The 72,089-nt window shown below is 40.4% G+C and overlaps 1 protein-coding gene across 4 annotated transcripts; it reads left to right on the top strand.

Annotated features, from left to right (window-relative positions):
• Nucleotides 1-13,721: 13,721 nt before the first annotated feature.
• LOC118112186 (storkhead-box protein 2) lies at nt 13,722-69,835 on the top strand. 4 transcript variants are annotated; one of them, XM_035161297.1, is made up of 4 exons: nt 13,723-14,704; nt 55,785-55,937; nt 65,899-68,284; nt 69,425-69,835. In XM_035161297.1, the coding sequence occupies exons 1-4, from the start codon at nt 14,365-14,367 to the stop codon at nt 69,627-69,629; spliced, it is 3,084 nt and encodes a 1,027-aa protein (XP_035017188.1). In that variant the 5' UTR covers nt 13,723-14,364; the 3' UTR covers nt 69,630-69,835. The 4 variants fall into 4 exon arrangements, with proteins under 4 accessions (XP_035017189.1, XP_035017188.1, XP_035017190.1 ...); XM_035161299.2 differs by lacking the exon at nt 13,723-14,704 and adding an exon at nt 50,552-50,683; XM_035161298.2 differs by lacking the exon at nt 55,785-55,937 and having other exon boundaries at nt 13,722-14,704.
• Nucleotides 69,836-72,089: the final 2,254 nt, after the last annotated feature.

Genomic DNA, 72,089 nt, shown 5'->3' with positions numbered 1-72,089 from the left:
TGTGTGGAATAAAGCTGCTCTTCTTCATTTCTGTTAGTCTTGGCAGTGTCAAGTCCGTCTCTAGTCTTTTTGTCTCCCACTACTCAGCTCCCCACCCTCAAGTCCACCAGCACACACATATGCCCTATCACTTTGGCTATGCGAGAAGGGCATGACAGAGTACAAACTTATGCAAGATCTCTGATGCTTTAGCCAACTCAAGTTGAAGGCCATCTGGAACAGGTCCAACATAATGTTGCTTTCTTAAACCCTTACATTCAACTCAATGCTGCAAATATTTTGAACCTCTGATAACCTTCTTATCATCTGAGCAAGTGGAAATTCTGTCTTTCTCACAAACCTCTTAATTTTATGGAAGTAATTTTCATATGCAAAAACCGAGATCGAGTCCAAACATTTGCAGATAGGTGGACCAAACCATGCACATTATACACTTAAGCCAAACTGCCGTACAGATCCCCAAAATGACTTACAAACGTGGTGAGCAAAGTGTTTGCATAATTAATACACACAGAGCAAAGCTGTGGACTGACAAGGATGCAAATACCTGTAGATAACAATTCATTGTTGCCATAAGGGTCACCGGTGGTGTGACAGTCATTGTTGCTATCGCTGTCATTGGTGTTGTCACAGGGGTCTGCCCTATTAGTTGCTGTTTGTTCTGATGACTGACAGTCTTCAGCAATTTCATGGAGTGATTTTTCAAGTGAAAAGCAGGCCCTCCACCTGACTCCAGAGCTTGTTAATGGAGGTTGCTTCCTTTTAATCAAAACTCTAAAAAAAGACTCTTTGTGACAAAAAAATGTTTGTTGACATTCACCAGTTATTGCCTCCAATTGCAATAGCCACAACTCAAATGCAAAATCCACAACACAAATGCAAAAGCCACAGCACAAATGCAAAAGGCACAACATCTTTGTATTCTCACATCCAAATCCAATCATGTTTCTTCCTGTAAAATAAAATATGACGTGTGCTTACGTAGGCTTGAAACAACCAATTTCAACTAATAATGACAATAAAGTTGAATCTAATAGTCTAAATGGCAACAGGACATGCACAAAAAATGATTATACTGTAAGGCCCCCTATAACAAGTTTTTGAAAATTAACTTGCATTCAAATAACTGACTAGAAAAATAGAGAAAAAGCAGAAAAGCCCTGAAATATACAACCAATATGTACCTTATAGACCTCTAGATTCACATTGGTGTCATACAGTGATATGTGTGGCAGAAAGACCAGGGGTCAGTTTACCAAAGATATTTTAGATTGGTCTAAAGACCAGTCTTAATTTTGCTCTTAGATTACTCTAAAGCAAGTAAGATAGTTTCTAAAAAATAAAGAGCTTTAAGCCCCCCTACCACAAGGCTAATAGCCATGTTTGCTCACTACTGCACACTGAAACACTCTGCTTAAGCTCATTATGATGACATGTATAGTTTATGAATTATAAACTATAATGCATTATTGTATAAGGCTATACTATAATTCCTTAATGTCTATGGAGGTCCATTCAGTCCCATTGTATACAGTATTTTCTCAAATAATAGTCGGGGGTAAAAACAATGGTGGCTTAACTCCAGTGCGCCTGTCATGTAATCGGCACAACACGACTAAGCACAATGTACATTTCCATCTCTTTAATTTACTAAATTCAACAATATAATCATGCTATTGTCAACACTTTGTTGCTCTTTATTACTTATAAAAACTGTTATTGTCAATTTCAATTAATGTAAACTGTAGTAACGTTTAAACGTACTTGTCACAAGATGGCAGCTACATTTGAAGTACCTATATGGAAACTGGTATGAATTTTTCACAACACAGTTCTGCGAATGCTTCACAATAAAAGCCTTATTAGGAATTTAAGTGATTCTGTCTACTGAAATGCTAGAGGGCTTTTAATTTTAAATGGATAAAGGAAGTGTAGAGTTTGTATTAACTGCATAATGCAGTAAAAAGGGCAAACGGCAGTAGATTAAAAAACAAAGAGGCTTCAGTAATTACAATAGTAATATGACCAAATATACTCATCGAACAGAGGGATAAGACTGCTTCAAATATAGACCTGGTACCCTCTGCAGTTCAGGTAAATAAAGACCTTGTTCACAATTTGAGAATTTACAGTAACTCAGCCCCTGTATACAGTACAAACTTCATTCAAATTTCAAATATTCAAAGCTCAGTATTGCACACTGATCAACTGTACTTAGACTTATTATGATGACATGTACAGTTTATAATGCATTACTGTCTATAGAGGCCTATTCAGTGTATTTCTAACACAGCCCCTTTATACAACAGAAACACCAATGACAGTTCAAAATGCTCACTATTACACACTTCTCAACTTACGCTTCGCCACACTGCCTGCGTGTGTGTTGCTTGATGGCTACCTTGCTGACTGCTGCGCACCTCGCACACTTTTGGTGTTAACACAGTGTCTCTGCTGCATCGCTGCTCCTGCCAGTCTTTCTACATTGAGTTTCCCTTTGATAATGGCCATCAGTAGAAAAAAGTTTAATTTCATTTAATTATAAATTCATTCTACTGTTCAATGTTAATCAAGTAGTCAACACAGTGTTCATTATGGGTCTTTTTCTACATCGTAACAAATGTAAAAAAAAAAAACCTGACCTAGCTGATGCAAAATTAACTAACGCTACAACAACATTAACGTTACACATAGAGTTGTTTATTGGTGCTATAGCTAACTTAAGGCTAACTTATGGGCTATACAAATAAAATTTGATTGATTGATTGATTGATTCTGTCTTCACATTATAAAAGTACATATAAAATGAACATACTTAATAACATTTTGTTCTACATGTTAGGTGAACAGATTCTCAAGGAAAGCTGCCTTGAAAGGTACAAACCTTAATGTCTAAAAAGGTAGGTGGTTGAATTATCTAAACTCAAGTTAGCATAAAATTAGCCTGTCTGATTGACATCTCTCATTGGATGTCCGAACGCCACCTGAAAATTATCCTTGACAAGACAGAACTACCTCCATTGGACTTCAATGGGAAAGGCTCTCCCACCCATGACCTTACTTCAATCAGGAGAGACTTGATTCACAAGTTAACAATGTTTATTTGACAAATGCACAGAAGCAAAGTGAATGTTTACAGTCTTTGGCATTTTAGACCCCTGTGAGATGTCATCAGGATTAGAAGGGGGTGGAGCAGAGCATCGAACAGGAATACCCCCCGGGGTCTAGACACTGGTGGTGGTTCATCAGTCAATCGATTGTTTTGGATGGCCCATATTCGTGAGAATTGTCCTATTGGACTTCGCCAATTGTGACATCCTCTGCCCTTAACCCTCAACAAGAGTAAGGAAAAACTACAAAAACCTTTTGACAGGAAAAACGTAGAAACCTCAGGAAGAGCCGCATGCGAGGGATCCCTCTTCCAGGACGGACAGAAGTGCAATGGATGCCACGAGTAATAGGTATATTGTCAGGCAGTCTTGTTGATTTTTTTAGTCTGCGATCAGCTGCCACCATGATCGGGTGCCGCCGTAATCCATGATCCCTTGTCATGATCCACTGATACTATTGGGATCCATCATCAAGGTCCATGATCGCCCAATGTGGGATTATGCATACGATCAATTGAGGTCGGGATCCGGAAGAGGTGATGATATTCTGCTGGAGACTGGAGGAGATTGGGGTGGAGGAGGGGTTATGCACGTCACTGAAAGACGGCTGACTGCGAAAGAGAGGAGAAGGGATTTTTAAAGTTTTAAAGACTTAACCTGCATACAATCAGCTGATCAGTATGCAGGTTAAGTCTTCCTGACTGAACTTACGCTTAAGCTTCATTATTACCATTGACAACTCCGTGGTAGCCCCATCCAGACTGCTAGGAACCTGGGTGTGACACTGGACAGTCAACTCTCCCTTACTGCTAACATTACTGCAACAACCCGTTCCTGTAGCTCCATGCTGCACAACATCAGGAGAATACGTCCCCTTCTCACTCAGAAGGCGGCACAGGTTCTGGTTCAGGCTCTGGTCATCTAACGCCCAGACTACTTAAACTCCCTCCTGGCTAGTCTACCTGCTAGGGCTATCCGACCTCTGTAGCCCATCCAGAATGCAGCAGCTCGACTGGTATTTAATCTACCTAAGTTCACTCATACTACTCTGCTCCTCCGCTCCCTTCCCTGGTTAACAGTTGCTGCCCGCATCCGTTTCAAGACGCTAGTACTTGCGTACCGTGCTGTGAACGGATCGGGTCCAGTCTACATCCAGGACATTGTCAGACCTTACACCCCAGCCCGTCCAAAAAGCTCTGCATATGCCAATCGGCTTGCTGCTCCCTCAGTGCGAGCTAGCCACTCAACAATATACCGACGCCAACAGAGTAACATGAGCAATTGTCACCCCAAAGTCTGAAGATGTCTCACAAAGCATCTGCATATATCTCCCTCTACTTGCATCACCCATTCCAACAGCACATCCATGAAAGGCTAGAATTTTTGTCACTTTCTATGTTCTATGGAGGTGTTCACATCCTACTGTGTTGTTGATCGGACCCCTGACTTTTGTCACTCACCACCTACTACCTATTTTGTAGCTCTGAAAATCATCTCCATCTCCATGGTGAACGCTCATGGGGAGATAGTGCATCCAGCCATGATGCCTACTTTGAGACGCTTCCATATGGTGGTAAAATCTGGTGTCGTGAAGAAGATCATTGAAGTAGGCTTTAATCAAATTTATAATGGGCTCTGGTACTTTGAAAAAGTCAAAAGCAACCCAGAGGACACTATGTGGTACTGACCCAAATGCATCATTGAGATCAAGGAAAATGACATGTAGATCTCTCTTCTCAGTAATGGCTGATTGGATTTGGTGCCATATCCTGCTAGTGTGTTTTAAACATCCAGAGAACCCTGGAATTCCACCAGCTTGTTTTTCACCAGATAGCTTGTCAGCCTTTGGGCTATGACGCGAAAGAAGATCTTGCCTTCTACACTGAGGAGAATGATGGGCCGAAATTGGCTTGTGTTTGAGGATTCCTCCTCTTTTGGTATCAGTACTCCTCTGGCTCTGCGCCAAGCTTCGGGTAGTGTTTGTTTTACCCATGCCACTCATTAATTTCCACAGAAGCATAGAACATCAGTAGCATTCTCACAGTGTCCCTGTTCGGGACACTGTTCGGGCCTGGTGCTGATGACGCTCTTGCCCACCTCACCGTGTTCTCAACTGCTCGACAAATAGAGGCTTCTGAAGAGGTCATAGATAGCCAATGAAAAAGCACAACATCACAAGGACCCCTCTAAGGGTGTCCTTCTGCCGAAATTAATACAATTTCTGAGTCGCCGTTCTGTTTCGTGGAGAAATTGGACAGAAAATGGAAAACTGATTTTTAAACTTGGAGAATATCTAGGCTCTTGCTGCTTCTGTGGGCTTCACAGAGAAGGTGGACGAACTGTCAATATGAATGGACTTCCTGGTGCTTCAGGTGAATACCTTGTCTGCTGAAAATGATAAGAGAGGATGGACGACATGGGTGCATATTGCAGGCGCTGAAACTTTAAGATCTACGGAGTTCCCAAGAGTGACGGGGAAAATGTTAAAATGACATTGCACATATTGTCCCACATCATCGTTTGGTTTTCTTTCCGACCTCAAAGAGATTAAGTCTAGCCAGATGCTAAAAACATTTAGGTACTCAGGCAACAACTGATGTCTTATGTAAAAGATTTTAATGTAGACTTGATGCATCAAGGAGACCAGAAGATGAAACAATATACAAACGTCAACAGAGTAACATAAGCAATTGTCACCCACAAGTCTGAAGATGTCTCCCACAGCATCTCCATATATCTTCCTCTACTTGCGTCACCCATTCCAACAGCAATCCATGAATGGCTAGAGTTGCTGTCACTCTCTATGTTACATGTAGGCAGGCACGTGCACAGATAGACCCCTAGTGGTGCTCAAGCACCTGCCCTTTTGCCCTGGATGAGAAAAGTGCCCCTTCTGCTGGAGCACAATTTTTTCTTCATTCATCAATATTTAAGAATAAAAATTACTCTCTCTGTCATCAATTCCCCCCAAATGTGTTTTGATATCTGACGGGGCATTTATTTGAGTTCTTGTGAGAATTTCGCCGCGACATGCTCCGCGGCGCTCACAAGCCCCCGCCGCGCCCCTCCCTCCTCCTCCTCCACTTAGTGCTCATGCAGTGCTGAGCGCCAGGCCAAACGACTGCAGCCTATGTCTTCTCTGACCCGCAGCATCAGACAAACAGGTAATGACGGTGTTTGTGCAATCCCCCGACGTTGTTTGGTGATAAATTAACCACAACATTAGCGCTGCTGAAAACATTACCTCGCAACTGGTCCGACGTTTCCTAAAAAATAAACAAACAAAAAACTCACGAAATCCGTGATTTCAAAGCCTTGTCCAGCTGTTTACTGACGTTTGTCATGTTTAATGACGAGAGAGAGGGAGAGAGATACAGGCAGGCAGACAGGCAGGCAGGCAGGCAGGCAGGCAGAGAATTTAAAGGCAGTTTTACTGTTCTACAAATTAGACAAGTTCACTAGTTTTGTTTCATTTAAAATCGTAATTATTGAAATGAAAGGTAGGTCTTAAGTTGAGCTACATGACTGGTGTCTGGTGAGGTATATTGTGGTATATTATTAGTGTAATGCTGCTTATGCTTCAACTCTGTCAGAAAACAGTAAAAATGTGTGTGTACTGTGTTGTCAGCTTTATAGAGATTATGTAAATCACTCTTGATTATTATGCACAACATTGATTTATCTCATTTACAAAATTTGCAGCATAATGCCAAGAAAAGAGAGACTCCAAAAGCAGAAGGACAGGGAACTGCAGCAAGCAGCTCAGGGTAGCAGCTCTCTTTTATCTTGGATCAGGCCATCAACTAGTAAAACAAATGAGGGAGAATCAGTAACCCTACCTGGTCCAGAGGAGCCCATCACAGATGAGGAAGGACAGACAGAGTGTAGGACTGAGTTATGTTCAGGGGCAGCAACAGAAACAGTGTTGCCTGAGGAGATGAGTCAAGAAGAGGGTGAAGTGACAGCAGCTCCCTTTACATCGCAGCAAGGGCATGTGGAGGAAAGAGCTGTTGATGAAAGTGAGGATGCAATTTCAAAAATAGCCACCATGCCATATCCTACAGATCCATCCCATGTTGAAGCATTTCACATCAGGTGCAATGAGAGCTACATTGCTATGTGCTGCAGTGTAGGGCCCTGTCAACCAGAAATGTTTTTTCCCAAAAATGCTGAAGGGCGGTCATTCCAAAAGCATTGGTTTTCTGGAAATGTGTGGCTGGAGTATTCCCCAAGTTCTGATTCAATGCATTGTTTCAGTTGTCGGCTTTTTCTACCTGAAGATAGATATAAAAGCAGAAAGGAGTGGAGAAATGGGATCAGAAAGTGGAATACTGCTCTTGAAAAAATCAAGCAGCACTCTGTCACAGAGGTCCACATGACAAGCATGGTGAGGTGGACCAATTACAAAAAAAAGGCACTCCAGACTTCATTTGATGTATCAGATGTAAAGGGAGTGGAAGCCAGAGAGCGAGAGAGGCAGACAAACAGAGAGATACTGACCAGGTTAATAGATCTCACAGTGTATCTCGCAAGGCAGGGACTAGCATTCCGAGGTGATAATGAGAGTAACTCAAGTAACAACCGTGGTAACTTTCTGGAACTCGTGAATCTATTTTCCCGCTATGACAGTGTGCTGAAGATGCATACAGAAAATATTGGAAGAGTGAAAGTCACCAAGAAAAGGCCCCAGGTGTCACTGCTGTCAAACAGAAGCCAAAATGACCTGATCACAGCACTGGGTACTTACATCAGGAGGGAGATCCAAAGAGAAATCCAAGAAGCTGAAATGTACTCTATTCTCTTGGATGAGACCACCGATGTTTCCCACAAAGAACAGGTGTCATTTGTAGTGCGATATCTACATCAAAAGCAAATAAAGGAGAGATTTATCGAAGTTTGCAACATTGATACAACAACAGGCCAGGAGCTGGAGAATACTGTAGTCTCCCTTCTACAGAAGAATGGTCTGGAGCTGAAAAACATGTATGGCCAGGGCTACGATGGAGCAGCCAACATGAGTGGCATGTACAAAGGTCTTCAAGCCAGAATACGCACACTCAATGAGAAGGCCCTCTATGTGCACTGCAAAGCACACTGCCTGAACTTGGTCCTGGTGGAAGCCTCAAAGTCAAATAAGCACTTTGTGACCTTCTTCAACCTCGTGGAGAAGCTGTATGCCTTTTGCAGTGGCTCCTCAAAGCGCCATGCTGCTTTAGTTAGATTGCAGCAGTCACTGCATCCAGAGGGACATATTGTGGAGCTCAAGAGGCTGTCAGATACCCGTTGGGCTTGCAGGGAACAAGCACTGAAGGCCCTTCAGAGAAATCTGGAAGCTATAATGATGCTCCTCAATGAGATCTGTGAAAGAAATCCACCTGACCTGGCCCTAGGGGATGCAAAAATGTACAAAAATGCGATTAACTTCGCATTCATCCTCTGCATGGAAATCACCACCCCAGCATTTGAAGTCACTGCTCTTGCATCAAACGCTCTGCAAGAAGAAAGCCTGGATCACTCCACAGCCTACAAGCTAATTGATGGTGTAATTCACACAATACAAGCATTGAGGTCTGAGGAGAAGTTTGCCGAGATATTTCAAGGTGCGTCAGAGAAGGCAGAGGCTCTCAACATTCCTTTACCTACTGTTGTGCCTGGTCAGGAGAGGAAACGGAAAGTGCCAGTGCGTTTCCAACACAGCACAACTGCATCGCAAGTGAGTGATGAGATTGACTCTGTGGAGTCATACTACAGGTCGAATGTGTACTACACATTTATTGATACCTTGACTGCGGAGCTCAACAGGAGATTCCAGGGGAGCATCACTGGAAGTCCAACTGGCACAATCATACGGTCCTTCCACTCTCTAACAGTGTGTGCCAACTGGACAAGCACCCCAAACCCAGAGGCAGAGGAAGCTGTCCATGTTCTTTGCGACTTCTATGAGGAAAATGAGGACCAGCTGACGAGAGAGCTAAAGGTGTTCCACTCCAGCTTTCCCTCGAAGAACCTGCAAGAAATCCTTGCCATTGTGGAGGAGAACACTGGCCAGCTCATCTTTCCAACATTTGTGAAGATGGTAAGGATCTATGCAACACTGCCAGTGACAACAGCTTCAGTGGAAAGATCCTTTTCAAAACTGAAGATAATAAAGAACAGGCTCAGGAGTCTCTGTGGGGAAGAAAGACTCTCCGACCTTCTCCTTCTTGCCATTGAGCAAGACATTGAAATAAATCACAGTGAAGTAATACAAATCTTCCAAGAGATCGCACCAAGGAGGATGCTCCTGTGAAGATCCTTTAATTTATTCAGAGCAGAGTTTTGATAAGTTTTAAGTTAGAATATTTTTTGATTATTTAACATATTATTTGGTAATACAATATGGCCTTGTTTTGTCTGTTTTTGCCTGTTATTCATTTATTTATTCAATTTGATAATTTGAGTTAGTTTGTTAACAAAAATAAATATATAAGTTGAAAATATCCTACTGTGTTTTTTATTTATTTATTTATTTATTATTATTATTTTTAATTTCATAAATAATTTTGGCAATGGGTGCCGGTTTTTTTTGGTTTGAGCACCTGCCCCCCAAAATGTCTGTGCACGTGCCTGCATGTAGGTGTTCGCATCCTATTGGATAGTTAGCCTAAAGTATGCATTCCTAAATCCCATTGCGTCCTTATGTCTTGCCACTGGTGAAATATGCAAAAGAGTTCAAATTGGTGAGAGTTGAAGTTGGTGCCTCTCTGTCTGGCGCATCTGAGTTAGATATGAAAGTCCCTCAACGTAGACACTGTGTGTTGGCCCTTTTACCTGACCTTGGGTACTGCTTAGAGAGAGAAGGGAGTATCTGTGGAACTAAATAGGCACTATTCTCCTGTACAGATATAATATACAGTATACGTAATATAAGAGGCATATACAGTTATGTGTGAGGATGGTAAAAAATTCCTCAACAAAAGGAAAGTGGGAGAAATGAGATGGGCAGGAAGAAACAGGAGAGAAAAAACGCTAATATCAAGACTCAGATTTGGACACAAGACTAAACAGTACATTGCTTAAACAGCAAAGCATGATACAGGAAAATGTGATAATTGTGGGCAAGAGGAAACAGTTCATCATGTCATAGTACACAAATATGAGCAAGAAAGATCGCAGCTAATTGTAAACCTTGGCAAGATTAAAGGGCCCATATTTTACACCTTTCTGGGATTTAATTTGAGGTATTGTTACTCCTAAAATTATATATCAGTGGTTTAACGTAGAAAAAAATGCTGCAATGTATATTTCCATGTCCTCTCTTCTGCCTCTCTCTGGAGCTGCAGACAGAACAGGCTGTTTTCGCCTGCCTCTTGAGCCCCTCTTCTGATTGGCTGACTGCACTTTGAGTGACACGCGACCAGGCCTAACACCGGTCTCATTCTGCAGATTGACAATCTCTGGTAAACACAGCTGGAAGTAACTGGACTGGTACCGGCTGGATGGGGCTGAGACACGAGTGCGATCCCGAATGACATAATACGGGGGAGGAAGTACGAAACAAGACGTTTCGATAACATATTTCTTAGAATGGACTGAGTGAAAAAGTCAGCGGAGTGACTGTTTTCATACTTTGAGGGTACCTACTGACCCCCTTCAAGTAATTACGGATAGTAAAAGCCCAGAAAATGTATTTTACACAATATGGGGCCTTTAAAGCAAGATGACTTTAAAGCATTCTTTTTTTTAACTTAATTGAACCGATAATGTAATTATATGACATCCTGATCCACACTCCATACAAGCTGGGGGCAAATGCACCACATCGTTGTTTTCCAACTGCCTATAAAACCCAGAAGAAGAAGATGAAGAAAAAGAAGAAGAAGAAGAAGAAGAAGAAGAAGAAGAAGAAGAAGAAGAAAAGACAGTGACACTTTTAGGCTTGTGTGGTGTCTTCCAAGTATCTACAAGCCCCTGACATTCATATTCGACTCAAAACAAGGTCATTTCCACCGTGTTTTACGCCTAAAGGTCCACAAGAAGTGGCTGAGCTTGCGGACGTTAGCATTTGTGACGATCCCTGAATGCAACTCATCTGAAGATATCAGGGACATTTAGGTGTAAAGTGTAAACATGGTGTAAATGACCTAGTTTAGAGTCAAATATGAATGTCGGGGCTTGTGGATACTTGGATGGCACCACAGGAGCAGTATGGAGGCATGTTATGTTTTTTTTCTGTTGTTTTTTACGTCTGAAGATAAGTCCCTAATATCTTCAGCTGTATTGGATTGGCTGCTACCTGGCTGCTTCACCTTTTACCCCTGAAACTCATGGGTTACATGAGTTTTATCAAGAGAATATGTGCGTCCTCCAATGAGGTGCTTTAAATGTCAACGATATGGACACACTGCAAATATATGTAAAGGAAAACAAAGATGTGGGATGTGTGGAGGTGAACATGCATATAGAGAATGTGTCAGAAATGTCACGGTGAGATGTTGTAAAGGTGGAGGAAATCACAGAGCAGCTTATGGTGGATTTTCAGTTAGAAAACAAGCAGTGATCATCTAACAAGTTAAATCAGTGATATCAGTGATATGTGACATGCAGAGGCTGTAAAGATATATAATAACGAAACGAGAGGAAAAAATTAATCAAAGCAGGAATGAGGAGGTTAATACAGGATCAGGACAAATGTGCGACAGCAGTACAGGGATATCAATAGACAGGCTTGTCCTATTCTTAGCCTATGTCATCAATTGTTCAGAACAAGCAAAAACCAAGACAGAACAAAAAAAAAAAATTATAGTCAAGGCAACAGCAAAATTCCTGAACATGAAAGAGCTATCCTGGGAAGAAATGAATCCTGAATTAAGTCAAGGAGAAAGGACCTCACAGAGCTCTCAAATCATACCATAATATTAATTCTTCAATGGAATTCTAGACGTTTAATAGCAAATGGTCAGGGGTTACAAAATATGATTGATAAGTTCAAAACAAAACCAGATATCATATACATTCATGAAACTTGGCTCAAACCAAATTTTGACTTCATCATTAAAGGATACACCACTATACGGAAAGATAGTGACACTTGAAATGGCTGAGGATGTGCAATATTCATTAAAGAAGGTTTACATTATAGACAGCTAAGGACAATACAATAATTATAAGTGGTTGTCATAGAAATATGGATTAAGAGAGAAAGTTTAACAATAATTCATTTTTTAAGCCATGTAAAAAAATTGAGAAAGAAAAGCTGGAAGAGAGTAGTGGAACAATTGAGGGGTAATGTTGTTTTGTATGTAAATCTTAACGCACAAAGCACAATTTGGGGTGAGAAGGAGGAGGTTAATGGAGATGTTTAAGAGGAGGTAATGGACGTTTAATTGATGGATCAGGCACAAGGGTGAATTTGGTGAAAGGAAGAGTCAGCTATAGATCTCACTTGAGTTAAACAATTTTAAGCAGGTAAAGCTAGTTGGGTAGTATTCAAAGAAAGCACCATAGGGAGTGATCACTATCCAATATTCATAAAGGTAGGTGTAGAAAGGAAAATGAATTAGGATGATAGAGAAGGGAGATGGAAGTTTGAAGGAGCAAATTAGGATAAATATAGACTATTATCAGAAGAAAATTTAAGCATGTAAAATTAGATCAGACCACAGATGACATCAGCAGAGAAATATGCAGCATTATTATTGGGGCAGCAAAAGAGTAAATTCCAAGAAGTGGGAATAAATAGGGAGAATGTGGTTGACACAAGAATGCACCAATTCAATAAAAATAGAAATAATACATTCAAGGTATTGAAGAATACACACAATTTTCAATATTTCATTGAGTGCAAAAGGGAAGCAAGCAGTTGTTAGGAATGTTATCAAAAGGACTAAAAGAGATTATTGGAAGAAATATTTTGACTCACTAGGTAGAACTATACCCCATACCCTGTCACTAGACAGGGTATGATTAAAAGAATGGCTGGAAATAGAAAAAAAAAACGCATATCCTATCATGGAAGATACAGGGAACGTAGTCGAAGAAAATAAGGATAAAGCTGAATTATTAGCAAGGACATTTGTAAAAGAACACAGTTCAGAGACCTTGAGTAATGACGAAAAGAGACAGAGGGAAAGGACAATAGATAGAAATATAGAAGCACCTCAAGATAATAAGGATGTTGAAAATATATAAAATATAAAATTTACAATGAGTGAAGGTAAACAGGGCATTAAGTAAAGCAGGGTAAAAAAAACAGGGAAAGATCAGGAAACTGTGATTACTGTAACACACAGGAAACCATTGAACATGTAATAATTCATTATCATCAAAATACCAACAGGAAAGGCAAATTCTCATTAGTAGATTGGAAAAAGATCACATCAGATTGCAACCGGAAACAATGCTGACATTGAACTCTGGGCATTTAGGATATAAGGTAATATTTTCTTTTCTAACTTAAACAGGACTATTCAAAATATTTTATTGTAGTCTGAAAAACATTCGGATCCACACTCCAGCTCAGAAGGTGGCGTTGATGCACCTAAAAGTCGTTTGCCAAACGCCGTAAAAAAGCAGCAGCAGCAGCAGCAGCAGAAGAAGAATAAGATGCCGTTTGTATAATTCCCACTCCGTATCAGAGCTCCATATAGACGCCGTCATCATACCTGAACCTAGTTGAGACCGTCCCGCATCTTGCAATGCTCCCCTGCACTGGACAAGAGCGTGACAGGCCACAGCACGACACTGTTCTCCCACGGCTGCTGACATCGCCTCTTTATTAACCTTAAAGGCAGCAAACAAACATACAGGTGTCCCACGAGTAAGGGTTTGTGACCGGCGACGAGAAGAGGGGGCTGGCTGCATCTGTTGCGTGTGAATTAATTTCCACATTAGCATCCAGTTAGCTAGCTGTAATGTCAGACACTTAACGTAACTATGAGGGTTACATTGAAAATCACAAATGTCATCTGTCACTTGTGGTGGGCAGTGCTTTACGGGGATCTCCAGTAAATACAGGGGCGGTAACGGAGCGATATATCATGTCCGTATAAGAAGAAGGACCTGAAAGGTGCATGAATGTGTTCAGTGTAATGCTTCGGAGCTAACGGACTAGCTTCGTGGAAACACGTCGGTAGTCTGAAGAGCGTTGCTTGTCGCTTTACACGGTGCTAGCTAATATGGACGGTCTTACTTCCACCAAGGATCACTGTGTCTCGCATCGGAAAATGCAATGAGAAGACTGCAAGAGGAAAACCTCTAGAAGCCCGACGCGATAATGGAGACTTTCTTGCAGATAGCTCCCCACTCCCTGGCAATAGTGCTGTCCAGGGTCGAGACTGGGGAAGCGACGGGGGCGGCCGGGGTGTCAGAGAGCGACGAATTGCCAAGGCACCACACAGGCTATGAGATTTTTGCCGATTTCAAAGCAGAAAATACCCAGCAACGTGTGTGGAACCAACGGATTACCGAGGCTATGTCCGAGACCTTCTTCCTGGGCTGGATAGACGAGCATGTGCTGCTGATCCAGGGGAAAGAGGACCATCTGGAGGTGTTGAGGGATGGATGGATGCGGAGGTACCTCAATCCTCCTCGGGGATTCACCATCAAATACCTTGGTAAGGCCTTTACACTCGCATGTCTACTTAGGGTTGGGCCCACTAATTTCCCCGGGCGTTTGCGTTTGTTTTCATTAAGACTGGGATACTACTACCTCCATTCGGCACCCAGATTTTGAGGTTAACATCATCGCCATAGTCTGTGGGACTATTTCTCTCTTGCATTCAGACTTTAAAACGGAAATGTCAGTGCCTGAAAAATTTAAGAAGCAGTCGCATCATAGAAAAATATATTTTCTACTGGCATTAAAAACGCAGAGGTGGGTGGTATCTCATTGGTACCACATAATTGGTTTGGGTGCCGCTTTTATACATTTTACTTACCCTTTATGCCTGTTCATGTTCAGAACTAGACTAATACATTTTCTTTTATAAAATGTATTAGTCACATAGACCCACAAAGTGACATATGGCTTTATAGCTACCAATTTTGTGGTGAAATGGAAAGAGAGAATTATGTAGGTGGGGTGATGATGATTTTAGCCTTAACTTGGAATATTAATGATGTGAATTTCACAGGCAGTACAACTAAAAAGATCTGTTGTCAAGTCAGGCCTCATGACTTGCACAGCTACTAACCCGCTGTAACATATGTTGAATGCTTTAGTTAACCTAATATGAGAGGAATCAGGTCTTAGCTGAAGTCCTTTTAAACGTGTATTGATTCCTGTGGTTGCTCCACTCCATTGCTCACACAGTCATACACTGAACTCTATAGCCTTTTTCAGACATGACCTCCAGGTAAAATCTGGAGAATTGGCAACGGAGTTTACCCAGAGTCTGCCTCACAACGCAGCGGCAAGTTTTCTGGACAGACGCGTTCACAACAGTAACAAATCCCTTGCGTTATTCAGGAGAGAGGTGGTGCAGACAGAGACAGGAAGTGACTTGTTATCTCCGCTTCGTAGATCACGTGATCATGTTAACATCAGCCCAACACAGTCACCAACTCTTATCACCAACTCTCTTGACATCTTCGTCAGTGTTTTCTACGTGTGTCACAGCTTTTTCACCGGGAGATATTAGTTTTCTTTTTGTTTGTTTGTTGATTTTTTTCATTTTTTAGTCTATAGTGTGTTAGAAGTGTTATCAACCCCCTTCCTCGTTCGTGATTAATCCAGCAGGGGATCTCCTGCTGTGTTCACACATCGACTTCTCCTGGATTTCTACGGACTTTATACTAGGAGGCCAGGCGGATAATGTCTGTAGAAACTGTGGAGCGTTTCACTCAGGACATTTGCGTTCATACATGCACCTCCTCCGGAGAAAATACGGAGGAACTGCAGAGTCCAGTACATGTCTGAAAGCAGCTTATGTTGACTTTGTTACCAATTAGGCTAGAGCTGCAACTATTTCATAAATTATTTACTAATTTTACACAAACAAAAGGGGGGGGGCTATAATATATTTTGATAACGGATAAATAATTTAATTTATGTAATTCTTCAAGCAAAAGTGTCTATTCTATTTTATGTCTCAGTCAATTGTATACGTTTTGGTTTTGGAGTTACAAAATAATACATTTGAAGATTAAAATAATTATTAATTATAAATGACAACTAAATAAACAACTTCAATATTTCTGTCATGTTAAAATATTATCAATATACCCAGATGTGTCCACTTGTGTAGTTCCATTGAGTTTATATGCCATTGTGCGTAGTTGTAGTTTCATTAGCTTAAAGGGAAAGTTCATCCAAAAATGAAAATTCACTCATTATCTACTCACCCCTATGTCAATGGAGGGGTGGGTGAAGTGTTTGAGTCCACAAAACCCTTTTGGAGTCTCAGGGGGTAAACTTTGTTGGAGCAGAATCCAATACAATTGAAGTCAATGGTGAGTCCGTCTTCAGACATAGTAAAACAACAGAAAAATTATAACATGCCTCCATACTGCTTCTGTGGTGCCATTCAAGTGTCCGGAAGCCCCGACATCTATATTTGACTCGAAACGAGGTCATTTACATCGTGTTTTTAGCCTAAATGTCCTCTGATATCTTCTGAAGAGGTGCATTCAGGGACTGCCGGAAATGCTAACGTCCGCTAGCTTAGCCACTTCTGGTGGACTTTTAGGCTTAAAACTTGGTGTAAATTACCTTGTTTCGAGTCAAATATGAATGTCGCTGCTTCCAGACACACGATGACACCACACAAGCAGAATGAAGGCATGTTATGTTTTTTCAGTTTTTTTATTACGTCTGAAGATAGGTCACTAACCAGCTACAAGGTTTACCCCTGAAACTCCAAAAGTGTTTTGTGGACTCAAACACTTCACCCTTACATCCCCTTACATCCCCTTACTATCATTTGGACTTGTCAAGTCCAAATGATAGTTATTAAGATAGAAAAATAAAATCAAACTAAAACATACCACACCATAATTTTTTTTAATCAAACTCAAAGATAACCTTTATTCTTAACAATTGGGGCATCTTAGCCTTTGCTCTTTTTTTTTTTTCTCGCAAATATAGGATGGTTGAATGAAACTTTTTTCTTTTCTTTTTAAATCAGACAAACGACCAAACCTTTACACAATTAAATGTGAAATCTGAATCTGAGCCCATCTTTAGAAACAGTGTTGAGCCAGATCACACTTAAAAAGAACGAGTTCCAAGTTCAGTTCATAAGTTAATTTTTTATTGAGATGATATAGGTGATAAAAATATGGTCATGTGTTTGGTTATGAATCGATGGTGTCGGATCATGTCTGCGTGTCGCTCCACTCATTTTAAAACTGAGTCCTGACTGTGAGCGTCACGTCTCGTGTTGCACTGAGCACAACATGTTGACGAGTCATTTTCATGATGTTTAAATGCAGCCTCATAAACTCTGGAGCTAATCAAACAAACACTAAGTTACTTCATGTACTGATCAGGTCCTGGTAACTCGTGAGGAGTGTTTATTAGTTCAAGTGAGAGCAGAGTGGAGGAGGACACAGAAACTACAGCTCGGTACAAATTTATTACTTATCTGATTACTTGATTAATCGATAGAATACTGAATTACTAAAATAATCGATAGCTACAGACCTAGAGCGAGTTTGGTGTGGAAGAACTTGACTAGCCTGCACAGAGCCCTGACCTCAACCTCATCAACATCTTTGGAGATTACAAGCCAGGCCCTTTTATCCAACATCAGTGTCTGACCTCATAAATTCTCTTTTTAATGAATGGGCAAATATTCCCACAGACACACTCTAAAATCTTGTAGAAAGCCTTTTCAGAAGAATGGAAGCTGTTGTAGCTGCAAAGGGGGGTCCCTATTAATGCCTGGATTTAGAATGAGATGTCATAAACGCTCCTGTAGGTGTCCCAATACTTGTGTCCATATAGTGTATCACATTCAGATTCACGTTCAGATGCCATAGAAGAAATAAACTGAAAAGGAGTTCTTGGCGTCTCCTTTACTACAGAAATGAACCGGAGTGAAAATCTGTCAAACAGCCAAAAACTACGTCCGTCACAAACGATGAGCTCCGAAAGACTAAAGAGTGACAAATGTTTAGATTTGTACAGAATGTTTGTTCATAACAGTGATATAGAGCTGAGAAATGTTTGCATAATGAGCTGGGCGGGCCAAGTGTGGTGCATTGTTAGTGAACCTGTAATGAGAGATAACGACTGCTGCAAACCCCCCACATTTTTTACATAATTAAGTCGCAGCTACTTGCAGTTAAATAATTGCACAGGCGAATGTAGCAATTGTCACAAGATTAATTGTGCAGCACAGGTTTATTCATTCAATCAATTCATGCATTTATTTATGTCATTAATTCTGTGTTAATTAGGTCGTTGGGTTAACTCATTCTAAAACTCGATGGGTTTTAGTGGGGTGATCATCGGATCTACTACTTCTGTCTCGATTTGGCCAGTACATGGGAGCTTTGCCTGTAGGTCAATATTAGCTGCTTAGCTAATCAAAAGTAGTTGATGCTTAGTTCTACAATGTAAAAAAAACTGGCAGCTGTGGTTGCCAGAACATCACCGTAATAAATACGGTAGAACTTTTTTATACTACTATGGTAAAAGGATATTAGCATATGGAAGTAAATCAGTCTCATCCAATTTTGACATTTTAAAGACTTTGAATTCCTAGTACTGAATTTTTTTTTACATTGAAATTATGCATTTGTATTTTTTGCCACTGCTACCAGTCTTCATATTTTCGATAAGTATTTTTCACTTTTTTCAATGTTCACAAATTCAGAATCAGAAAGTATATATGTTCAAGTTTCTCATATTCGATAGATCAAATTCAGATGCCAAAATATGAGTACTAAAATTCTGATTAAACATCCGGGATACCAAGGATAAGCAATTGATTGTCTAACATCGAACCAAACCTCCAGCCAATAAAGTCATGTCCAGTGGTCATGTGACGCCGATGCTTGCGACAACCCCACGGAGAAGAAACAAAGGAGAAGTGCTGAACTGTCAGCTACCCTACGCCAGCAATGGCAACAAACCAAGGAGCAACCAAGTGTGATGTCCACATATTTCAATCAATCAATCAATCTTTCAGAGTTGTAGCTGAAGTTAGTGTGAGCTAACGATTATTTTTGTATTGATTAATCTAACGATTATTTTTTATTACTAGATTTATAAATAATGGATTTATCAAAAACAAGGGGTTATATTTATTTAAAGGGGACATTGTATGCCCATTTTGATATGGTTCCTTAGGGTCTTAATGAAATGTCTGTAACATACTTTGGTCAAAATACCACAAGGATCATTTAAAACAGCACCCTTTTTACCCTGTCTAAAACAGCCCTCCACAGAGTGACCTGTTTTTAGTGCCTGTTCCTTTAAATGCTAATTAGCCAGCTCCCCCCTCCCCCCATGATTTTAAACGATATAAATTACATATTTGATATGATATAAATTATCAAATATGCATCCCATACTTTGTATTCCCCTTCTGTTGTCCTGGAGTTTTAATTTTCCCAATCACATAATTAAATGTCCCCCTCTGCCCATCCACTACAAGCTCACAAGCAGATAGACAGAGAGAGAAAGAGAGGGGTGGGGTGGCTATGAAGACCATCATTTACCCCCGAACCTGTACATTCAACGGGTACAACAACAAGCGGAGAAAGCAGAATCGCGGGCTGACCAGCGTGGAGAAATGCGCGTCCCGTGTGAACAGCCAGGCGGCTGCGCGCTTGAGAACGGCGCTGCGCTGCCTTGCAGCCTCGCTGCGTCCGGTGTACCCCGGCATAACGAGTGGGGGGGCTCTGTGTGTTTGTGCCAGTGGTACAGTAGTGCTGAACACTGCGGAAGTCTTCCACACTGCTGGCTGTGTGGCGTTGACACAAATTCCAGCTCACGCATGGGAGAGCGAGCGGTCGCGCCCGAGCAACTGCTGCAGCCTCCCAGTCCCAACGATCCAGACAAATGCCACATGTGAGTGAATCGCGGGCTGACCAGCGCGGAGAAATGCGTGTCCCGTGTGAACAGCCAGGCGGCTGCGCGCTTGGGAACGGCGCTGCGCTGCCTCGCAGCCTCGCTGGGCCCGGTGTAAACCCGGCGTAACGAGTGTGGGGGGGGGGGATGAGGTGGGGGTGGGCCAAGGCCATGTAGGGAGACTTCCAGTGTATTGTTACAACACAATACACAGGAAGCTCATTCGAGTCACTCAAGCATGACGTTTCTGACTTAGAGGAACCATAACAAAACGCGCGAGTGTTTTTTTTCCAGAGTTTTTGGGTTGGTAGACATGCCAGATACCCAAATTAACATGTAGAAGCACTAACAAAGTGGAATTTGCATGCTATGTCCCCTTTAATAATCTCTTAAAGGGGACATAGCATGCTTGTTGTTGTACCCGTTGAATGTCGGGGTTCGGGGGTAAATGATGGTCTTCATAGCCCCCCCCACCCCTCTTTTCCTCTCTGTCTGTCTGCTTGTGTGCTTGTAGTGGATGGGCAGAGGGGGACATTTAATTATGTGATTGGGAAAATTAAAACTCCAGGACAACAGAAGGGGAATACAAAGTATGGGATGCATATTTGATAATTTATATCATATAAAATATGTAATTTATATCGTTTAAAATCATGGGGGGGAGAGGGGGGAGGGGGGAGCTGGCTCATTAGCATTTAAAGGAACAGGCACTCAAAACAGGTCACTCTGTGGAGGGCTGTTTTATACAGGGTAAAAAGGGTGCTGTTTTAAATGATCCTTGTGGTATTTTGACCAAAGTATGTTACAGACATTTCATTAAGACCCCAAGGAACCATATCAACTTGTGGTAAAATTGGCATGCTATGTCCCCTTTAAATACAAACAAATCTGACAAAAAATAGCCCAGTCTGAACTGCTAATCTCCCTTTTACAATCCCATATCTCTCCAAATAAAGATTTGTGCAAGAGCTTGTTCCATTCAAGTAAAAGGAATATATCAATCTACATTAAGCTGTCCAACAACAAAATAAATGAAAATTCAAGTATCTTTCTGGAGGAATATCAAAAAAAATTATCTTGAAGTAGCCTAGTAGTTGTATCAATGTCTGTATGAAGTAAAAAACTAACAAATAAAATAAAGTAACTATAATTCAATGGTATTTCAACAATGTTTATTATTATTTTTTACACTGAACTGTACTCTAATAATAAAATAAATATTATGTTCTTGTTTCAAGTAAAATAATGTTTGCATACAAAATAAAGAGCTTTTGAAAAAGTAATTTTAAAATATAATGCTTTATTTTTGAAAAAATAAATAAAAGGATGTAGTTTGAGTTTTCCCTTTTCTTCTTTTTCTTATTATATAACTACATTTCACATATAAACAATCTCAACAAACATGAACAACTAAACAGCTTAAACTGTCCTCTTTGTTACCACTTTCTCTGGTTCAGTGAAGTGAACTCTAATGGCTCCTGGACTGTTTGCATCTTTCCTCCATCACAATCATTACAGTCATCACAAACTTTTATCACTCTAAACATTAATTCACCAAAGTGGCCTGTTTGATTTATTATAAGGAAAGAGGTAAATGTGCAAAAACCCAGGCAAGTCATCTGTAGTCAAAGGAAAATGTACTCAGTACAGTTTAATCATAAATATCAGAGGTTAAGTAAACACTTAAGAGTTTGTATATCTAATACATACTTTTAAATTGTTAACAGCAGTAAATATTTTTTATAGAAGTCACAATTAATCCAAGGCTTCACGTTGGACCGTTCCAGCTGTTTACCAATGTGACATGAAGAGTCCTCAATTGTAAACACTTACCTGTGAAGGTTGTAACTGCTGAAGTTGATCCATATATTAATTCTAGGTAAATAATTTACAAGTTAAGTTTTAAAAATGTTACTCTCACCTCTAAAAACAGCAGAAATTAAGTAAAAGGAAAGAAACTGAATCTGAGAATATAGAGAATCAAACACAAAGTTCTGTCATCTTAGAGGATACTGAAGGTGGTTTATTGACATCATCATATCTCAATAAATAATTAAGGATGTTGTTATCCGTCTCTCTCCTCCACATCCTAAAAGTGACACCAAATATGCTGCTCCATAAATGAGGTCTTCCTTCTGCTGACACCATTCATCGTGATCCTTGGATGAGGTCCAGTTGTTTCACGTCATCAACCAAAACTTCAGTCCTTCTGACTCTAGTAGATTCACGGCTGATTTTTAAAAAAAACTACAAAAGCACTTCAGCAGAGAGAAATAGAAAAACAATTAATTAATTAGTTGGTAACAATCAGACATTAGCACATCACATAAAAACATTAATTAGATTAAAGTAGAGATAAAGACACTGGCACCAAGAAACCACAGCCCAGGAGAAATCATAAAACTGAATGTAATCATAAAAATCTAATGTAGTTAACTCACTGTCTGTTTTTCCTACACAGTCAGTATAATCTGACAGCTTCACTACATGACTACAAACATATACCTTTTTACATAGACATACAGCAATAATCACAACAAAACACAGAAAGTTAATGCTACTGTTTAACCACATGTAAGAAGTTACCAAACAATATGTTAAACTGAACTATTACCATGTCCTCATGGACTTTTTTATTTTTACCTTTTTATCGAGCTTAACTTTTAACACCTGGCTAACATAGGTTAGCAGCCCTGAGGGAACTGGTAGGCCTAACATTGCAAAGCTATCGGCTAACTAGCTAGCTTGGTTAGCATCGTGATTCACATTCACTGGGACAGTAACTAGCATGCTAACAGTTTCCTCTTCTCTGGTTAGAATGCATAGAAACAAACAGTAACTTTTTTGGAGCACAGTGAACACATGTGAAGATTAAAAACTGTAATACGTTAATAAAACAAGAGTTTACTCACCGAACAAACCGGACATCAACTCTTCTGGGTCTGTTGTTACCGATACAGTCTATGGTTGTTACTGTAGAACAGGCCTTAAACCCGGTCGACTCAAAACTAATAATCAAAGCTAAACCCGGTGGACTCTAAACTAATAATCGAAGCTAAAGCAATAATGTCCTCGCACGGTGCTCGGGCCGTATATAAAAACAAACTAACAGTAAACGTGTAGGTGTAAAAACCTTCTCCAATGACTAATGATGACAGAATCAGAGTAAATGTGAGAGAAGTGAGTGAACACGATGTAAATAAAGCTCCAGTTTTCCTCTGGTGATTCTCTCTTGCGCACACATCGGCATCACATGATCACTGGAACATGACTTGGTAGGCCGGAGGTTTGATCCGATGTGATACAATCGATTGCTTATCCTTGGTATCCTGGATGTTTAATCTGAATTTTAGCACTCAAATTTTGGCATCTGAATTTGACCTATCGAATTTGAACAACTTGAATATATACACGGGTAAAATAAGTATTGAACACATCACCATTTTTCTCAGTAAATATATTTCTAAAGGTGCTATTGACATGACATTTTTTTTACGAGATGTCGGTAACAACCCAACTAATCCATACATACAAAGAAAACCAAACAAATAAGTTCAGAAATTAAGTTATGTGTAATAAAATGGAATGACAGGGAAAAAGTATTGAACACATGAAGAAAGGGAGGTGCAAAAAGGCATGGAAAGCCAAGACACCAGCTGAAATCTATCAGTAATTAGAAAGCAATCCTGCCCCTTGTCAGTGCAAATTAATATCAGCTGGTTTAGTCCCAACTGATGGCCTATAAAAAGGTGTCTCATTACCAAGGTGTCACACAAGAAACATCTCATGATGGGTAAAAGCAAAGAGCTCTCTCAAGACCTTCGCAACCTTATTGTTGCAAAACATACTGATGGCATTGGTTGCAGAAGGATTTCTAAACTTCTGAATGTTCCAGTGAGCACTGTTGGGGCCATAATCCGGAAGTGGAAAGAACATCATTTCACCATAAACCGGCCACGACCAGGTGCTCCTTGCAAGATTTCTGACCGAGGAGTGAAAAGAATTATCAGAAGAGTTGTCCAAGAGCCAAGGACCACTTGTGGAGAGCTTCAGAAAGACCTGGAATTAGCAGGTACAATTGTTTCAAAGAAAATAATAAGTAATGCACTCAACCGACGTGGCCTGTATGCACGCTCGCCACGCAAGACTCCATTGCTGAAGAAAAAGCATGTGAAGCTCGCTTAAAGTTTGCTGCACAACATTTAGACAAGCCTGTGAAATACTGGGAGAATATAGTCTGGTCAGATGAGACCAAAATTGAACTCTTTGGATGCCATAATACACACCATGTTTGGAGGTCAAATGCACTGCATATCACCCCAAAAACACCATACCAACAGTGAAGTTTGGAGGTGGGAACATCATGGTGTGGGGCTGTTTTTCAGCATACGGCACTGGCAAACTTCATATAATTGAAGGAAGGATGAATGGAAAAATGTACCGAGACATTCTTGATAAAAATCTGCTGCCATCTACCAGGATGGTGAAGATGAAATGAGGGTGGACATTTCAGCAAGACAATGATCCCAAACACACAGCCAAGGGAACTCTCAATTGGTTTCAGAGAAAGAAAATAAAGCTGCGAGAAAGAAAATAAAGCAGCCAATCACCTGACTTGAATCCAACAGAAAATCTATGGAAAAAACTAAAGATCAGAGTTCATAGAAGAGGCCCACGGAACCTTCAAGATTTGAAGACTGTTTGTGTGGAAGAATGGGCCAAAATCACACCTGAGCAATGCATGCGACTAGTTTCTCCATACAGGAGGCGTCTTGAAGCTGTCATCACCAACAAAGGCTTTTGTACGAAGTATTAAATAAATTTCAGTAAGCGTGTTCAATACTTTTTCCCTGTCATTCCATTTTATTACACATAACTTAATTTCTGAACTTATTTGTTTGGTTTTCTTTGTATGTATGGATTACTTGGGTTGTTACCGACATCTCGTAAAAAAATGTCATGTCAATAGCACCTTTAGAAATATATTTACTGAGAAAAATGGTGATGTGTTCAATACTTATTTTACCCGCTGTATATACTTTGAATTTTGAACCCCCAGTCACTAGTCAATTGCCTGCACGACATTAAAATCTGGATGACATCAAACATTCTCAAACTGAACAGTAATAAGACTGAGCTCATGGTTGTGTCCCCCAAGGCTCTGCTCCAGGAGGTTGGAGATCTCTTCCTCAACATCGGCGGCTGCTCCAGCTTCCAATCCCCCGAGGTCCGCAACCTGGACGTCATTCTTGACACCACCCTCTCCTTCCAATCCTACATCAAATCCGTCACCAAATCCGCCTTCTTTTACCTCAGAAATATCCCCAGTCCGGCCTATCAATCTATCAATTAATCAAATTTTATTTGTATAGCCCATATTCACAAGTCACAATTTGTCTCATGGTCAACAAGGTGTGACATCCTCTGCCCTTAATCCTCAACAAGAGTAAGGACAAACTACAAAAAAAAAACTTAACAGGGGAAAAAGAACGTAGTAACCTCAGAGAGAGCCACATGTGAGGGATCCCTCTCCCTGACTGGCAGAAACCCTCACTCATGCCTTCATCACCTCCTGCCTGGACTACTGTAATGGAGTCCTGTCCGGTGTACCTGACAACATCCTGAAACGACTCCAATATGTAAAGAACTCCGCTGCCAGGGTTCTCACCCGCACTAAGCCCAAACCGGCCCTCATTCACCTCCACTGGCTCCCGATAAAGTCCCGTATTAAATACACAATCCTCCTTCTCACCTATAAATCCCTCCACACCCTAGTCCCACTATATTTAACTGACCTCCTCCACCCCTACACTCCACTCAGAAGGCTGCTGTCCTCAAACTCAGTTTTGCGCTCCATCCCCAACACCAAACTGCGAATTACCCTGCCGAAATACGCAACACAGAATCTCTCGACATCTTCAAAAAAACTCCTCAAGCACCACCTCTTCACTAAGGCCTTTGGCCTTAGTTAATGCTGCACCCTGCTGTTTATTTCTATCCTGTTTTGTATTATTACTTATTTCTTTTCTCTTCTGTTTCTAACCTCACAGACATATGTAAAGCGCTCTTGGGTCCCATGAAAGGCGCTATATAAATGCAATCCATTATTATTATTGGAAAAATAAAAGTGAAATATACTTGTTGTACTGAAATTCAGTGGCAAAAAATACAAATACATAAAAAGTCAGTGCTAGGAATTCAAAGGCTTTAATATTTAAAAATCTGATGAGACTGATTCACTTCATTGTTAGTAATTCTGATTTTACCGTTAAGGTTGGAGTCTGATTCCGTATTTTACTGCATAAATACCGTTTTTTACCATTGAAGGAAACACAGTTTTGCCGTTTAATTAACATGAAAATACCATAAGAATACCGTATAAATAAATTTGGTGCCATTAAATATGACTGCTGTACAATTACTGTGACTACTGTGCAATATAAAAAACTACTTTATTCTGTATAAAATCTCTTAAAATGCTGTATAAATAAATGGTTTCCCATTAAATATGACTACTGTGAAATTAACATTCCAATGTAATGATTTCACTTCTCATATATATGTAAAAGGTTTTTGCCCTTTAAAGAAACCAGCTCATTGTTAATTGGGGTATAAATTGGGTTACACTTTCTATAATCTGTGATCTAAAATCTTAATATACTCAACATAGATGGCACAAAGAAAAACAAAAACGCTTTAACAGTAAAATACTGGTAACTGTGCTTGTCATATCACTCAAAACACTTCTCTTATTATACATTTTGGGGGTAATTATAACACATAAGGTAAAAGTTGTATTTAATATTTTAATGATCAAAAAGGGAGCAGGCAAGGGAGCAGTTCGTGGACACAGAGGGTCCTGCCAAGTTGGGTGGAATGAGTTACCGCAATTTATTGGGCTCCCAGGACACAAGCATCAGGTAAAGAGCAGAGAGAACAATCACAGGATCAAAAACATTTTATTTACATAAAAGTAGTGGTGGGAGATATTGCAAAATGTATATCAAAGTATACCAATTTTTCTGGTAATTCAATTTGAAAATGGTTTAAAAATGAAAGGACACTCTCAAACACCTATTTTGGCTACATTTTCATAGTCAGGCCTGTCATGGGTTATAATTAGTTGTCCTAAAATATCGTTGTCTTTGAACAGTTGAATCAATGGTGAACAGAGGCAATAGGCTATAAAGACAGCAATATCTACGATAACTAAAAGTGGTTGAATTACTTTTACAAATATCATTACAGATGAAAATTTAAATTTTAAGTTTTACTTTAATTTTCAAAATGGAAGATTCTGCTGGATGGAGTGCAAAGCTACTGGTTCATTGGTATGTTAAATTCACAGAAGAACAAGCACATATCCTGTGAATGAGTGAGTGACTGGAATTTGCCCCTTTCTGCCCTTGGCCGTATATGGCACAATGTGAAAAAAATAATTTTTCAATTGATATATGATTACATGACATGTTGATATAGACTCTGCTAGCAGTTGGAGTAATGTCACTTGGCTGATGGCAGGGCAGTAGGCAGGATTTTGAAATTAGGCTGGTTTCTTTTTGTTTTTTAGGGGAGCTGTATCTGTAAATACCTGACTTTGTGTGATGTTATTCTTTAATTTGACAAATCAAAAGGATGTAAAGAGACTACTATTTCTCCTTTTTCCTACTTTCTGTGCTCCTTACTCTGTCTCACCTGCTCCCCTCTGTTCTCCTCCTCTCTATTCTTCCCTGTCCTGCTCCTCTTTGTTTTCCTCTTCTATGTGCTCCTCTCTGTTCTCTTCCACTCTGTTCTTCATTTAATCTCTCCCACACAGATAGCTGTATTATTGAAAGCTGTCAGTTTCAAGCGGTTTCACGTCATTCAGATGTAGAGATACAGTGGGAGACAGGTGTGTGGAGTAGCTAAAAACTGTAATCCAATAAAAGTACTGTTATTTTGCAAAAACAATTGCTCAAATAGAAGAAAAATTTGTCCTCAAAATAACAAAAAATGTCTTGAGTAACTAACTTAAGAAATAAATAAAAGAATGCAAAAACCTTAAATTGCACTGAAGGGGAGCTACAGTGTGCGGACGGCTGTCTTCTATAGGTCCAGCACATGCCTTTAACAGTATTTGGATGTGTCTGACTACTATGCCCGGTTTGAAGGTAAAATCCCCCCCCTAAAATTCATTATTGTGACTCTTAAAACTGATTATTGGCCCAGTTCTAGGGCTGGGCGATAAAACGATATTGATAATTATTGAGATATAATTTTTCCTCGATAGATATTTAAGAAATGTCGATATAACATTGATAGAACTCATCCTATCCATGTTTTGACAGACAACACGAACAGCCAACTGACACAGGATGACCGGACCTTTAATGAGCGTCTGTCCTGAAGCAGCAGTGTTATAATTATTCAGCAGTGGAAACCCGCTAAAACAATGAACGTAGCGGATAAACGACTCTGCATCGATGCATTGTTAAAGTGACCGGAGCGACCCGCAGACATGATCCGACACCATCGATTAATAACTAAACACTTGATCGGAGGTTTGTCACCTAAATCATCCCAATAAAAATAGAACCAATGAACGTGAACTAATACATTTTTGGAGCCGTGACCTTAGTTGAATTTTGTGCAAATGAACTATGAATGTTAACTAGTTAATTTTCAGCTGCATGAACTGAACTTTGAACTAGCTCATTGTAAGTGTGAACTGGCACAAAACTGAGTATAACTACATATACAACTTTATAAGCTGTGTTATTAAATATGTTTTGCTGCTCCAGAAGTATTTTATTTGTTGGAAGAGGGGGCAAAATGGTTCTTTTGGTAGTAAAGGTTTCCGAGCCCTGTTTTAGACCTATAGCAGCATAACTAAGAGGAGGTCTAAGACAAGCCTGGACCAGCTCTAATTATAAGCTTTATCGTAAAGGAAGGTTTTAAGCCTACTCTTAAACGTACAGATGGTGTCGGCCTCCCGAACTGAAAGTGGGAGATGATTCCACAGGAGAGGAGCTTGATAGCTGAAAGCTCTGGCTCCTACTCTACTTTTAGAGACTTTAGGGACAACAAGTAAGCCTGAATTCTGGGAGCGCAGTGCTCTAGTGGGGTGATATGGTACTATCAGCTCTTTGAGGTATAATGGTGCCATATTATTAAGGGCCTTGAAGGTGAGGAGGAGAATTTTAAATTCTATTCTAGATTTAACCAGAAGCCAGTGTAGTGAAGCTAATACAGGAGAAATGTGGTCTCTTTTCTTGGTTCTTGTCAGGACACGTGCTGCAGCATTTTGGACAAGCTGCAGAGTCTTTAACGACTTACTGCTGGAGCCTGATAATAAGGAATTACAATAATCAAGTCTGTATGTAACAAAGGCGTGGACCAATGTTTCTGAGATAGGACTTGTCTGATTTTTGAGATGTTACGTAAGTGAAAGAAGGCGGTCCTACAAATTTGTTTTAAGTGAGAATCAAAGGACAAATGTCATCTAGCACAGCTATATAATTAGATTATTTATCGCTAAGGTGTTTATGGACAATTTTTAGAACCTCTGTTTTATCTGAGAAAAGTGCTAATTTGCACAAATTGCAATCGATCTGAAAAATAGGATTTAAACCAGTTTAGGACAGTTCCTTTAATGCCAATTAACTGTTCTAGTCTCTGGAATAATATTTGATGATCGACAGTGTTGAATTGTAGTGGCCGTTTTACTTCGTTCCACATTACCAAAGGCCACTTATATTAAGTCTGCGGAGTGTTTGTTAAGTCTGACTCGTGTCCAACATATACCTTGCCTTGTTGTGAAAACCCAATGTCGACACACTTCCAGGAGGCAGGTAAATCTTGAAAAGGGTTTATTTTACAGTTCCAGCACAATTTACAGACACACCTTATATCGATCCTTTACCGAATAGGCGATGCTGTTTTTTTTTACGCTTTCACGATGTCACGTTTTCATGATTTCACGCTCAAAAACTTATTTCGATCCACTCCTCAGACTTCGCACTCACCACGATGTTAATGCGGTCAATAACAACAATGCGCATGTGCAATGAACTTTATTACGGCATCTTAAACTGTCGCAAACAACAAGCCGCAAACAGCGCCCAAAACAATATAATTAAATACAGCAGACACACTATACAAAATATGTTTTAACTGTATAAAACTACAAACCTGGATAATTTAAGAACATATCAAACCAACATTAATATTTATTTACACACATGCAGGCTGCATGGTGGCTCTTACATGAATGCTGCACTAAGATGTAACAGGACGAGGACAGACACAAACCCTTGATCTGAAGCTATTAGAAGGTCATTAGTGACTTTTGCCAAGGCTGTCTCCATGCTGTGATTAGCTCTAAACCCCGACTGAAAGTCTTCATATACATTACTTTCCTGGAGAAACTCACGCAGCTTGGGGATTTTAGACAGGAAGGCGAGGTTGGATATCGGTCGGTAGTTGGCTAAAACCTCAAGGTCCAGGGTGGTTTTTTTAAGAAGGGGTTTGATTACAGGTAGCTTAAAGGACTGTGGTACATATCCTAATGATCATGAGAGATTGATTGTATTCAGTAACGTACTATCAATTAGGGGCAGAATTTCTTTAAGTAACTTTGGGTTTAGAAGATGAGATTATTTTGATCAGCTGATCAAGGGTGATCAGAGAAATTGTTGGTAGGATTCTCAGCTGTTTCTGAGATTTCTGTGCTTGATGGGGTATTAGTGTCAACTGAGGGCAGGAGATGGTAGTTTTTTTTCTAATAGTTAAAATGTTATTAAAGAAGGTCATAAAGATATTGCTATTCAGGGATGGAGAAATACTGGATTTGATTGAGCTGTGACTCTGTCAGCCTGGCTACAGTGCTGAAGAGAAACCTGGTGATGTTTTTATTTTCTTCTATTAATGTGGAGCGGTGGCTAGCGGGGGCTGGCTAACTACAGCTAACGAAGGTTCTAAGCTTCTAAGTCGCTGAGTCGCACCTCCATCGCTACCAATACACTACATTTGTTACATGTACCACTACTTAACAGTAGTGGTACATGTAACAAATGTACCACTACATTTTTTTTTGACATCTATCATTATGTGATGTTCAGTGTTGATAATGTTGATACGTAAGTGCAGGTCAGCAGGAGTGTGGAGGGAGAAAACAGGAAACTCCAGCATGGTACAAACCAACCGCTTGTCATTGTGCAGCAGCAGACCATAGTGAAAACCCTGTATTTTCACTTATTGTGGCCACTGTTCTTCAACAAAGTTGACTAACTGGCCAGTTCACGTTAACAGGCTCTGCTCCTCTCATCTCTGCCTCACTGTGTGTCGTTGTCATGGTCGCTCTGTGTGAGGGAGTGGGGGCCCCGGGGCCTGTGCGTTCCCAGTCTGAGGAGTCTTGGAGCACATGCACACACGATGATGATAAAAAAAAAATAAAGAAAACGGGGGGCATATTTGCAAGTTGCACTGTTGCGCTGTTATAAAATTTTACTGCACTGTCTCCAAAAATAGTTGTAAAATGAGACCAAATGGTCACAGTCTGGAGCTCTGCTTAAGATGATGTGGTGCTGATTCAGTATTTCGTTATTTGTGAAACAGCTGCAGATGCAGCACTCACAGGCTCTCCTCCTCATCTCTGGGGACTTCGATCATGTCTCTCCATCCTCCAATCTGCCCACCTTCACCCAGTACGTCACATGCCACCCCAGAGACAATTAAATACTGGAGCATTTCTATGCCAACACCAACGAAACCAGCTGTAACCCGCAGTGAGGAAGTGGTCCGACGAAACTGGATTTGAAGGACTGTTTCGAGTCAACTTTGTGGGAAGAACTCTGCAAAGATCATGGGGAGGACATCAACAGCCTCACACACTACATCACGGAATACATTAACTTCTAGTTAAGTACAGTGCTTCTCCAATAACAAGTCGTGGATTAACCCTGACATAAAGGCCCTCCTCAAGGAGAAAAAGAGGGCTTTTAGGTCAGGAAACAAGGAGGGGCTGATAGCTGTGCAGAAGGTGCTGAGGAGGAGGTTCAGTGAGAGGAAGAACAGCTACAGGAGGACCAGAAAGACAATGCCAGCGGTTTCTAGAACGGCAAAACAAATTTGAAATCAATTATTTTTTATAATCGAGTTACTTGAGAAATCGTTTTAGCCGCAGTAAGTACTTTCACAGACTCCAAATTAATAATTTGAGGTAAATTCAACACCGTACTCAACCCGGCAATTGACCAATAAGGAACAACAATCAGCAAATGGGAGTACATGGAAAAGACCCGGTGACATTTGGTAACTAAATAATATAAGAATATAACATAAGAAGTCATTTTTTAGTCCTTCAATGGGGAAATTTGCAGCATTATAGCAGCAAGAGCCAAAAAGACATCAGCAAGTAACAAGCAACATGCAATACTTGAGTGTAAGAAATATTAAAAAATATAGATAAACATATGAATCTAATTAAACTATTATATACAGTGTAAAGACAGGAAGAAATATATGCAGTGTGAGGATATTTACAATGAATGGATTGCAAATGAACCGTAGAAATTGCACAGACAGATGAATATAGCACAGTGAATATTGCACAGATGAGACTTAAAATGTCAAATTGCAGTCCATAATAATTGTGGTGAATTTAGTTTTTTTACTAGAAGTTATATAGTCTTACTACTGCAGGAATGAACGACCTGCGATACCTCTCCTTCAGACACTTGGGGTGGGACTAGTTGTCAACAGAGAAGACAGCTTCACCATCACCCTCCTCTGAGTCAAGCAGGTATCCCAGGACAGGGCTGGTCCTCCTTATCAGTCTATCCAGTCTCTTCCTGTCAGCAGTGGAAATGCTGCTGCCCCAGCAAACTACTCCAAAGAAGATTGCAGATGCCACCACAAATAACCTATTAGCAACTCATACTTCTAACCTCTACATCACATATTCTCCCGTGTAGACTTCTTTCTCACCACCAAATCGACCATAAAAGACAGAACAGATTTATCAATCCATCCAATTGTAATAATTGACCATGCTTCAATTCCATAAACAATCCACCAGATGGCGCTTTAATATCTCACTGCTCACTACTATGGGAAACCACCAAAACAGTAATGCAAGGGAAAATAATTTCGTATTCATACTATAAGAAGAAAACCTATTAAAACAATCTAGAAAAAAAAGTCAAAGAACTTGAAAATATCTAGGCGATAACTCTAACAAACAAATATACATTGGAATGCTCTGAAATAACAAATACAAAAAACACAGTTTATCTTGCAACAACTAAAACATGAACGTTATGAATACAACAATAAATCCAGGAAATTCCTTGCAAATCATCTTAAATAAAAGAAGGAAAAACATAATCGCAGCTATAAAAAAAACTCTCCAGAGGATATAAGAAACACTTTTTGAACATTTTACAGTGAACTGTATACTTCAGACAATGAACCAGACCCCAATGATATAAATATATTCCTAAATAATATAAACCTACCCACGATACCAAATTTACAATAGTGGAATTCCACAAAACAATAATGTTAATACCTACAAATAATGCACCAGGTCCGGATGGCTTCCCCGCAGTTTTTTAGACACTTTTGGCAAACTATTTCACCTGTTTTTCAGAATGACACAAGAACTGACAGACTAAAATCAGACAAAGATCCCAGTGGTATTATTGTTATTATTATTTCTATCATTATATTGATTCGATCTCACCACTTGCAGAGAGAGAGACTACCATTCAGTGATCTATTGGAAAAATACGGTGTTATGAACTCTTTGATAAATGAAAAGGCTTGATTGTTAAGGGCTTTGTATGTGAAGAGCAGGATCGCTGAGGCTAAAGGTAAATCTGACTGGTTACTGGCTTGTATGGCAGTACTTTGAAAGCCATGTGGCCTCAGTAGATTAGGCATCATTACCTCTATGCCTTTTTAAATTAAACACTTTCCCAGTTTAGAACTGTTGTGATTATTATACCTTAAGCGTGACACCATTAAATGGTGTTCCTTTGGGCATTCAATACATTTGGCTATCAGAAAAATATTGAATATTAATATTACAAATATTAATATTAAATAATAACTTTAATTGATTAAAGCTTCCTCGGGGCACCACCCTTCAAAGGAAGGCAAAAGATGTATTGATTTTGTCTCATGAAAGTACAAACTACAAATTTGGAACTCTGATTAGTATTAAATTAATAACTATAACCAAAATCACCACAGAAGTAGTTAGCAAAGTTGAAGGATATGGATTTATTGACAGTGTAGAGGTTGGCAAATTCACCCTTATGCAACATTAATAAAGACAATTGTGTTAAAGAAAATCATTTATTATGAAGGTTTTAGCAGTCTGCTCCAGGCAGGCCTGCTTTAAGGTTGATGAGCTTGGATAGGGAGAGGTACCTACTCCTCCGGGAGAGGACAGTAGAAAAAGAGAGATACCCACCTCTCCTCCTGAAGAAGTGAGTAGAAAGAGAAAGAAAAGAGGGGGAACTGGGCTTTTATAGGCCTGGTGACCTCATGGGGCACATAGTGACCAACAGTGGTTGAAAGTTGCATCCAGGGGCAGGTTTAACACCTAGGTGTGAAGTTGAAGCAGCCTGGGAGACTGAGTTCTGGAGGCTCTCCTTTGTCTTCAGAACAAAGGAAACATGTGGTTGCAGGCTTTGGCGACACATGAAGGCCAAACTATTGTTCACAAATACTAGGTCCCAACAGTACATAGGACAAGATGGAGAATATCCCTTGTACGTTCCACCTCACTAATTAATGCCTACCGACAGTTGATGTTGTCGGATTTTCTCGGATGTTAATGACATATCCTCAGTTGTGTACCTTAGCGTATCATCAGGTGTTTCAGCCTTTTAATCACAAGACACCCTCTTCTAAGGCAGGCCCACCAGAGGTTGACCAGACCTACAGTGCTGTGAAAAAGTATTTGCCCCCTTCCTGGTTTCTAATTTTTTTGCATATTTGTCACACTTAAATGTTTCAGATCATCAAACAAATTTTAATATTAGACAAAGATAACCCGAGTAAATTCAAAATGCAGTTTTTAAATGATGATTTCAATTATTAACGGAAAAAAGCTATCCAAACCTACCTGGCCCTATGTGAAAAAGTAATTGCCCCCCTTGATAAATCATGAATGAACTGTGATTAAACCAAATTGTTTTGGAAAGCTGAGTTAAATTTCACTAGCCACACCCAGGCCTGATTACTGCCAGACCTGTTGAATCAAGAAATAACTTAAATAGAACCTGTCTGACAAAGTGAAGTAGGCTAAAAGATCTCAAAAAGCAACACATCATGCCGCGAGCTAAAGAAATTCAAAAACAGATGAGAAACAAAGTAATTGACATGTATCAGTCTGGAAAGGGTTACAAAGCCATTTCTAAGGCTTTGGGCCTTCAGCGAACCACGGTGAGAGCCATTATCCACAAATGGAGAAGACTTGGAACAGTGGTGAACCTTCCCAGGAGTGGCCGGCCTACCAAAATTACTCCAAGAGTGCATCGACGACTCATCCAGGAGGTCATAAAAGATCCCAGAACAACATCTAAAGAACTGCAGGCCTCACTTGCCTCAGTTAAGGTCAGTGTTCATGATTCAACAATAAGAAAGAGACTGGGCAAAAATGGCATCCATGGGAGAGTTCCAATGCGAAAGCCACTGCTGACCAAAAATAACACAAAGGCTTGTCTCACATTTGCCAAAAAACATCTTGAGGATCACCAAGACTTTTGGGCAAATATTCTGTGGACTGGCGAAACAAAAGTTGAACATTTTGGAAGGTGTACGTCCCGTTACATCTGGCGTAAAACTAACACAGCATTTCATAAAAACAACATCATACCAACAGTCAAACATGGTGGTGGTAGTGTGATGGTCTGGGGCTGCTTTGCAGCTTCAGGACCTGGACGACTTGCCATAATTGATGGAACCATGAATTCTGCTCTCTACCAGAAAATCCTGAAGGAGAATGTCCGGCCATCAGTTCGTGACCTCAAGCTCAAGCGCACTTGGGTTATGCAGCAGGACAATGATCCGAAATACACCAGCAAGTCCACCTCTGAATGGCTCAAAAAAAACAAAATTAAGGTTTTGGAGTGGCCTAGTCAAAGTCCGGACTTAAATCCGATTGAGATGCTGTGGCATGACCTTAAACAAGCCGTTTATGCTCGAAAACCATCCAATGTGGCTGAATTAAAACAATTTTGCAAAGAAGAGTGGGCCAAAATTCCTCCACAGCGATGTGAAAGACTCATTGCCAGTTATCGCAAACGCTTGATTGCAGTTGTTGCCGCCAAGGGTGGCACAACCAGTTATTAGGTTTAGGGGGCAATTACTTTTTCACATAAGGCCAAGTCGGTTTGGATAGCTTTTTTCCCTTAATAAATGAAATCATCATTTAAAAACTGCATTTTGTATTTACTCGGGTTATCTTTGTCTAATATTAAAATTTGTTTGATGATCTGAATCATTTAAGTGTGACAAATATGCAAAAAAATAAAAAATCAGGAAGGGGGAAAAATACTTTTTCACAGCACTGTAGGTGCATGTTCCATGCATCTTGGGGCCCAGTTGGGATCGAACCTCCTGATCCAGAGCCATTGGCTGCAGCATTCGGCAGTGTGTGATGTAGTCAACCTCTCTTTCCAGCCATGTTGCTCTGCCTCAATTAAAGTTGTAAAATGAGGCTTACTTCCTGTTGCCAGTAGGTGGCACTATCACTATCACTACATACAGACTAATAGATCTGTCCAGGCAGGGACTGTGATCATGTGACAGAATTTTGGTGCTGATAGAAAATTGCTCAGTGGATTTACAAAAACTTAAATTTTCACAGTGAATCAGTAGGTGGCGCTATGACTCTGACTCAATATTGACATATGGGGCTGATCAGGCCTAGACTCTGATCATGTGACATAATTTTGGGGCTGTTTAGACAATGCACAGTGGAGTTAAAACTCCTGTTTACAAATCAGAGTGACTATATTGACATAAGTCTGACTGATCAGGACTTTGTGCTTGACCTAGACTCTGATCATGTGACATAATTTTGGGGCTGTTTAGACAATGCACAGTGGAGTTAAAAAAAACGTCCTGTTTCACAGTCAATCAGAAGGTTGCGCTATGACCCTGACTCAATATTGACATGTAGAGCTGTTAGGTCCTGGACTCTGATCATGTGACTTTTGGTGCCGATTGGACAATGCAGATTGTAGTTAAAAAAATATCCTGTTTCAAGGCGAATCAGTAGGTGGCGCTATGACCCTGAGTTAATATTGACATGTGGAGCTGTTCAGGCCAGGACTGTGGTCATAGGTTTAAATGTTGGTTCCGATTGGACAATGCACAGTGGAGTTTTAAAAGAACTTCCTGTTTCATAGTGAATCGTTAGGTGGCACTATGACCCTGACTCAATATTGACATATGGAGCTGATCAGGCCTGGACTCTGATCATGTGACAGAATTTGGGGGCTGATTGGACAATGTACAGTGGAGTTATGAGAACTTTGTCTTCTATGGCAAAAAATCAACCTTCACCGCACCTCAATGTTTACAAGGTTTGAGGAAAGTTGAGGAATGGTTTTATGACTTGTCTGAGCTCATTTGAGCTGTATATTGTAAAGCAGCTAGGATCAGAGCATCAAAGTATAAAACATGTCACTTCCTGTCGCAAGCAGGTGGCGCTGTAATGATGAATCAATATTGACCTATGGATCTGTTCAGGGCGGGACTGTGATTGTGTGAAAGAGGGGTGAGGCTGAATGGACAATGCACAGAGGAGTTATAATAAATCCCTCTTTTTGGCAAATCATCAAAATTCAACGCCACGCCACGGTCACACCATGTGACGTGCACTTTAAGGCAGTTTAAGGCCCAATCCCATTTCACCCCGTGGCCCTACCCCTACCCTAGTGGTTGAAAGCTTCCCCTACGAGTTGGGACAGCCCTTCAAGAAGCCGTTACATCATCCTCATTAGTTGATGCGGAAATACGCATCAAACCTTTTTTAAGGTTGTTGTGAAAAAAGTGACCATATTATATTTAAAATGATATTAAATTAAGATATTACAATCATTATCGTAATTTTTAAATCGTTATTAATGGAGAAATTACTACTATGTGGGTCTCTCTCCCAGCTTGCCGGTGATTCGCAAGGCATTCTGGGTACTCTTTTTGAAATGAGGGTCTGAAAAATCTCCTTTTGGAGGGGTATAGAGCCCTACCCCTCGGCCCTACCCCTCCGTCCCAACAGGTTTTGGGACACTCTGCCCCTACACGTGAACGCGCAAAACGAAGGGGAAGGGCTAAGGGGTAGGGCCAAGGGGTGAAATGGGATTGGGCCTTAATCTCCATGTTGTTGAGATGACACTCACTGAATTTAAAGTTGATCTGATGAAAGCTTCAGGAAGAGTTCATTCAAATACAACATGTGTAAATGGTAAAAAATGGCCACTTAATTCAAAATGGCTGACTTCCTGTTTGGTCTAGCATATCGATCCAAGAGAGTTTTTTGATACATAGGAAAAGCCACATGTTCCTACCAATTTTTGTACATGTCGATTAATCGTGGTGCTAGGGCTGCTCTTTAGGGGGCGCTAAAACTCACAGTTTCCAAATGCCTACATAATCAATGTCTTGAAGCCCTTTTGACAAAGTTTGACAAGGAGCAATACATCAAAGTGTAAGACGTGCAAAAAACCAAGACATTTCCTGTTGCCACCAAGGGGCGCTGTGATTTTAAGTCATGATTTCTGTGTAGATGTCATCAGTCTGGGACTCTTGTCATACTTATCCAGTTTGGATTAGATTGGATCATGTATGTCTGAGATATAACAATCTCCTGTTTTGATGGCGAGTAATACATTTTTGACGCCACGCCACCTTCACACTTTGTGACGAAAAATCGAAAATCTAGGTAGTTTTAATCTCCATCTTGTTTAGATGACACTCACCGAAGTTGACCTGATGAAAGCTCTAGGAGGAGTTTGTTAAAATACACAATGTGTAAAATGACCATAATGGCTACTAAATCCAAAATGGGCGACTACCTGTGGCGTTTTTCATAATGCTCTGTGAGACTTATTTGTTCGTCTGGCCATGATACACTTATGTACCGATTTTCGTGAAGATCGGTGAAAGCAAACTCAGGGGCTGCGTTTGAGGTGGCGCTGTTCAGCCATTTTGCCACGCCCATTTCAAATTACTCCAGAATACGTACAATTTCACCACTTTTGGATTTTCTGCAGACTTTGGGGAGTTTTTGAGCATGTCTAAGGCCTTGAAAAACATGATTCATTTGCCTGAAAATTTTAAATAAACACATCAGTTGCACTGTAGGTGCTCAGGCCCTATTCAGGCACTAATTAGGGACCAGGGGCAAATTCCTCAATAGATAATAATGAGTCAGAGGAGGTCTAAAATGGCTCCCAGGAAAAAGAAACACACAAGGAGGGGGAAAAGGAAGCAAAAGCCCCCTAATGGATGCTGTGCAGGGAGAACTAATGGTGATAAATATATTTGTTCATGAACTGACTACCGAGCAACTCAGAGTAGTAATATCAATAACCATCAAAATCAATGCATTCCATCTACAGATACACTCTTAAAAATGTTTAAAGGTCCAGTGTGTAAGATCTAGGGGAAAGAGATCTATTGACAGAGATTTAATATAAAATAATCCTAGTGATGTTTTCACGAGTGTGTTTCATCTAAATTATACAAATTGTTGTTTTATTTCCACTAGAATGAGCCCTTTATATTGAAATACTTGTTTATTGACATGAGGGGGGGGTCCTCTCTATGGAGGCCGCCATGTTTCATGTAGTAGCCCAGACTGGACAAACTAAACACCCTTTGAGTTTTTATGAAAACTGAAGGTTACCACAGGTTCTCTGTCATGTTTGGAAGGGGAGGATGAGGTGAGGGGTGTTCAGCTGTAACATGCAACTTCACCACTTTATGTCACTAAATTCTACACACTGCAACTTTAAAACGGCTTAATTTAAGACATGGGTAATTGGTAACTCCAATTAAAGTGTTTAAAATGTGAAACCAATTAGTACAATTTATAAAATTCACATTGTCACCACCAGTTGCCCCTAATTCCAGAAGTGATTTGGGCAAATATAGCAAGATCTTATATTATATATAGCTAATGTTCTGGGCGCATGTTCTGCTTCGATGTCGCAGTCAGTCTTCTTGTCTTGCTGTTACCGTTCGTGTCCCATCTCTCAAGTCTTGTTTTGTGATGTTTTGAGTTTTCAGTGTAATGCATTAAACGTGATACCATAAAATGGTGTGCCTTTCGGCATTCAATAAATTTGGTTATCAAAATAAAATATAAAATATTAATATTGTATTATTAATATTAAATAATAACTTTAATTGATTAAAGTTACCTCGGGGCACCACTTAAGTCTAAGAGATTAAGTCTCATAAAAGTACTAACTACAAATTTGGAACTCTGATTAACAATTAAATTAATAGCTAAGACCAAAATTACCATCTAGATTCTAGATGGTAATTTTGGTCTAGATAGTTAGCTAAGTTGAAGGATATGGAGTCCTTGACAGTGTAGAGGTTGGCAAAATTCACTTATGCAACATTAATAAAAAAACATTTGTGAAAGAAAAACATTTATTATGAATATAATAAAGTATAAAAACACAAATTACTAACGGTGTACTTACTAAACAAAGATAGGTATGTAAGTATGCATGTGTGTGTGTCTGTGTGAGTCAGCATGCTTTCAAAATGGCGGCTGGCCAAAGAGATAACACCCTTCCCCCCCTATTGGAATGTTTACGACATGTAGAGATAATTAGGTGAAGATTTATGCGTATGTCTGTGTATGTGTTTGTGCCAAGTTAGAGAAATAGTGTAGATTGAAATGCACAGAAAGACTGTGAAGGGCATAACAAACTAACATTACTTTTGAATAACTTATAACCAAAATATCACAACACAAATCAAACTTATAAACATCACACAGAATCGAATAAACAGTCTTGCTTAGCCTAGTATAATTATTAAGCCCAGTTGTGTTACCCGTCCGAAAAGAGGTTGCTGTGCAGTTCGCAGTACGGTGAAATCGTCTTGCTGGTTGTGTGGCTACTGCCTTCGTAGTTCTGTTGCGCTGTGCAGCTCAGTTGCTGGTTGAAGTTCTCCTGCAGGACATTGCGTCGCTGCTAGGAGGTTGGTCGAGTTTGGATTGTGAGGAGGTTTCCTTGGTGAGATGAGCTGGAAGCTGCACCTTTGAGCTCCTCTCGAAGAGTTGGATGGAAAGAGAAGATGTGAGCTGGAGAAGCCAGGCTTCTCCACTCTGCGATGCAGGAAAAGAGGCTGGGCAGCCTTCTCTCCTTGGAGGGATTGTAGAAAGAGAGAGAAGATAGGGGAACAGGCCTTATATTGGCCCGGTGACCTCACAGGTCATGGGGCCCAGAGTGACCAATAGGAGTTGAAACTTGTGTCCCTGGGTTTTTTTCACACCTCTGTGTGACGTTGATGCCCCCTGGGAGACTGACTTCCGGAGGGTCTGGTTTTCTCCGGAACAAAGGGACATGCGGCTTCAGGCTTTTGACTGCACATATAGGCTGAACTTTGGTCTCACAAAAACCATGTCCCAACATCAGGTATCACCCTCGTCTAGTTTTTCATTCACAATGCAAAATTGTCTGGATCACACTTATGTGCTTTGGATCATTGATAACAGCTCAGCACTGCTGCAACCAGAGGTTAACGGCTACAACTCACTCACCTAAAGCCGGGACGTTCTTCTCTAATTACTATCATCTGTCCTCTGAAACACAAAACAGGCAGGTATTCCCACATCGCTAATCCATCCATGTAAGAGAGGGAAGTGAGGAGGTGTATGCACGAGACTGAAGAAGCGTCCTTTCAGACCCCCTCTCTCGTCCATCATACTGGCAAATGTACATTCCCTCCGAAATATAAGGGACTTATTCCATGCCAAGTGTCAGGTGGATAGGGTCTTCAGAGACGCCTGTGTCACCGCTCTGACTGAAACCTGGCTCAATGAGGCCTGCCCAGACTCTGAGGTCAGTCTTTATCATTTCACCTTGTTGTGGCGGCGTCTGCATTTTTCTCAACACAATTGGTGTAATAACATCAAAATCCACTGCACGGTCTGTACTCCTGATGTGGAGACGCTGTCATTACACCCCTTCTTCCACCCCAGGAATTTCCCTACTGTGGTTATCAGGACTTTAAGGATTCTCAAACAAAAATAAAAATGGCAGTCCCGACGTCCACGGTTTTGGTTTGCGATACGAGAAGTCGAAACCGCGACACGTCTCCCTGCCCAACCCCACATGCTGCCACAGCAGCAGGTTCAGCCTTTTGTGTGTGTGCGTATGTATGTTCAATCACACCCCAAGAGTGTCAAGGTCGGGGGGGATCATCTGTTTTACATTTACAAAAGTGCGTTGTCACCGCTCGGGAGCAGACCATTCGTCTCTAAAGTTGGAGTCAGGAGGAAATCATCTGGTGGATTGTTTATTCCCTTTGTAGTTTCCCTGGAGCTGCTGGCGGACTTATGCCCGATTGACTGACCAACTTGACCATCGACGTGAGTGCCCTTCACATATTGTCTATGGGAACGCTGTTATTGAAGCAACATGGACGCTTCCTTTACTCAGTTGTTGGTCTTTGAAGATCAGCAATTAAACCCGAAACAGATTTTTTTTTGTTGGGCTTATCGGGGAGCCTGAAACAGACATTATAAAGTTGAGACTGTGGGAGACACACCCTCTTTCCTATTCTTTGTTTATTTTTGTTTACGTAGTTTTATGTGAAGTCAAGTCTAACATGTTCTTTAGTGTTTTCTCTTTTCTGATGTTTTGATAAAACATAGAAATTTCCCCTGGCTTTTTCTTACTCATCCACTACATAACCCCTCAAAAAAAAAAAAGTATGAACCGAACTGCAGCTCAAAATCCGGGGTCCAAACCAAACCGTGGATTTGGAGTATTGTTACAGCCTTAGTGGTTATCATCTTTGTTTATATCCTACCTGATGCTAACACATATTTAGCTGCAAGGCTAGTAGCTGATGGTTTGTGACTTTAATTGCTGCAGACTAGAGGGTGTTCTGCTCTCTCTCCACCAATATGTGGATGTTCCCATAAAGAAAGATAAGGTTCTGGGTTTGTGAGGCAGCCAGCATGGGGACACCTTTTTAATTTTTAACTATTTATTTTTCTATTTTAGGGGAGTGTTAGCTTTGAGCTGCACCCAGACCCAGGGGAGGGTAATCGCCCATTGCATCTGTCTGCTATGGGATGGCATTGTTGTTTCTTTGGGATTGCTTGTTATTGTCCTTATGGCTCCGCCTACTCCAGCCTCACGTCCCCCTCTAATGCTCAAGATATCTGTCCATTCGTGATTACAGATGGTGAGGGTGTATTATACTAAATTGTATGTAAAATGAGCACCCTACCCTGTCAAAAACCTTTTCAGCATCCAGGGTTAGAATGATGGCTCAAGATGCAAATGCTTTGCTTTTGATTTTAACATTCGTGGTATTTGGAGCACTGTGTTGGGTCTTTGTTTGGTTTAGGGATGAGTGTTATCACGGCCGTATTCATATGGTGGATAAATTTGGGATAGAGCAGGATTTTGGAAATCATTTAGAAAAATAATGATGAGAGAAGGGACCAGAAATTCTTATAAAATTCTAATGGGTATCCATCTTAACTTGATGACTTATTGTTGGGCATGAGTACTTATTGCATTCTTCAGTTCGTCTAGAGCAAGGGGTTTGTCCCAATTCTCTTCCTGGGTTGGGTTTAGTCAAGGGAGGGAGACATTCCTCAGAAAGCCATTTGCGTCTTTGGGTGTTGTATAATGGTTCCGGGTGTACAGTTTGGAGTAATGAAGTCTCAATGTTTCATTTATTGTAGAGTGCTCTTGTACATTGTTTTCAGAGGTATATTTAATTGATGTGATGTTAGATTTTTCAGTTTGTTGTTTGCAAAGAGTTTACCAGTTTTATTGTAAAATTCAAAAGGTTGATGGAGTCTTAGAAGGTTGTATTCGATTTGTTTGTTGAGGAGGTTATTAGGTTTGTGTTTGGTTCTGAGTAAGTCTTTGTTGATTATATCTGTAGGTCTTTGAGAGGCCACGGCATCGAGTCTCTTCACCTCCAGCTGTAGAAAATGTTCTCTTGCAGTTTCCTCTTTTCTTTGTGGAATATGCTATTATTCTGCCGCTTAAAACTACTTTTGCTATTACTCAAAGAGTGCATTATGTCTGTGGTGTTATTAGTTGCTAGAAAGTTTGCCCATTCATTTTAAAAATACTTTATAAAATCTGGGTCTTTCAAAAGTGAGATATTAAAGCTGCATCTAGGTGGTGGGTGTGGGTCTGTTCCTGTTAGTGATTTAAGGGTGATTGGAGCATTGTCTGAGATAATAATTGGGTGGATGTTTGATTCTTTTACTCTATGTGTGAGTAAGATATTAAGTAAACCTTGGCTTGTTTTAAACTAAGGGATGGTTCAGGGCTCACTTAATCCACCCCTAACTATACGCTTTATCGAATAGGAACATTTTAAGTTTAACCTTAAATGTAGAGATGGTGTCTGCCTCCCGAACCCAGAGTGGGAGCTGGTTCCACAGGAAAGGAGCCTGGTAGCTGAAGGCTCTACCTCACATTTAACTCTTAAGGTGTTTTCAGACATCACCAGAGAAATGGGTCCAGAGTTTACCCAGAGTCTGCCTTTCACACATGCACAATGCAGCGGGAGGTAATATGCACAGACACATTCACAACAGCAACAAATCCTCTGCATTATTTAGGTGAGAGGTGGAGCAGCAGGAAGTGACGTTCTAACTCCACCGCGGAGATCACGTGAATGCGTTTATGGTACCCTGACACAGTCGTCAGCTTGTGAGGGAGCTGGAAAGCATCCAACTCACTGAGGTGAAAAACATACTCACACCCACATTGACTGTAAAGTTTTACAACACTGATTAAGACAGGAAATACGTTTTTGGTATATTGTGCTTTTATTTTGTAACCCCTACTAACCACTCTCTCTTTGATGTCTACTTACGGGGTGTGAGTACACAGATATGAATGCAGCCACCGGAGTCCAGCAGTTGCCAATTACCTTGTTAGGTTAATCAGGGTAGAGAGAGAGGAGAGCGGTAGAAGGGACTTTTTTGCTTAGTTTGTAGTATTTCTTCAGTTAATTATGCATTTTCTTCATGTTTTAAAGTCATTATGGGAGTGTCACTGTGTAATGAGGGAGGGCAGAGGCCATGGTAGAAAAAGCCAGGGGAGAGGTCAGTGAGGGAGAGAGAAAGAGGGGGTCAGGTTGACTGTCTGCTCTTCTCTGCTCTGCTCTACTGCTGAAGTCTGCTGCACCTATGTGACTTCTTTGTTGTCCAGTATTCTATTGTCCTTGTGGTGAGACATGTGGGTCTTTTTTGTACCCTTTTACTCACATAAGCAAAATTCAGAGCTCTTGAACCAAAGATCCTGGCTTGTCTGATGCTCCTAACTTCTACCACCATGCTTTACACCTCAAGGCAGCTTGTTTCATCTTTTTGTAGAGTTTAACCACCATCAAAACCCTACAGAGCTCTTATCACCACAAACTGTCTAGACATCTTTGTTGTTGTCTTCTACGTGTGTGTCACCGCTATTTTTCACCCGTAGATATTTATATTTTTGTTAGTTTATTCTTTATTTTTGTGTCTGTCGCGCATTAAATTCATCATTAACCCTCCCACTCGCTTGTGGTGAATCCAGGTGTGTTCTCACTTCGAATTCGAGGGTGAGTAGAACAGTTGTCCTCTAACCAGAAGGTTTGTGGCTCGATTCCCGGTCTTCTGCATCTGCATGCCGAAGTGTCCTTAGGAAAGTTCTGAACCCTGAATTGTCCCTGAGAGAAAAAAGTGCTGCCTATAGATGCACTGTGTGTGTGTGTGTGTGTGTGTGTGTGTGTGTGTGTGTGTGTGTGTGTGTGTGTGTGTGTGTGTGTGTGTGTGTGTGTGTGTGTGTGTGTACAGATCATTTACAAAACTAAAGTAGATTTTACGTAATTAGCAATAAGCATGTGAAATGAATACTGAAGTAAAACCATTGAATTATTAATGTTTTATTCTTCACCTGGTAAGTCTGCCCTCATATCTCCACCCACTGCAATTTTGTTCTTTTGTTTTAAATGCTCAAATCAATTGCTGTTCCTTCTTCCATTTGTGATTAATTGCAGGTTTCAGAAACATCCTAGCATGCTACAATACCTGTCTGCCTCAGATGAAGGATCCACCAGTAAAATAAATGGCAGCAATTAACTGAAGATTTCCGACAGGGGTGCTTCCCCTGATCGGCTGGCTCTGCCATTTCCTGGTTTACTGGCAGTTTGGGCATAGCTGACTAAAGGAGACAAAAGTTCCCCGTCTCCACCGTTGCAGCTTACATTCCTGCTTGCATACTGGGTAGGTCTGGAAGAGGTCTTTGAGGCAGCTCTCAAACACAATTTACGTTTTTTACATCTTTTGTATTCACAATTGCTTAATTAAATTATAGCCACAAACTAAATTTGTGAGAGTAACACCTTACCTAATTTGAGATGGCTCTGTCATGGAGTCACCAGGCTCTAATTTGGAGTCATGCAGCTGTGGGATATTTGAAAGATTGTTTTCATCCTCTTCCTCCTTGTTATGCCCAGCCGAGGAGCAACCTGTGCATAACATAAGTAGGCTCCCCTCTTTCCCCACTCCCAAGTATGACCAGTGCCACAGCAGAATTGCAGTCCAAAACCATAGGTGATTTCTTTTATCTATCAAGTAGTAAACAAAACGTCAGGAAGAGCATAGCCAAAAAAAACAAAAAAAACAATCTACAGTATAATACCAAACTAACTTCCCTACATCCAAAAGAGACGAACAGCAAACGAATGCACGGTCGTGTTGGGAGCCAGGAAAAAGACAAAGGCAACCGGCATCGGCAGGTGAGCTTTTTAAAGTCAGCTCCATCAGCCCATCCTCCAATCACCTGCCGGACCAGAAACACAGACACAGAAAAAACACAGAGCAGGGGAACAGCACCACCCCCAGGCAGGGAGGGAGAACAACTGTTCTATGACTCAGCGTCATAGCTATCCTCCTCTTCCAGAAATTCAAGCCGTGGTTTATTAGCAGACATCCAGCAGAAGTGGAGAACTCTTTACAGGTGTAGACAACAGTTTTATTTTATGAACTAATTTTAGTAGTATTTTTAAATATGTTATACACACCTTTTCTTCTTACATGTGCTTTCAGCGTTCCGTGCGACAACTGTGTGCCCACAGATTTAGTAGATGCTGAGTAGGACATCTGTGTGCCAACATGTGCCAGTTTATGGCTGAACTACGTCTCCAAAGCGTCAGTGTGGCAACCTGTGTCTCTGTATTGTTTCATGGGTCTGTTGTGATAGACAATACGAATTTCAGTCAACAGAAATAATTATGTTTGCTATGATTAACTTGCTGGTAGATCTAAAACAACAGCTTTCGAGGCTAAAAGAAGACGCGTACAAATAATTTTGTTACTGTCCTGTATCAGAAGCTGCAGCATTGTTGACTAAAGAGCAGGGTGAATCTGTTTTCACATATTAACTCCAGACATGGTGTGAAAGTGTCTCTTGTCTGTGTAAGACACTTTCTCACATGCTGGAAATAATGATGATAGCCTAGATGTTTTCAAACGTGTGCACAACATGTGAAAGCATCAGTGAAAGCAGGGAATTTGAATAATTGTGGCATAAAGCAAATGTAAGGAGGAGTCAGACTTTTGTGTTAAGTGTACGATCATCGTGCTGCAATCCAGACTCTGCCTTAGAAAATAGTAATAATAGTACTGTAACCCAGGTTATTTTCTGTAGTTTACCCAAATTTGATTAATTTGCGTAGTGAATGTATAGGGCGCCCTGCCTATGATATACAGTACAGGGACATTAGATATATTGTGAGAGCTTGTTTCTGTTTCTGTTTGTGGTGAGATACTGGATCACTCAGACATTTTAAATTACTAAATTGCTTTTTCAGAAACGAAAAATGTTTTGAAAACGCGGGTTTAGTCTTTCTATTGTTTAAAATCTTCATTTTAAACGTAACTTTAGCCGTCAAATATATGTAATGGAGTATAGAATACAATAATTATCTTTGAAATGTATCAGAGTGAAAGTATGAAGAAGCATAAAGTGGTACTAACATGTTGTAAAATAAAAAGGAAATCTTTGAGATTTACAGTATTTGTGACATTGTGTAGTTTAAACTTTAAAGTAAAAGCCCTAGGAAATATCACATTTATACAGTTTTTCCTGAGTGAGACCCTGAGGTGGTAACCTGTCATTATGAAGTGAATTAAGTCTTAGGAAACGGTTAGTTTCTTTTCAATATCAACATGAATTTAAAGGAAAAACTGTGAAATTTCTTTTTCTATATTATTTATATCAGAATGTCCTGATATTGTCTGACCCTGAGGTTGTGACCTGTCATTATGAAGTGAAATAAGCCTATTTTAAGGGGTCATCAAGACTAGAAAAGTGATATATATATACAGACCATTTACCATTTAAATGTAAATTTTGATAATTAAAATACTGAATAGCTGGCAAATAAGCAAAAACCTTAAAATAATGTAAATACAAAAAAAACACCACAAAATAATAATGGGTTAGGCAGTTTAGATACTAAGGGATACTTGTCAACAATTTCACTTAAATTGTTTGAAAATATATATATATATCTTTACAAACATTTGGTTGCGCCACCTGACAGTTTTTGGGTGGTGATGTTGAAAATACTGTAAATAAATGAATATAAGCATTTTGAAAACTTATTTAACAAAGGAGACTTGATTAAACACATTTGTCTGGACTCAAAAACATGTACTACATCTATATTAAAAAGGCTTTTAAAAAATACCTTTTGAAAAGCTTAAAGGGAACAATTTTAATTCTGTCATCTCACTATTATGCTGATGGAGGGGTGGGTGAAGTGTTTGAGTCCACAAAACATTTTAGGAATCTCAGGGGTAAACAGGGTTGCAGCCAAATCAAATACAAGTGAAGTAACTGGTGACTACTTCTTCAGACGTAATAAAACAACAGAAAAAATAAATAAAATACTGCTCGTGTGGTGTCATCCAAGTGTCCGTAAGCCCCAACATTCAAATTCGAGTTGAAAGGGTGTCATTTGCACCATGTTTTGGCCTAAATGTCAACTGATATCGTCCTCTGGGACCCTGTTAATGTTCATACATACACACCGGAAACAGGCAGACACTGCACACAAGCTCTCGCTGAAGGGCACACGTGAGGTGCACGTAAGCATCGCTACATTCACTAGCATCGCTACTTCCATAGGGGACTTTTAGGCTTAAAATATGGTGTAAATGACGCCGTTTCAAGTCGAATTTGAATGTCGGGGCTTCAGGATACTTGGATGACACCACACTGTGGCTGAGGGGTAGAGTGGTCGTCCTCCAACCTGAAGGTCGGCAGTTCGATCCCCAGTCTTCCCTATCTGCATGCCGAAGTGTCCTTGAACCCTGAATTGCCCTTCATAGAACAACAAAGTGCTGCTTATAGATGCACTGTATGAATGTTTGTTTGAATGGGTGAATGTAAAACTGTATGTAATGTAATGTAAAGAGCTTTGAGTGGACATCAAGACTAGAAAAGCGCTATAGAAATACAAAACCATTTATCATTTACACAAGCAGTTACGAGGCATATTGTGTTTTTTTCTGTTTTATTATGTCTGAAGAAGGAGTCCCCAGTTACTTCAATTGTATTGGATTTGACTACAACACTGTTTACCACTGAGACTCCAAAAGTGTTTTATGGACTCAAACACTTCACCCATCCCCCAATCGACATAGTGGTGAGTTAGATAATGAGGGAATTTTCATTTTTTGGTTAACTCTCCCTTAAATTTGTCATTGACCCAACTGTTACCTGTACAGAAAGATCCCATCCTTTCCAAAAAAGCCACAAGTAGTGGGTGCTAAAGGAACCCAAAATTCTAGGCAAAGACCAATCACTGGCTCCCTCTCTCCATTATTTCTCATTCCAGGAAATACTCCCTTATCAAAAACCTGGTAACTGATTGCAACAAAAGGCAGCTGGGGATGCTTTGTCATGGTCTCCTTCTTGGCAGCCCACCCACCAGCATGTAAGTCAGTGGTCATTGCACAGTGAGGGAGAATAAAAAAAAAAAAACGGTTCAGAGTGAGGCAGTGTTTGATTGGTCACACCCCCTTGTCTTTGTGTGGCGCAAAGGATTATGGGTATCCCTAGACTGAATGCACATTTGTGTGTGAGAGGGTGAGAACCGAGAATGACGATGTGTGTGCACGCGCGTGTGTGTACGAGAGAGAGAGGGTGCAGAATACGTGTGAGAGAGAGAGAGAGAGCGAGAGAGTTGGGGGCGAGTACGTTTGTGAGACAGACAGCACAACGCTGCCATCAGAAGCTACACTGAAAAGCTCACCAGTGGACTTTGGTTTTAGTATAGGAGTGGATTACTAACAGCCAAGGTATGAGTCTGTATGTCTGTCTTTCTGTCTGTCTGTCTTCATTGGCTAGAATGTAGTAGCAGTTGCTGGTTAGTATTAGCAGCTTAGCGTCATAGCTTAACATAGCGAGGCAGTGTGAGAGAGGGATAGATGGAAATGTGCTATAGCAGAGAGAAAACAGGTTTAGAGAAGAATGAGGAATTGAAGAAAGGTAGGAGACATAAATGGAGGGTGAGAGCGAGAGAGGCAGCCAGTGAAGGGCGAGCATTACAAAAAGGGGGAGGGTGTGGTTTAACACGGTAGACAAAGGCGCCTTGCTAATTGTTTACTACCACTGCTTATAGAGAGACATGGACGATCGATGCTCTATCATTCTTGCTCTTTTTATTATCTCACCTCTGTGTTCCCATTCTCTACATCACAGGTGTTTTTTGCCAGCCTGTCTCTTCCTCCGCACTATTTTCCCCGTCCTGTAAGCTCTTGTCTGTCTGTGGGGTGGCTAGTGTAGTGGAAATGGAGGGAGCATGGCTTTAATCTAACGCCTGCTGCTGCCACAAAATGTCTCCTCTTTACGTCGAGCAGATATACTTGTGCTGATGCGTTCTGACAAGCAACTCTCAAAGTGTTTGTGATGAAGTACTACAGTATGATCTGTCTATAGCCATTTTCAAACATGAACTCTGGACATGTCCTCACAAATGGGTCCGGACTATATCTTTCACACATGAACAAGCAGGAGACACTCCGCTTAGACACTTTCACAACATGGGAACTCTACGAAACATTCAAGTGAGGGGTGGACCAGCAGGCAGGGGCAGGACGTATCATAGTAATTCTGCTGCGGACATTACATCTTTCTTATACAACATACTGGCGTCTGCCCTTATAGTTAAAAACTCCTAACATCTTCGTTCGTGTCTATTCTTTTTGTTCTGCTCTTGCTGTGTGCATGTGCAGGATGTGTGAACGCAAATGTCAGAGTGAGAGGCTCCGTAGTTTCTACGGACTTTCTCCGCCTTACTTCCTAGTATATAGTCCGTAGAAATTCAGGAGAATTCGATATGTGAACACAGCCACACAGTGCCAGCGTCTCCTTAGAAAATCATCAATTAAAATCAAAGTAATTAAGGTCTTAAATTGACAATTAATTTGCTGCAAAGTATTAAGTTTGCGGGCGGTACATTTAAGGCTCATAGGAAAATTGTCACGCAGTGTCCTACTATAAAAACATCTTTAAAACTTGAGGACAGTTTTATTTTTCTAATAGCAAAAATCCAATGGGTGTTGATTTCTTCTAGGCTGAATATTAAGTACTCATGCTGGCAGAGCACGCCACATGTTATGTAATAGAAAACTAGTTTTATGTTCAAAAACAACAAACCTACAAATAGTAACAACAATGGTAATAACAATGGTGTGTGTGTGTGGCCACTTAGGCACCTCAGGAGTAAATCTTTCGCAGCGAATAATTCCATTGTCCAGGCAGGCGTCACGTTTTGTGTGGTTTATTTACATTTTTTTGCAAACAAAGCAATGACATCTGCTGTGTCTCTTGCTCCCCGGTGCCTGGCTGCCTATGCCCACCTAACCATATATATAATATCACCTGGTGCTCTGTACCTTCAAAACAACAGCATAAACTACCTAAACTAAATACAAATAGCTAAAACAATATTACCTTTTTTACATTGTTATTTTAAAGGCATAATCTAACATGTTATATTAAACAAAACAAAAAATTAAACAAACAAATCTATCAAAGAAAATGTTTAGACATTTTTGGGTCTTAAATTACATTTATTGAGGTCTTAAAAAGCATTAAATTTGACTTAAACAATGTCTCTGCCTGCTGCTGTTGTGAACACGTCTGTGTTAGGGGTCTAACTGTACACAAAAATCACGGTTCAGTATGTACCTCGGTTTTGAGGTCACGGTTTGGCATGTTTTCCGTACAGTAGAAGGGGAACAGAAATCATTAAACTGATTTTCTTATTTCTTTTTATTCAAACCTGTTTAGCTATGGATGTGTCTGTCTTACCTAAGTAATTTTTACAAAAATAAAATAACAAAATAAAAACTCACAAATAACTAAATAAAAATAGTAAAATAAATATCCATTAAAGGCATAGTTCATCCAAAAATGAAAATTCACTCATTATCTACTCACCCCTATGTCGATAGAGGGGTGGGTGAAGTGTTTGAGTTCACAAAACACTTTTGGAGTCTCAGGGGTAATCTTTGTTGGAGCAGAATCCAATACAATTGAAGTCAATGTTGAGGGCTGGTATGATGTGACTTGCTGGCTGAAATGCGGACAAGAGGGAATTTCGTAACAGGGCTTGATTACTTCCAATGTGTGTTTGAACCCTGCGTTCTCAACAGCAGAGAACAGTTGCATATTTGCTGCTATAAAAACACCCATCGTTATTGCTTTGACACAGTCTGAATTATTTGCAAGCGGCAAATTTAATGCTGTGGGGAGCTGGGTTTCCACGGAACTCGTTTTGTTGAATGATATATTGTTCCAGAAATTATTATGATAAATTATATTAGGATAGGACAGAGAAAATAATTCAGAGGAAGAGACAGACTGGCAAAAAAAACATTTGTGATGCAAAGGAACAGAGAGGGAAAATAATCTCCCCCTCTTCTCCCCTCCCCATATATCTCTCTCTTCTCTCCCCCCCTTTCAGCCCAACTCTCTCCTAGTTTCTCTTCTAACCCCAACCGGTCGAGGCCACATTGAGTCTGGTTCTGCTCGAGATTTCTTCCAGTTAATGAGGGAGTTTTTTCTCTTCACAGTCGCCAAAGTGCTTGCTCATTGTGGGAACGGTTGGGTTTCTATGATTTTTAAGGTCTCGATGTTCTATGTAATGTGCCTTGAGATAATGTATATCATGATTTGGCACTATATAAATCAAATTGAATAGAATAATAAAAAGAGAGGGAATGATGTCATCATCTTGAAACCATTTTGTACCACTGATTATAGCATAATAACCCTTTCAAAGAACAATGCACTTTTATTTCTTGAGAATATTCAGTCTGACATTTGAATATATATATTATATTATATAATATTAAGATAGCCTAAATAAATAGAACATAAATATAATATGCCACACACAATTAAAACAATAAATTAAACGGACTCCTTGGCTCTGTTAGCGAAAATGTATGATTTCGAGGATTCGCCACATCCATGTGTATTGTCCAGTCTGCATCTAACTTCACATGTACGATGAGAGTCACTATGTTAACACCCCAAGGACAATATTTGGCAAGTGACGCCCCCTACAAATGTTCACTGGGGGTCATCCCATTCATTTACATTCAACTAGAGAAATTAAATTTGGCACACGTGTATCATGCCAAGACACAAAATCCTCCTGCCACTCTACGCCACACTTGACAGCAAGCTGTCTTTTTCGGGTATAAAATGCAAATTTGGCATGATTCTGAGCTTTTTCACAGGTGCTACGAAATCCTACTCCTCGATCAGATTCAATCTGATCGACTTCAAATTAGGTATATGTAATGAGTGGGATTTTTAGATTAAGCCCCCTAGCTTTGACGGGAAGTACCATATTTTATACGTTGACATGATTCGCGTACCTTTTTCATTTGATCCACCTCAAATTTGGTCAGGGAAGCCTTGAGACATTGGTGACGCCATGTTGTGCCTCTTAGCCTTTATGTTGGACCACAACAAACAGGAGGTGGTTGTAATGTCACTGCACATTTGCCTCAAAACTTGACATGTATGATTAGATTCACTACAAACACACCCCAAGTACAATATTTGATGGTGAGGCAAAATAAACCGGAGCTGGCCAGGAAAGAAACAAAGAGAACTGTACTTTTTCATGGCTTGGGTTGTTAAAGCCATTACATTAAAGCCTTCAGAGATTGTTAGCTGCAAACTGTGTAAAGCTGATTTCACATGACACAGCAGCACAACAATCACGTGCGTGCGTGCGTGCGTGTACACTCCCAGACAGCGCGCAGCCGGTAATTGACTTACTTAAGTTTCTGTGTCCGCCTCCAGTCTGACCTGCTTTGTTTTAATATTTCGTAAACTAAAATATATTTTTTTAAACTATTAGGCTGCAGCTAAAGGTTTTTATTTATTTCAAAGATGGCTACTTCTTATTTTATACATTTCCCACAAATATGGGGAGGACTCAAATAGGCCTGCATAGTTCTGTGTTTAATTTATTTCAAAGTAGGCATACACATTGTGTATTTTGTTCTCCTCTTCATAAGAGTTTGGTGTTTTCCTTTGTAACAGGTAAAAAATAGCAATAAAATGTCAACAGTTTTCGTTATTGTCATTCTATAATTTCATAAATGCAACAAACTATAGTTTTTATTATATATAGTATAACTATATATAAAACTTTATAAGCTGTGTTATCAAATATGTTTTGTGGCTCCAGACAAATTTTATTTGGGGGAAGAGGGGGCAAAATGGCTCTTTTGAGTGCTACATATACAACTAACTTTTTTTTGTTTTTATGAAAAGTCGTAGAAATCTAAACTGGAATTGTCATATAAATGTAGCTGGTTTATTTTTTGTCTGATTAATAATCGGTTAATCGAAGAAATAATCCACAGAGTAATCGATTATGATAATAATCATTAGTTGCAGCCCTACATTCAACTCAACTAAAAATGGCAGAATGAAGAATGAGCAGCTAGATATGTGTAGAAGGAAATGCAATGCTATCAAACTGACCAATCACAGTTATGGACTGCATTGCCATGTTAAATATTCATTAGAGAGGTGCACATCAGGCTCCGGTATGCACCTGCACTTCAGCTACGGCATCTTTTCAATGCAGAAGTATATTAGACTTTATGGTAAAATCTTAATTTGGCTCTTATATATGTTTAGATGATCTGGCAGTAAAAGAGAGAAAATATCTTAATTTAATATTCTTTCTGGTAATTGTTAGCCAAGATTTCCCTTCATTGGGTAGATAAAAGTAGGGATGTGACAGGAAATTACGAATTAGAGTGATGACATGACATATGGAGGATGCCTCATCATGCAACAGGGTCAGGTATGAAGTATTAGTGCAACATTAAGCTTAACTGTCTGGCTTCTGTCTTTTCACAGGTGATGTGTCACCCATCAGTATGTCCCCTATCAGCCAATCGCAGTTCTTTCCTTTGGGAGAGGTGTTGCTATTGGCTATCTCTGCGATGAACTCTGCCCATAGGCCTGTCACTCAGGAGGCCCTAACTGAACACCTGCAGACATGTTTTCCAGGTAACACCAGCTTACACACCACCACCAAGCAACAGCCAGCCACCAGCTTATGCCTACTGATGCTTGAGAATGGCCCTGAGATTTTTGGGGTGAATATGATTGAATATGACAATTATGATTATTAAGAAATTAATTTCAATTACATTTTATTTGTATAGCGCCAAATCATAATACACATTATCTTAAGGCACTTAACAGCAGGTCAAGACATCTGCCTCGACCAGTTGGGGTGAGCAGAGAATAATGGGGAGGAGAGAAGAGATGGGTGGACAAGAGGGGAGAGAAGAGAGAGAGATGGGGGGTGGGGGAGGAGAGAGAGACCAGGTACAGTTGTGTACCCTCAGGTTTCAGCTCTGACAGACTAGTTGTTATGATGGTTAGAATTTTATTTGTAAAGATCTCATGAAATCATTCCTCCTCAGAGTTAGAAGAATAGATGGATAAGTATAGTGCTATGACTCTCTGTCAGCCTGGCTACAGTGCTGAATAGAAACCTGGAGTTGTTCTTATTTTCAAAGGGAGGTTCTGGCATTTCGGAGTGCTTTCCTGTAATTTATCAGGCTATCTTTCCAGGATAGGTGAAAATCATCTTGGTTGGTGTAACACCACCTCCTCTCCAGCTTCCGTGATGTCTGTTTTAAAACACTCATTTGAGAATTATAAAAGGGAGCTAATCACCTCTGATTTACTTTCTTCTTTTTCAGCGGGGATACAGTGTCTAGGGTTATTCGTAATGAGGCTGCTGTTCTATTAACAAAGTTATCAACTAGTGTGGGAGTGGAGTTTGGATAACTTTCCTGTATTGTACTGACACATGGCTGTGAAGTAAATGTCGCAGGATTAAATTCTTTAAATTAGTTTACAGTACATTGTAATCAATAATTGTACATTTAAATGTGATTAAAAAATTGTCAGACAGAAGAGTTTGGGGGAAATATTATTACATTGTCAGAACAAGATCAAGAGTGTGTAAAAAACAATTCTATTAATTAAATGCTGAACTAGACTAAGACTGTCATTGGCAACATCTACATGAATGTTGAAATCACCTACTACTATGATTATCAGTGTTAAGAACTAGCTCAGATAAAAATTCAGAGTAAGGGGCAGGTTGACGATATAATAACCAGATTAACTGGTTTATGTGATTTCAGGCTTGGATGTACCAGGCTGATGAGGAGATCTTTAAATGAGCTATAACTTAGGTCGAGGGTTGATAGATAAGTAAAATTTAAAGATTGCTGTGAACCCAGCCAGGTTTCAGTGAGATAAAGTAAAACTGATGGTCAGTAATCGGATCATAAATGAGTCGGGATTGACTGCACTAGATATTAAATTAAAGATATTCAGATCATTGTCAGAAGATGAGAATAAAGAGAGAGCAGCTCTGTCAGGTCTCACTCGGCCTCCTCCCAACTTAATTCTACTGTGGAAACTCTTAGTTATCACGTTTGTCCCGGGTCAAATTTATCACTATGATTATTTGATTATATAAAAGAATTGCGTAGCTTATTTATGATAGTCCCAGAACCTGAGGGGAAAGTAACACACACTGACTCCGCTGCTCTCTCTCTCTCTCAAAGACTCAGCTGACGTCTCTGACAAATGATCACTGTCAGTGGACTTAGTGGAGCTGTGTATAGCTCCCTGGTGCCTGCCCCGGACTTGGTGGCGCTGTACCCCTTCTCCCTCGGGCTGTGGAGCAGCCATAGACTGCTTGCGTCCGTAGCCAGGGACTGTTTGTTTATTTATCGCAAGTCATATCGTTATCGCATGTCACATGTTTTTCCTAATATCGTGCAGCCCTCGTTTGAATGTATACTCCTCTCCTGTTTACTTTTGATTTCATTCATTTAGGTGTTTGGGGGCAGACACAGTTTGTGTGAGCCCTGCTAGGGCTGGAATGGCTGGGAAAATGTGATTTTTGAACGCCTTAGGATGCTAGAAGTCTCACCAAATTTGACACAGATCTCAGGTTGGGTGAAAAAGCACAGTGCCCCCTGAAACATAGACATCACCAACTATAAGATGCTCAGATGGGATCCTTAAGCTTACCTTGACATTTTTAAACCATATTTTAAGTTTTTTTTTTGTTGGACAGGAAGTCTGCCATTTTCATTTCCTGTGTCACTTTTCATTTTACAAACAAGTTTTTGAGGTCTTAAAGGGATATTTCACCCAGAAATGAAAGTTCTCTCATTATCTACTCACCACTATGCCGTTGAAGGGTGGGTAAAGTGTTTGAGTCCACAAAACACTTTAGGAGCCTCAGGGGTAAACAGTGTTGCAGCAGAATCCAATACGATTGAAGAAATTAGGGACCAAAGTTTCAGACATAATAAAACAACAGCACAAGCACAATAAAACACAACATGCCTGCATACTGCTCAAGTGGTGTCTGCAAGCCCCGACATTTCATCGTTCTACTTCTGCAATCTCCGTCTGTAACAGTCCATATTTTATTGCTTTATTATTGACAAACCACTGTAGCAGCAACCAGCCTGGACAAAAAGCAGAAGTTTATGAGCTAATCAACCATGATCCAGGTTGTAAGGCATCAGCGGCAAAGCCTGAGATCAATGAAACAAGAGGCACTGACAAAGAGGAAGTAAAGGGCTTGGCCCCCAAAAACGGCTGTGTTTCCCTTCCCATCACTCCTTGTTCACTGTGGCGTTACGGCTGTGCAGTCTTTCTGTATGAACTATCCCTTTAAGCATGCATGAAAACTGACGAAACTTTGCACAGATGTTTTTAGTAGTAATTTCTTTGATTTGATATCACAATTGACCATAGACGTGTCACTGCAGCTCAATAGCACCCACAAATACTTTTATAAAATTCCAATGAGTAGCGGGATTGGAAAGCTCATGAAACTTTGCACATTCATCAAGATTTGCTCAATTTAGTTTGTCTCAGTTTGTCCTTTGCCACAATGATATTATAGCATTATAATAATTACCCTAACAAAGAGCAATGAAATTGTAATTAAGAATACACAGTCTGACATTTGAATTAGAATAAAAAATATTTTAATATCCTAAATAAATAAAACATAAATATAAAAAACCACACACCACCAAAATTTTGAATAAAATGGACTATCTGGCTCTGTCAACAAAACTGCACTTGAATAAATATTTAACATTTGGAACATTTTGCCCCCTCCCAGTCATTCAACAGATGGGTGGGTGGAGCCTGCCATGCACAGACAATCGCCACCAAACCTTTTTACTATAAATATTGGATCATTAAAATGAAGATCAATTTTAATCAGAGGATAGTTTTTTAAAACCCAGCCCTATGTCCAACCAACAATTCAGAAATCAGGAAATTTTGATGGGGCAATGAAATAAAGAACAGAATAAAGTTGACTCACACTCAAGCAATTGTTAAATACTCAACAGTTCACACAGAGACAATGGTCTTCTTTGGTATTCACTAGGTTTATCACGAGCAAACAACAACAGAGGAAACAATGATGCATCTTGATGTATTTCAATGTATCACATCCACAAATTCCTATATTACTGCACATGGCTGCTTTTTTATGAGTTAATATTAGTTAATAAAATCAGTCAAATATGAACTCTTTTTTTATTTAAAACGTGCTTTAAAAAGTATTACAGACTGTTACTGTTATTACAAGTGTGCTGTAATTTACAAAAAAGGTTTTCAATTTATAAATCAACAGTAAGTCTGTGACAGTGGGCAGTGCACTCCACACTGATTTCACATTCATTCAGTTTAGACTTGTGTGCGGCACCTAAGGCTTAAAAGAACAAACTTTGATTATATTTACTCTATGAAGATGGCCCTGCCTGGCCCCCCCTCAGCAGCACCACTGCACTGAGGCGCATTACTCTGCTGGTCAACAAGTGACTCTGCTCCTCTGATGTTTTCTAATCATCACACTTAGAACTGATCTTTATAAATACCTGATGAATTAATATTTATGTTCCTGGATAAACAGGGCATTGCTTCTTCTGCAACAATGGAGTTAAAACATGCGCTGTGTCTAAACCCTGATGTCCTGACTGTGCGCATCACATTACGTCTCGTGTTGTTAGCAGGTTTAAACATGTGTCTCTAAACTCTAGAGCGAATCAAACCAACACAAAGTAAACGTCAGTCCTATATGTGTCCTAATAACTTGTAATCAGCGATGGTGTTTGTTGAAGTGTAAAGTGAGCCCAGGTCAGAGGAGTGAGGAGGATGCAGACTCTGACAGAGACTCTGACTCAGGACGACCGGATCTTTAATGAAAGTCTGTCCTGGTCCTGAAGCAGCAGTGTTATAATTATTTAGCGACGGGACATCACTAAAAACAACATGAATCATTATTTTCTGTCTCTGCATCGTTGCAGAGTCGTCCATGTCGCGATGCATCTAAGAATCAAGAAATGTCCACCGCTCTGTGCTCATCACTTTGCAGGAGACGTGGAGGGAGGGAGGGTAGAGACTAAGTCTAATTTCCCGACCTGATATTTAGATTTTTTATTATCATATATATATGTTGACAGGGAAGCTGTGCACAAACAGGAGTATAATATTCATTTATAAAAAGAAAAGAAAAGAAAAAGCACCCCAGGGCACTTTATCTTGAGGAAGAAAAGAGGCAGGCCCCTTTGATGTCGATGTGTGCACGTGTATGGTTGCAGAGTAGAAGTTTGCCTGCCCACTTATAGATCCTGGCTTTTAAGAGAGGGATTCTAATCTTAATATTCTTATTTAGCAGTTAAATATTGTGGTAAATGTGTAATCATCTGTTGTTTTTTTTACATTCTAGCCTGTAAAACAGACAGAGAGAGTAAAGCTTCTTTCAGACATGCACTGAACTCTGCAGTTAAGGACGGGCACGTGTGAACCCAAATGTCCTCGCCTGAATAATGCGGAGTATTTGATGCTGTTGTGAACACGTCTATGCAGAGAACCTCTGGCTGTGTTTTGTATGTGTGAAAGACAGACTGCGTGTAAACCGTGTAGCCATGTCTCTGAATTTTACCCACAGGTCATGTTTAAAAACGGCTTAAGTGGAGAATACCATGTGTGCCCTATCTGCCCACAGCTGATGCCCATTTAGGGGAGGGGCCCTGTCTCCTGTAGCTGCTGCTGCTTTGTGTTGAAGCAGCAAGGCTGTGGAGAGAATGAATGGTTTGGGGGATGGGCATATCTTCAACCGGACTTTTTACTGTGAAAGGTTAGTTTTTTAAGACGGTTTGCAATATTCATAGATTGGGCCTTCATAATTATGATCTCTACATCTTGAATAGTTATATATTGTGTTTTTTTGATGTAATATAAAAATGCAATTGTTCTGCCTATTGAATTCAGTCCTGCAGTATTTAGTTCAGAGCCAATGTCTCTGAAGCACAAAGGTCAACAGTTCAGGGGTGGGGGAGGGGAGAGCACAGGCCAACCGCCACCTGCTAACTCTCCCCGAGTGCATAACATTATTCGACTTCATCTATATGTTGAAGTATATGTAAAACTGTCCACATTATGTACATTCTTGCGAATTTGAAATGAAAAATCTATTTTCAGACTTTAAATTTGGTTTTAATCTGAATATTACGTTAACTGCAGGAGTGAACTCCTAAAAATATTTTTAAAAACAAATGCAAGTAAGGGAGACTTTAAGGTGCACTAACAATGCGCTTACATATACTCCACTACTACATACTTATAATATACTTATACCTATGAAATATACCACTAATAGAGTACAAGTACATTTACATTAGTATATTTAATGCTTGAGCATTTATAATACACATAATTGTACTTAAAAACTCCTCAAAATGTATAAGGGAGATTATTACACATTACACTTGTATACTTAAGATGTGCTACTGATAGAGTATAAGTCCATTTACATTAGCACATTTTTAAATATTCTTTGAGCATTTCCAGGACTCATTGCATTACATTAAATTACATTTCATTTAGCTGACGCTTTTATCCAAAGCGACTTACAATAAGTGCATTCAACCATGAGGGTACAAACCCAGAACAACAAGAATCAAGAAAGTACAATTTCTTCAAAAAAGCAAAACTACAAAGTGCTATAAGTAAGTGCCATTTAAGTGCTACTAAATTGTTAGTTTTAAAATTGTATTCAAGGTATAGTCGGAAGAGGTGTGTTTTTAGTTTGCGGTGGAAGATGTGTAGACTTTCTGCTGTCCTGATGTCCATGGGGAGCTCATTCCACCATTTAGGACCCAGGACAAAAACAGTCGTGATTTTGTGTTTAGCTCGCAGTGAGGGAGCAACAAGCCGATTGGCATTACTTAACTGTTATCTGCTAAAATGTGAAGAATGTTACCAATACTATATACTTCCAATTATGTAAATTGTGCCTCATTCTGCTGTGCCACCCCTCACCTGAATCCTGTGGAGAATTTATAGCTGTGAACGTGTCTGTGCAGAGAACCCCCTGCTGTGTTGTGTGAAAGGCAAACTCCGGAGAAAGTCCAGACCCAACTCTCCGGAGATCCGCCGTAGGACATGTCTGAAAACGGCTTTAGTGTCCTTTGTCCTAAAACAACTAACATTGCAGTGGTGGAAAGGCACAGTGTGGAGGTGTGAGTTGAGCTTTATAGTCCCTGTGATGTCATGGCAGTAGGGATCCCCACAGGGGTCCTCTGGCGCTCATCTAATGGGACACCAGAGATTGGACTCAGGAAAAACGTCATACTCGGGTGTAAAATGCAAAGCCTGATGGGGGTGGGCACATTTCTGTCCTTTCTTTGTTTGGATTTTCATCTAATTTAGTGTATCAAATTGGGAGTATTACTTGGTAGTACTTGGGAGTAGGGTTGCAAAATTCCGGGAATATTCAAAGTTGGAAACTTTCCATGGGAATATACGGGAATTAACTGGAAATTTTGTGGGTAATTTATACTAACTGTATTTACCTTGTCATATACAGACATAAATATAAACATTTTGTTTTGTCATAAGCTGATTTGAGCCCTGAGGAAACTTTGGGCACTTGACTATATGCTTCTGCATCTTTGTGGCATTCTTAACATAGGTCTTTGCACAGTATTTGCAAATGTACACAGCCTTTCCTTCTACATTGGCTGGGGTGAAATGTCTCCACACATGAGATAGTGTACGTAGCATTGTTCTGTAGAATAAGATGAAAAAAAAGCTTGTAAAAAACACTAATGCAATGCCAGAGATATAAATAGTTAGCTAAACAATTGGAATCGTCTTTAAAAATATTTTACAATTGATGGATAAATGAATAGAAATAGGCTAGATGAACAGATGAACAATCCTCAATCAGCATGCTTATATATTTTCCCCAGTAATATCATCAAAACTTCCCTGACTAGTTCTTGGGCTAATGCAGTAGTGTGGCCTCAATAGCCCTGCTGTAGTGTGCAGGATGCTGGGAATTATCTGTGCATGTGATGGAAGAATGCACTGCACATGTGATGGAGAAATGCAAGTGCAGGGTTGAAATTCAACGTGCAGCGTGTGCTGCATTCCATACATCTTTAAAATAGAGTTTTGAATTATGTTTTTATTGCTCAGCGTTTAATTTGCGGTAAAACATTTTTTTCAAAATTCCCGAGCTTAACTTCCCATGGAAAGTTTCCGGAAATTTTCCGCCCCCTTTGCATCCCTACTTGGGAGTATATCTCCAAATGATATCTTCCCAGTTCACGCTGACTCCTGCCTGCCTGCCAAAAACAGTAAACTGTTTATGGATGGTGAGCTCCCACATATGCAGATAGGATATCTCCTGATGCTCATTCTGACAGTGACAGACTGTCAGTGTTTTTGTGTGGGAGAGAGAAAGGGAGAGCTAAGAGAAAGGGGGCCAAAGAGTGCTGTTCTTTTTTTAATGCCATTTGGTTCAACTTTTAGAATAAACTGCGGATCCCATTATGTTGTTATCAGCACTAACATAATGATGTTCTTGGATTTCTTGGGGCATGGGGGAAATAGGTGAGAGGGCAAGAGAGATCAAATCAATAACTATGCAGTTGAAAAACTGCTGTCACTAGACTCAGAACTCTCACAGTCTATCAATCATTTGCATCTGCTGTTCCTCCTAATTAAACTTGGTATATTACTATGCGGAAGAGTGAGTGTGTTTATCAGGATGAACCTGCCCTTTAGCCTAACTCAATGTTTCCACCTCTTTCTTTCTGCTTGGTCTTCTTCTAATCAACAAATTGGGGATGAAGAGGTATAAACAAACACTTTGTGTTTGTATATGTGCACGCATGCACACACACACGTGTGCAGATTGTCAGTCTGTCTGCATGGCATTGCATCGTTCTGGCTGGGCTGAAAGGCTGTTATGATGTAACTGCTAGTAATACCTCCAGACTGATAAAGAGAGAGACAGCTGGAGATTTTGAAGAGAGACAGAGAGGGGTTTGTAAAGGGGAGACAAAGGAGGAGAGAGCAGGAAAAAATGCGAAGAAACCGACCGTAGAGACAAGATACTATGAGAGTTGAAGTTTGTAAAAGAATGTACACACACTCCTCACTGGTTCATAAATCAGCTAATCAGTACCTGTGTACCTGCTTAGAAAATGCTATAACCCAACAGTACCCAGCACAAAATATTCCTTTTTATCCTTTCTCCAAAATTATTCCTAAGAAACTGTTTACAAGGAGAATGAAATGAACTATTCTGTAATATTCCAGTTTAGGAACATGTTGCTGGGCATACTCATGGATACGCCCTTTCTTACTTTATTTTATTATTATATTAACTGTATACCGAGTCAGACATTCCTTCAACCACTTAATTGAAATTATCGCATTCTGACATTTCTCACAAGAAAGAAATATGGGCTTTTCTTTTGGGAATGTATCTCCACCCCAACATTGCAAACTTTTGTCTGGTTATTTTGTGTATAACTCATAGAGCTTACCTTAAACAGGTGAGTCTGTGTGCTGCAAACTGTAACAAAATTCTAAAATAAGACATATCCTGAATTCACTACATTCATCTCCAAGACTACTCGAACAATATCAGTGAATTGGAAAAATGTTACTTTTCGAGATGTCAACTGAATTTGCTGTTTACATCAACCATATATAGTTCTGAACACAACAATTTCTCATTTTAGGAATAATAGTGGAATATTAGTGTGCATGTAAATATACTGAGTGTGAAGGAGGTAATAGAGAGGGACAAGACTTTTATTTGGTCTTTTTCCTTATTCATGATTAAGGTGCTCTGTGAAAATGACTGAGGTAGTTGTGTGCAGCAAGAGAGTGAGCTCACTTCCTGCCTACTTTCACACTACACAACTGACCAATTGCGGCATCTGAGACAATGTCTCAGGTGAGTGGGGCTGTAGGATTATTATTTTCAGAAAGTTACACAAATGGTTGGAAACAGTCCCCTAATTCTGCCATCAGAAATTGATTTTCAGATGCTTTGACATCTGAAATGCCCATTCAGGCTTGGTATTAATATCTGATTGATCTGATCACAAGTGGACAGCTCTAAGTACATGTGTGTATGCACCCAAATGTATCTTCAATGCGTCCTGAGTTCTGATCACTCAGATCACATTCAAAGGTGATCTGATATGCATGTGGCCACACTTCTTTGCTGAGTGAACACAATTGTGTCCTGGGCCACATGATGGACCACCTAGTCAGCTGATGTCCTCTGACATTCATTGTTTCGCAATGAATCAAACTTATTTTTATATTTCTTAGTGCACATACATTTATTTGTGTGTGGCCACTGTCACCACATAATGAGTGACAAAACAAATGTTGAATACATCTAACCTGGTTATATGTTGGTAATACTATGTGTACCTTTGACAGCACAGGTTTTACAAAACTTTTGGATTTTACACATGTTAATAATTTTATCAGTTAAAAGTCTTCTGAGGTACGACTGCTTGCAGTTTAATCTAATTACCTGTGAGAAATGCCTCTGCTCTAAATGCCTGTTATTATCTCTTGTTCTTAGGTGTTCCTACGCCAACAGAGGAGGTTTTGCACCACACACTAAGCATGCTGGTCCATGAGAGGAAGATCTACCCAACAACGGACGGATATTTTATTGTAACCCCACAGACTTACTTTATCACACCGAGCCTAATCCGAACCAGCTCCAAGTGGTACCACTTAGACGAGAGATCCATTGACCGACACCAGCAACATCAGCAGACACAGTGCACCTCACCTCTCTTTGGCACAGTCACCCCATCCCCTTCTGGAGGCGTGCGTGATAAAACACAGACTAAGACTAGCCAAAACCATAGTGCAGGAGTCGGCGCAGGTGGAGATTCCTTTTACAGCAACACTTACCGTGGAGACGACCCTCCAAGCCACCACACCAGCCTACAGTGCCGATTCCCCAAAGACCACCGGGAAGTGTACTCATCCCCACACCCTCCACAAACACCTCCCCAGCAAACAGGAGGCAGCACAGAAAAAAGCCGCAGCACCCTCGGGTTCACCTTCAAGACGGACACTCTAACCAAGCACAGAGGGGGGGGCAATGGGGGAGGTGGAGGAGGAGGAGGAGGAACTGCAGAGATTGAGAAACAAGCCAGTGGAGGAAGTGGCACAGGCAGTCGTAAGTTTGGTCTGAAGCTGTTCCGTCTGAGCTTTAAGAAGGATAAGACCAAGCAGTTTGCCACCTTCTCAGCACAGTTCCCCCCTGATGAGTGGCCACTCCGTGATGAGGAGGTGCCCAGCCAGCTGCCACGTCATGTAGAGATGGAGATTATCCGCAGAATCAACCCTGACCTTACTGTGGAGAATCTTGCGAGGCACACAGCTGTCATGAAGCGTCTTGAAGAAGAGCGTGCTCAAAGAAGTAAAGCCTCATCAGCCAATCAGAGCTCTAGGAGTAGGAGAAGTGGAGGTAGACACAGGAAGCAGTCACAGACCAAATTTAGCCGCTCACATAGTAAAACAAGGGCATTGCATGGTGAGCCAAGTGATGCATCCCACCTAGAGCTGGCTGACAGGGACTATAGAGCCTACTCATCCTCACTGGCTCGGTCACCAAGGGAACACGCTCTGGCCATGGAGCGACAGCGGGCTCGGCTTCACCTTGCACACAGCAACCCCAACATTCTTGACGCCTCTCACCTGCCTGTCACACCGGAATGGGATGTGTCTGGAGAGCTTGCGAAGCGAAGAACGGAAATGCCTTTCCCAGAGCCAAGCCATGGCCCATCAGCCCACCATTCCAAAGTCCACCGCTCACACTCGCACACCCAGGAGAGAAAATCCAGGAATGAAAGGAGTGACAAGGCCAAGGAACGTTCCAGATCCATGGACAATTCCAAGGGACAGCTCGGAGCAGGGTTGATTGCACCACCTGATTATTATGATGACCGGAACCGTTACTATACTGATGATGGTACCCTGCGAGCCAATCAGAGCTCTTCTCACTACTCTCGTTCCACACCCACCTCAGCTAAGCTTGCTGGGGATTCTCTGGGGTTGAATGGTGGTAGGAGCTTAGAGAGGAATAAGAGCAGGGACAACCTTCCAGCATACTCACCGAAACCCCTGCCCACTTCTGTTGCTCCTGATGATTACTTTCAGTGCTCTGGTTCCTCTGATGCTGTTCTCACAACAGCAAATCCACTGGGAACTCTGGGCAAAAGTAGCCATGATGGATTAAAAGTAGGTAACTCTAACAGGAAGACAGACAGACAGACACCCCACCTGACAGAACATAAGGAGGACAAATGGGTGGGACCTAAAGGTGGCAGCCTGCCTCCTATACCTCTCACTAACCCTGACCCACCCCTTCCGAATGGACGACCTCCCCACAGTGCCTCCTTTGGTCAGGAGAAACGTAAAGAGATCTTTAGTAAAGACACTCTCTTCAAACCTCCTCCTGGCCTACATTTGCCTGGCTACAGCTCCCTGAGAAAAACACCTGCCCTTGTCTCTTCTACTCTGTGCTCATCCTGCGATGTACTTGATTCCCAGGAGGCCTTTGATGCGCCCAAACCTTTGGTGGCCACAACATCTGCACCCCCACAGGGGATTGAACCCACGACCAGTACTGCAGAGGCATCATTTGACTATTACAATGTCTCAGATGACGATGAACTTGAGGAGAGTGGGACCAAAAGTCGAGGAGAGGACGAGAAGGCTGGAGGAGGCATTGTTGGGATGGGAGGGGGTGCAGCAGGTACCATGCAGTGGCTCTTGGAGAGAGAGAAGGAGAGGGACCTACAGAGGCGGTTTGAAAGAACCCTCACCTTCCCCAGTGCTAAAGAGAGGCTTCCAGAGTCCAGTCAGAACCAGCAGTCAGCCCACTCTGCTAGACTGGACAGTATGGACTCCAGCTCCATCACAGTTGACAGTGGATTCAATTCTCCACGGTGAGAACTTGTAGATACACACGCACACGCACACACACTTAGAACTGATACAGTAGGTTTTGTACCCTGCACTGAACATGCACATTTATCGCTGTAGTTTTTCATGTATTCATTTGAAGGGATTTCACTGACTGGTTTTGAGCAAAAGTTGGTTAATTTTTGTCACTCTCAGCATTAAATTGTTTTATCTGTTTTAAGGTAAGCTGATGATGTTTAGCCCCAGACAAGACTGCATTGGGTTTTGCAAGAACCAATCATGTCCCGTTCTCTGCAGTAGGGCAAAAAACTTTTAATGGGGAGTAGCTAGATTCAATGTAAGCGGACATCTGCCTCAACCAGTTGGGGTGATTGGAGAAAAGTTGGGGAGAGAGAAGAGAGAGAGGCCAGGAACAGTGGTGTAACAGTCATATTTAAGCTCTGTCAGAATTGTGGTTATAGTGAAAATTATACTGCTGATACTTATATATGTAGTTATTAATGATAGCACCAGTAGTAGTAATAATAATAATTGTGTTGACAGTGTTGTGTTCTATGTGAAAAACTGCCTCACATTTTTTATGTATATTAAAAAGGGTCACCCTCACCCCAAGTGGGGATGGTGGGTATGTCTTCCTCAAGCTTATATCCTTATATGTTTTTTTAAGTCTGTCTTGTGTAACTCATCCCCCTTCTGCAGGGAGGACCCCTGATTATCGGACACTGAGAAACAATACCAGCACTGTGCAATATTAATATTCATGTGTGATACTACAGTTTTTTTATTATGTTTAATATCATGTGCAATATTCCATATTACTTACTCCTATAATCATTACTTACTGCCACTTGAGTTTAGTATTAGTATCTTATCTTATCTTTGCCTGTTACATCCTCTTGTACATCCAAAAAATAGGCAGCATTATAGAACATGGAAACCACAAGCAAAAATTGGATAAAGCATTCAATGATGGACATAGTTTTTTCAGTTTTTTTGAGGCTGTAGAAAAGTGTTCCAATCCAGCTTCTCCATAGAAGTTAGGGTTAGGGGTTCTGGACTCCTATTGTCATTTCCCTATGCTTTATTTCCAGCAGAAGGGGAAGCTTTTAGTGCTTTCTTCAGTGTTGTTCAATTTGTCACTGAGTTTCTCTGTCTCTTAACAGAACAAGGGAGAGTCTAGCATCTAACACCTCTTCCATAGTGGAGAGTAACCGTCGTCAGAACCTGGCCTTGAGTCCTGGACACCTCAGCATCACTACTGGCAACGGTCCCCCCTTCTCCTTCCGTAACATCACAGAACCTACCAGCACCCAACCAGAGAAACTCCAGAAGCCCAGCGCCTGCCTTGCATCAATCACCAGCGTCTAGGGACAGAACTAAAGGCTGGGCAGGATGCTGAAATCCAATGGACAAGGGACAGAAAATTTAAGTTCCAACCCAGAGGACTGTTACACCTTAAGACGAACAAATGGATTTAGCCAGTGGCGCTGTGATAGGCCCACTCTGGAACTATAGCTGTTAAAACACACACACTCACACAAATAAACAGGCCACTGGGCAGTCATTGTACAGCCTCTTGTTTACACTGCTGTTATGTTCTTTCACATACATTGGCGTGTGCGTGCGTGTGTGTGTGTGGGGGGGGGGGCGCACTCTCTTGTACAGCTATCTTTGTGAGGACCAGTTTGAGTCTAAAACCAATGGAGTGAAGACATTTTGGGAAAGTGAGGACATTTTGGCCGGTCCTAACTTTGTGACCCCCCTTTAATGGGCTGTTTGGGGGTTAAGACTTGGTTTTTATTGTTAGGGTTAGAATTAGGTTTAGGTTAGGTTAAGGTAACCCTTAGGGTTAGGGTTAGGCATTTAGTTTGAATGGTTGGGGTTAGGGTAAGGGGCTAGGGAATGCATTATGCCATGAGTGTCCTCACTAAAATAGCTGTACAAACGTGTGTATGTGTGTGTGTTATATTTGTATAATCTGTAATCTCAGGTCATGTTTTTTCCACTCCCATTCTAGCTGCTCCAGATCAGTACATCGAACTCTGTGTGTCTAGGTGTACACATTTAAGAGATGCTGCTCTGCTGACCACTGTTACTAATGGTACACACACTGACACTAATCCAACTCTAACATTCTCCACTAAGAGGTACCCTGTAAGATGTAGCAAACAAATTCACATTGAGTGAATCATCCCTCCAAAATGCAAGGTTTTGGTGCTTAGACTTTTAAATTAATAACCTGTCACCAAGGCTTTACCCTCTGTAACATTAATGTGCCGATGCCCATCGGAACTGTGTAAACATTCTTTCCAGTTTTAACTTTAAATCTCCTCTAGCTTTACAGGCAACCTGAGGACCAGCTCCAGGGATAAGATTTTGATTTGAAATGATTTAATATTTTCCACATATCTGGCCCCCCACTTGACTGCTCATTCAACAAATGCAGCTGCATCATGTTTCAGCTTTCTGTTGGTTGCCAGAAATAATCTCTGCCATTCAAGCGAGTGTTCTAATGTTCACTGACAGATGTTTTCTCTACTGTACTATTGTAGCAGGCCAGGTGTGTTTTTAATAAAAAATCCTTTATTGGTTTCTCAGGGGAAATTCCTGTGTTACAGCAGTGCAGAGATGCAATTTAATTAATTCATAGGGTGAATTCGATATTAAATAACTATAGGAATTGTATTAAACAACTATATTCAATATACATTGGAAATCGGATATGGTGATCACAGATATAGTGATGAATCGTTTATATGCATCAAAAAGTTTGTGTTATATCTAGGGCTGTCAAAATTAACGCGTTCACACGTGATGATTAATTTGTGGAATTAACGCGATCATTTTTTTAACGCATTAATGCATGCTCAGAATGACCTGCTCCATGTACTCATATCCGCCCCCCCTCACTCGCTCAGAGCGACGCATGCAGTGAGATCAGAGCTCAGATCAGTACATGGAGTCACTTAGTGTTTGTTTGATTCGCTCCAGAGTCTATGAGGCTGCATTTAAACATCATGAAAATGACTCGTCAACATTTTGCGCTCAGTACAACACGAGACGTGACGCTCACAGTCAGGACTCAGTGTTAAAATGAGCGGAGCGACACACAGACATGATCCGACACCATTGATTCATAACCAAACAAATGACCGTACGTTTGTCAACTATGAACGTGAACGAGTTCAATTTTATCTGCATGAACTGAACTTGGAACTCGTTCTTTTTAAGTGTGAACTGGCTCAACACTGCTTCTACAGATGGGCTCAGATTCAGATTTCACATTCACATTTAATTGTGTAAAGGTTTGGTTGTTTGTTTGATTTAAAAAAGAAAACGTTTTATTCAACCATCCTATATTTGCTATAAAAAAAAAGAGGAAAGGCTAAGATGCCCCAATTGTTTAGGATAAAGGTTATGTTTGAGTGTGATTTAAAAAAAAAAAAAAGTTTGCTCAGAGGCATAGCAAAGAGACTAAGAATTTAATTATGGTTTGGTATCTTTTAGTTTGATTTTATTTTATTTTTCAATCTTAATTACTATCATTTGGACTTTAAAACAAATGTTAAATGTATATATCCGCTTTCTGTCATTTATCTTTCCGTTCCAACAACAATATACATAGAAAATGGGGATTTTGGGGGGAATTTAGAAATGGTGATTAATCGTGATTAATCAAAGCTACCCTGTGATTAATCTGATTAAAAATTGTAATGGTTTGACAGCCCTAGTTATATCTAATGACTCGCGGGCCGCGACTTTAGTTCACACAATTAACTTTATTGTGATGCACATAACTCCGACAGCTCTCTCAGAACAACAAACCCT

Source organism: Hippoglossus stenolepis, chromosome 7 (assembly GCF_022539355.2).
Source record: "Hippoglossus stenolepis isolate QCI-W04-F060 chromosome 7, HSTE1.2, whole genome shotgun sequence".
Taxonomy (NCBI): Eukaryota; Metazoa; Chordata; class Actinopteri; order Pleuronectiformes; family Pleuronectidae; genus Hippoglossus; species Hippoglossus stenolepis.
The sequence above is the reverse complement of the archived record's forward strand: the minus strand, read 5'-3'. Positions and strand labels throughout refer to the sequence as shown.

What these genes read in the sequence shown, in the direction of transcription:
- LOC118112186 (XM_035161297.1), top strand. Translation starts at nt 14,365, where the DNA reads ATGGAGACTTTCTTGCAGATAGCTCCCCACTCCCTGGCAATAGTGCTG. An exon ending in CCTGCAGACATGTTTTCCAG is followed by an intron (nt 55,938 to 65,898) that starts GTAACACCAGCT and finishes TCTTGTTCTTAG; the next exon opens with GTGTTCCTACGCCAACAGAG. An exon ending in AGTGGATTCAATTCTCCACG is followed by an intron (nt 68,285 to 69,424) that starts GTGAGAACTTGT and finishes GTCTCTTAACAG; the next exon opens with AACAAGGGAGAGTCTAGCAT.